The 57,110-nt window shown below is 38.5% G+C and overlaps 2 protein-coding genes across 2 annotated transcripts; both read left to right on the forward strand.

Annotated features, from left to right (window-relative positions):
- The first annotated feature begins 801 nt into the window (after positions 1-801).
- Positions 802-14,116, forward strand: LOC129438739 (26S proteasome non-ATPase regulatory subunit 2). Its single transcript, XM_073865760.1, has 21 exons — positions 802-999; positions 1,412-1,468; positions 5,961-6,125; positions 6,224-6,345; positions 6,504-6,728; positions 6,813-6,971; positions 7,119-7,263; positions 9,666-9,726; positions 9,812-9,958; positions 10,078-10,184; positions 10,312-10,439; positions 10,531-10,618; positions 10,696-10,858; positions 11,017-11,118; positions 12,264-12,409; positions 12,526-12,609; positions 12,830-12,998; positions 13,110-13,204; positions 13,294-13,420; positions 13,512-13,630; positions 13,717-14,116. The coding sequence occupies exons 1-21, from the start codon at positions 895-897 to the stop codon at positions 13,897-13,899; spliced, it is 2,697 nt and encodes an 898-aa protein (XP_073721861.1). The 5' UTR covers positions 802-894; the 3' UTR covers positions 13,900-14,116.
- A 1,358-nt stretch (positions 14,117-15,474) lies between these two features.
- Positions 15,475-56,504, forward strand: LOC141363247 (eukaryotic translation initiation factor 4 gamma 1-like). The gene is made up of 31 exons (XM_073865836.1): positions 15,475-15,630; positions 25,348-25,486; positions 25,579-25,659; positions 26,048-26,080; positions 26,424-26,444; positions 28,729-28,947; positions 29,282-29,366; positions 35,099-35,238; positions 39,582-39,671; positions 40,852-42,349; positions 42,548-42,630; positions 46,257-46,446; positions 47,111-47,244; positions 47,340-47,459; positions 47,544-47,924; positions 48,106-48,249; positions 49,627-49,863; positions 49,951-50,055; positions 50,214-50,531; positions 50,611-50,737; positions 50,821-50,929; positions 51,008-51,261; positions 51,343-51,464; positions 51,867-52,039; positions 52,127-52,252; positions 52,404-52,485; positions 54,108-54,206; positions 54,332-54,469; positions 54,842-54,923; positions 55,011-55,151; positions 55,233-56,504. Exons 2-31 carry the CDS (start codon positions 25,394-25,396, stop codon positions 55,412-55,414), a joined length of 5,607 nt encoding a protein of 1,868 aa, XP_073721937.1. The 5' UTR covers positions 15,475-15,630; positions 25,348-25,393; the 3' UTR covers positions 55,415-56,504.
- The last annotated feature ends 606 nt before the right edge of the window (positions 56,505-57,110 follow it).

A 57,110-nucleotide genomic window follows, 5' to 3' on the forward strand; every position in this document is an offset into this window, starting at 1 on the left:
CTTATTTTATGTGTACATTTATAGTATCAACTTTTTAATAAAATGTTAAATGCCCTAAACAATGTACAAGGGTTACAACGACCATTAATAATGTAAAAGCTTATGTTAATGGTAACTGCAGTTGGTGCTGTTATTACAAAACTATTTAGCTTCTTTTAATACATACATTGATATAAGTAATACATTGGAAACAATCTGTTTATCAGAAAACATACCATTACATCCAGTAACTTATTATTTACCTCAAGCTGATGTGGTTCCTCTCGCTTTTGTAACGACCTATAACACCTGGCCCTAATAACAATTTTCCCTAAAATAATGTTTGTGACTGAACACACACACAACCATACACAGTAAACAAGTTTTTATTTTTATTAAGAACACTCTTAAATCATCCATAAAACAACATTGATCATTCTGCCATGATAACTGCCTAGCATAATACCTACCTTGATAATCGAAACTAAATTGCTCAAAAAAATTGTACCCTTTATCTAATTTTGATCTTCCTACCTCTCCCTGAAAACTATCAACAAAACGGACAGCATCTGCTATTCTTACTTTAGTAATGTGTGAGAAAAAACTAGCTGTTAGCGGTCCATTATGATTAAGATTATGAATGAATGAATGAGATCCTTGACGGCGACGGCGCGACCGGAAAAGCGTTCTACCTACATCCGGTCTCGGCCGCCATATTGTGAAATAGGCCTATCGGCAGACGGCTGTGCAGTGCAGATCTCAGTGCAGTCGACAGGTGGCAGTGTAGCGCTGTACAGATCTCAATGCAGTCGGCAGGTGTCAGTAGAGCGCCTCATTCGCTTACCCGTCATCCGCAGAAGAAGAAACAGCATCAGCGGTGTCGAATCTTGTTCGGAGAAACAGCCGCATTAAACAATGGAGGAAACCGCTAAAAAAGAGAAGAAACAGGCCGAAATCACAGAGGAGAAAGACAAAAAACCTGCGGGAAAAGAGAAAGAGAAGAAAGAAGAGCAGGAGCTGGTGAGAAAGAGAGAGAAATACACGCGCTACACACAGAGAGACTGAATCCGCCTGAGTCACTGCAGGCCAGATCCTCAACACACATTCATACACAACAACATTTATATTTATTCTAAGTATCACACTGCATTAACACAGTATTTACTCACCATTTATCGATTAATAGGATTATTTTAAATAAACATAAACGTTAGTACAAAACACTGTGACGATTATATTTATAAATATCGCGCGATAGTCATGTCATTACGTTGGATATATTGAAACCGTTTTGTTAAGTGAATTAACTTATGTGTGTCGATTTATTGCTAGATTAAACACTTTATTGTTCTTAAAAGTAAGTTAAATTAGTTTGATATACCAGCTGACCTTTGTGTTTGTGTTTTTGTAATTGATGTGTTTTGTTGTGTAGTCGGAGGAGGACAAACAGCTTCAGGAGGAGTTGGAGATGCTCGTGGAGAGATTGGGTGTAAGTTGTGTTTATTACTGCTAAACTTTCATCTAGACAGCTGTTTGAAACATGAAATTAACTTATTCCTTACTTAGTAAATGATATACAGTACTGTGCAAAAGCCTTAGGCAACTATGCCATGTTGTTTTTGCAATTGTATAGTGATCATATATAATTATTTCTTAGTATCTTTATTAGAATACAAGCAGAAAAAATACAGGAAATGTGTATGTAATATTAAAAACAGTATAAAAGTATAAGATAAAGTGTCAAGTATTAAGAGTAAAATCCCCTTATACTTGAGCAGTAGCAGGAAACTCGTTCATACCAGTTGCGATTAAATCGCATTATTCACGCATAGTTGGACGCTTGAACATTTTGAGTTAACTAAACCTAACAAAAATTCTCTACAGAAAAAAAAACATGCCAATACGCTCAATTTGCTGACTTTAGTTAGCTTCTACTTTAAGTATGTATATATAGCTGAAATAGAGTAAAGATTTTTTACAGCTTACCTTCTCATACTTCCTCACTCACTTTCTTCCAAGTAAGATTCGTTTTATTCCTGTTTCTATAAAATTACGAAGATGTGTCGTACAGCTCCAGGTGTCCACATGCAGCAACAATGATTTTGTCCTCCATTTTGTTTCATATTTCTGCCTTCTTCATAATCATGTCACTACTAGAATAAGCTCCTGGTTTACGCTGCGGGAATATCTGCCAAAGTTAAGATTTTTCAACTTGCGCAAATCACCCATTAGGCATCAAACGCCCACTTCCCGCTGCGTCATTCGCTTCAATAACGAATTAGCACCTATACTTAGGTATGATGACAAAATTTTCAAAAACCCCAAAACTCTAAATTTATCACATGACTAGACAGAGCAGACATTCCCATTTGCAAAGAAACAAGGATTGTAAAAATCTGTTGAGTATTGAGAAAGTTATGATATTTTTAATATTAGAAATCAGGGGAAAAAGTTATATATGGATGTCTATGGAATGTGTGTGACCGAAATGCTGTAACTTTCTCATTTTATCGGATATTTGCATGAAATTTTAACAGAAGGTAGAATTTTGTTAGTACTTTCAAAATAAATTATAAACATTTACTGTTTTAGTTGGAATGGGCATCAAACTTTAGTTGGAATGTGCATCAGACCCATGGTAACCATGGTTTTTAGAACGATTCCTGCAGTGGACGTTCTGACAGAGCGTTCACTGTAAGTCTATTAATAGATACGTGACTACCAAATTTCCGCGGTTTATTTAAATACCTTCTCCACCATAGACTCAGATTACAAATGTTTCAGGACCAAGATAAAAGATATTTATTTGGGTCCATCTACCTTTCATTAGAGACCAGAGCTTAGTGGAAGCACACCGCCCGGTTGAAACTGACACAAATGTTTAAACAGTTGCTGTGAATTAAAAACACCTCCGAGTTGAAAGTTAAAAATATCAAACGCTTCCGGTGGTCGGACTTGACCTATTTATTGTCGTATTTAGTAAAAACATACTACAACCTTGCGGCGAAAAGTGGATATTGCATGACACACATTTAAAAGTACTGCGTGGGCTGAAACAGATTCTTCGACCCAGAAATTCGACGCGCGTGCCCGCGATGTCAGCATTGCTACTATACTAGGGCTGTGCAAAAAATCGACTGCGATTCTCATGCGCGTGTCATCAGTAAAGCCGGTTCCGTGATTTGAAGTAAATCGGCATCAGCTGCTTTCAGATGGAGCGGCATTTATTACACAGACCCGTAGTTCACAGAGAAGCTATGCAAAATCGCCTAGATAATCGGAGTCGATTTTCCTCGATTATGGACCCGATTTTGCCTAGCTTCTCGGTGAACTACGGGTCTGTGTAATAAATGCTGCTCCATCTGAAAGCAGCTGATGGCGATTTAATACTAATCACCGAACCGGCTTTACTGATGACACGCGCATGAGAATCGCAGTCGATTTTTTGCACAGCCCTAGTATAGGTGCTAATTCTGGGTTTATCACCAGGTTCACACAGGTGTGTCGGCCAGAACACTCCTTAAGGCCAAATATTCCAGAGTATGCAATAAAGAGCCGAGATATATTCTTAATGTTCTGTTTATTCTCCTTTGAGGGAGTTTAAATGCAATTTTGAATATGGGTGTGGTTTCTTTAAAGAGAGAAACAAAATACAAATGAATAAGGGAAACATACATATACTCATTCCCCTCTACATTATAATATAAAATAAACAATAATCAGAAAATATGACTATATATCTCGAAAAGTATGCAAAGAGAAAGGATTTAAACACTTCTAATATTATCTACCATACATTAAGTTACCAATAACGTAACTATAACATACTGTCATTTATAACATACTTTAAAGCCTTAATAGCAGTCCAGATAACAAGTGTTAAATAAAGCAAACATGTCTCATCCCGATATGAAATATTCGATCCGACGTATTGAATCAGGTAGATATAATTAACACAACGGTCGTGTAGCGACCCTTAAAAACTCTTAATTAACATATCAAATAACAGAAATAACAGCGCCAAAAATACAATATCACGAGTAATGCAGCAGATATAACTTTACTTACTTTTCACATTCACGCACACTCTGAGGAAAAATGACACCCGCCATTATGTCCGAACCGACAGACAATCTCTGTAGTACTGAATATTAACTGTAATGACGAACGCCTATCTCTATCATACTGCATACTAAGTGCGTGACAACGAAAGTCTATCTCTACCGTACTGCATACTAACTGCGTGACATCAGATAAAATACACAAACCAGTGCGCACTTTCCTACTCTGTTACAAGCACTTAATAAACGGCAGAAAACATGAAACATAAAGCATGATTGAATAAATAATAACAACTCTAGCATAACTTTGGGGCCTTTTCTACATCTATCGTGTCTTTGCATTAACGTCTTGTATAAACGCACCATTAAACCTAAATGAAATTAAATCCTAATTTCTAATTCTAATCGATAGAATTCAGAATTTCAGTCTCCTCAAAAAAGCTCAAGATGTGTTTTATGCCAAGAGAGGACCCACTAAATACTGACTGATGCTTGAAGAAGACATTTAGTTTCGAAAAATTTTTTATTTTATTTTGTGTACATATTTCCTGTATTTTCTGTTTCCATCTTAATAAAAAAGAGTGAAAAATAAATAGTAATGATATTAAAACTTTCAAATATCATACCAAAACAACAAAGCTGGTGGTGGCCAAAAGGGAGTCAGCGTTGCGCTGTGTCGAGTCATGTCTAGGACAACTTGGAGGTATTGTAAACCGGAAGTGCATATTAAATAGCGCAAGCTTTGTCACAGCGTCTACTTCAAAATGCAAAATATACGTTAGCAGCCAATGTTAGTCGTTAATGATTTGGGACAAATATGATGTTATTTAATGTTAAACTATGTGAGTAACACTGTGTGGCGCGACAGGGATTTGAACAACTTTCTGAGTCACAGCTGGGCGGCGCCAGTGTGCGTATACTCATAGAAAACAATGTGTTCGATTTTTTTTTTTTTTTTAGAATGGCGCGGCGCTGAGCTGCGTGGCCGGTGTGCGATCCCCTTAAGACTTTGAACAGTACTGTATATAATAAAATGTTCCACTTGGACCTCACTGCATGTTATTGTAAAAAAATGTGTTTTTTATATTTGATTAGAGCTGTATATTGAACAGTCCCTCTAGAAAAATGTGATTATGTGATCGCATGATTCTATGCATAATCAGCCAAAGTCAGCATATGTATGCAGGGGCCGCATTTTTTAAATACACCACACTTTTGCCACATAAATTGCAGATTTCCGCTCACAAAATATGCGGGGCTTGCATGATTTCATAATCCCCGCATTTTTGTAGCAAAAAGTCAAGTTTTGTCATGTTTGCGCAGTTTTGGCAAGTTCGCGCAGTTTCGTTGCATAAAATTGCATAAATATCCTGCATATTCCATCGCATTTTTTAAGAAAACGTGCCGAAAGATCAAGGATTTTTGCCCCAACAATCACAAAAAATCTCAGCGTTTTTGTGGATGAACTGATTGAATAAAAATGTGATTTGATAATGCTTTAAGTTTGTTAAATGAAATCAAAATAAATGATAATTTTTTTACTATTTTTTTTCTGGGAAAAAGAAAGCATCACTGTCTCACCAGTCTGTCTTCTTTCTGCATTATACTAAAACTTTGACTATTTTAATGCTTCAAAAAGTTTGTATAAATTTATTCAATTGCAAACCATTGCAATGTGCACATTTGTACTATTTCAATATATCTTGCTGAAATATCCCTAAATATCCCTATTTTTAATGAAAATGTAAGAAGTTTACCCTGTGCTATTACCAGAAGAATACTCTGTTTTACTCCACACTATTGCATTGTGTCATTTCATTGCTAGTTTCTCTCATTGTTTTAAATCTGGTCCAGCAACTGTTGAGAAGTCAAAAGTCCAGCAGGTGATGTGTATTTTCTCTCTCTCTCTGTGTTTTTCAGGAAAAGGACACATCTCTATACCGTCCTGCTCTGGAAGAACTACGGCGTCAAATTCGTTCATCCACGACCTCCATGACCTCTGTGCCTAAACCACTCAAGTTCCTGCGGCCCCATTATGCCAAACTCAAAGAGATTTACCAGAACATGAGCGCTGGCGACAACAAGGTGTGTGATGTTAGTTCATCACTTGTGTACAGGTTTATTATAACAGTAAATGAATGTTTATATGCTGTATATGTAACATCTGTCTCTGTTTGGCACAGCATTTCTGTGCTGATGTTGTCTCTGTGCTCGCTATGACAATGAGCAATGAGCGAGAGTGTCTTAAATATCGTCTGCTGGGCTCACAGGAGGAGCTGGCATCATGGGGTCATGAATACGTCAGGTGGGCATACAAAAGCATGTTGAATGATCACACTTCTTTATATAATATGACAAATCAAATATTATATTGTTTGTCTCTTTACCTGATGTGTATTTCAATCATCTTAACATCCTTCAATCCCTTAAACCTAATCCAAAACATTGCGTGTGTTTTTTTAGGCATCTCGCGGGAGAAGTTGCGAAGGAATGGCAGGAGATTGAGGAAGGTGATAAAGCTCAACAGGAAGTTTTATTGAAACTTGTTAAAGAGATCGTTCCCTATAACATGGCCCATAATGCCGAGCATGAGGCCTGTGACCTCCTCATGGAGATTGAACGACTCGACATGCTGGAAATATACATTGATGAAAACGCTTATGCTAAAGTTTGTCTTTACCTGACCAGGTGAGTGACATGCTTACCCACAATCCCTCTGCACACACATCTTTGACTCTTCTGATCTCTGTGTGTCTCTCTCTGTCTCTCCAGCTGTGTGAGTTATGTCCCCGAGCCTGAAAACTCAGCTCTGTTGAAATGTGCTCTCAATATCTTCCGCAAGTTTAACCGTTACCCAGAAGCCCTCAGACTGGCGCTGATGCTCAATGATGTGGAGCTGGTGGAGAATATCTTCACATCCTGCAAGGACATGTATGACAAAACATCACTAAAGATATTTTCATATGTGGTTAAAGACCTGTGTAAAATTAAAAACTCACTTCTAGTCATTTACTCAAATACATTGTGAGCTGTAAATAATGAATCCTACATCTTAACATGCCCTCTTGATGTGTGTAGTGTCATTCAGAAACAGATGGCATTTATGTTGGGTCGACATGGCATGTTCTTGGAGCTCAATGAAGACGTGGAGGATTATGAAGATCTGACAGAGATCATGTCCAACGTGCAGCTCAATAGCAACTTTTTGGCACTGGCTAGAGAGGTACACAACCGCCCGGAGATATCACACAACTAATTGAGTATATTATCTGGGTGAAAACATAAAACTATTAATCTCCATCTGGACATGTGGTGGACATAAAGTACTTAAGCAGCTGCGCTTCTCTCTGTCTCACGTGCACGCGCTCTCGCATCTGTCCGAAGTCTAAATATAAACTAAAGTAGTAATCCTTACGTATTTGTTCAGTTTTATGCTTTTCATGCTAGCTGAGGCAAACTCTCCCTTTTGTTTAAAATATAACCCGCTGCATCTTGGCGGCTCTCTCGCGCACGTGCAGAGAGCTGCGCTCTGTCCGAAGGCAGATCACTAGGTAGTAATCCTGTTTATGATATGCAATTCAAGGGGTTGTAGCAATACATCCCTCCTTTTGAAAATATAAATCGCGTTCCGCTGGACAGATGTTTTTAAAGGCACCTCTGAGAGTTTTTTTTTCCCCCGCTTGGCAAGCCGACCGGACGTGACATGGGGGCGTGGCAGCATCGACGATCCCATTTTTTAATTCGAAGTTCGAGGTTGTGACTTAATTTCGATCGATTTCGATTTAAAATCAAAACGTGACGCTCTTAATGCTCACACAAAAATCGCTGCAAAAGATGCTTTCCAACAGCTGTTTTAGCATTCGTTGTAAACATGTGGACCTATTTTTCCAAACGCCCCACACCCGTATATTCTTGCGTTGAGAGCTTGAATAATAGACACTCCAGCCCAGGTGGTGGCGCTAATCCGCCTTTGTCAATTGCAAGAATACAAACAAAGTACCCGGCGTGGAGTAATACCGTACCTCACAGCACATCTAATACAAGTCAATGGAGTTGGCCAAAACTACGATAAAACCTGTTGGAATGTGTCTTTTGCAGCGATTTTTGTGTGAGCATACCAGTGAACACCCCTGACCACTCGGTGAGTTTCACGTCTTTGTAAACGAAAGTTTAATGCATTTTAGGAAGGATTGTTCTAGTGCACCTATACACCCATTGTAGAGGTGGGAGGTGAAACAACAAATACCCGATTGTCGCATATGTCGAAATTTCAGTCAAAACCGTTCTATTTCATCATAAACAATCTGAAAACAGGGCTTTAAGTGTAAAATACCGAACTTGTCCTTTAATGAATACTATTACTTATTCAATAGATACTAGTACTTATTCAATAGATACTAGTACTTATTCAATAGATACTAGTACTTATTCAATAGATACTACCACTTATTGCAGTAGTGACTAGTATATGTCTAAATAATAAGTTGCATGAAATAAATCCTGATGTGAGGAAAAAACATAATTCCTGTTTTGATAAACGTTGGAATCAAGTTATTTATACAAGATGTAGAATAAGACATTCAAAAATGACACACCAATTTTTACTCTCAGGAGAAAACCATCCAAAATGTTCATCTTGTCAAAATCCATTGTCCATTAACTCTTTCACCGCCAGCATTTTTTTAAAAAGTTGCCAGCCAGCGCCAGCGTTTTTCATGATTTTCACCAAAGTTTAATGCCTTCCAGAAAATGTTCTTCTTCAGATATATAAACATACAATACACCAAATGAAAGAACAGACCCTCTGCTTTCAAACAAAAAAACCTGTTTCATCCTACCTCCAGTGGTTCTTTTGTAATCAGCTTTTGAATATGGGTAGGTTTCTGCAAAAACACCACATTTTCAGCAAAAAGCTGAGATAATTCCATGTTTGTGACGGACTTTTCATAGAGATCCCATTCAGAGCGATCTTTAAAACAGACACGGACATGCAGCAGCTTGCCATAGGGCAATACTTCCGGGTTTAAAAAGTTGAGGAAGGGCGCCACCTGGTGGATAATAGCGGTATTGCGGAAAGACGGAAAATCTCGTCATTGGCGGGGAAGCGTTTTCTCTTAATTGACGAGATATCTCGTCAATGGCGGGGAAAGAGTTAAACATGTCATTTTAGACTGTATTACATTTACCCCTGTGAGAAACCGTTTTTACTCTGTTGATACTTTTGAAAAGGTTTTTAATTAAGTGACCCCAAACATGGTTTTAAGATTTCTAGAGGAAATAAATTTGAAACATATTTTTTAATCTTCCTTTGATTTAATTATACTTTATTCTCTCCATGAATATAGCCTTAGAAGCTGGTATGGCGTTAAAAAAGAAAGAAAGAAAGTACTCATTTATTAAAACGTGTTGAATATTAAACAAATATTAGTACTTATTTGTAAGATACTAATACCCTTTAAATAGATACTAGCTTTTACTTATTTGATACTGGTAATATTAATAATTCATTAGATAATAGTACTTTTTTATAGTAAATAGTAAGATAATAAATTTTATTGGTAATATATTTAATTTGACTCTACGGTGTATAACATTTGTTGATCTTTTTTTTTGTTCTACACCCAGCTGGATATCATGGAGCCTAAAGTCCCAGATGACATCTATAAAACCCACCTGGAGAACAACAGTAAGAACTTTCCTCACATCTGTCTGTTTTCTTTAGCATTTAGTGTTTGACTGTTTTTTTGACTGTGTCTCTTGGTTTCTCTCAGGGTTTGGAGGCAGTGGATCACAGGTGGATTCTGCTCGTATGAATCTGGCCTCCTCGTTTGTGAACGGCTTCGTCAATGCAGCGTTTGGTCAGGACAAACTGCTCACTGAAGATGGAAACAAATGGCTGTACAAGAACAAGGACCACGGTGAGAAACACTCCCATCTTCACACTATGTCTCTGGTATTCTACAGAAATGCAGTGTAATATTAGTTACACGTCTAAAACTTTTCTGCTGTGTTTTGTTTGTTATGTGTGTGTGTTCAGGCATGCTCAGTGCTGCGGCATCTCTAGGAATGATTCTGCTGTGGGATGTGGATGGAGGTTTAACACAGATTGATAAATATCTTTATTCATCTGAAGACTACATCAAGGTAAACACACATGTAATGCACTCCACAGCAATCAACAGTATGCACACACATGTAACACACTCAACAGGACACACACACTGTTAATGGTGTTTAGTACTGACTTGTATATGTGTGTATCTCTCTCCAGTCAGGGGCGCTGTTGGCGTGTGGTATTGTGAATTCAGGTGTTCGTAATGAGTGTGACCCTGCCCTGGCTCTTCTGTCAGATTACGTCCTGCACAACAGTAACATCATGAGGATCGGAGCCATTTTTGGGTAATTTACAACACCTTAACTGATTTTAGCATTATGAATATTATTTGTGTTTATCCTCCCGTCTGTAAGATTAACCTCTCTGTGTCTGTAGGCTGGGTCTGGCGTACGCTGGTTCTAACAGAGAGGACGTTCTCTCACTTCTCCTGCCCGTCATGGGCGACTCAAAATCCAGCATGGAGGTACATCAGTGTCCAGCAGGTTCCTCACTGGTGTAGTGTTGCATTACTGTGTTTAACTCATCTGTGTGTCTCTGCAGGTGGCTGGAGTGACGGCACTGGCGTGTGGAATGATCGCTGTGGGCTCATGTAATGGTGATGTCACTTCCACCATCCTTCAAACCATCATGGAGAAGAGCGAACAGGAGCTGAAGGACACTTACGCTCGCTGGCTGCCACTCGGTCTTGGACTCAATCACCTCGGTGAGGTCTTTAAACACAGCGCACAGCTCACAACCACACAATTAATTTGATTTTGAATTTATTAGACTATTCAGTTACTTAACATCACAGAGCCAATCAGAATCCATGAAATGACAGCTGGCTTGGTTTCCTAATTGGATGATTGTGTGTTTGTACAGGTAAAGGTGAGGCGATTGAAACGACACTAGCAGCTCTACAGGTGGTACCTGAACCCTACCGCAGTTTTGCCAACACACTGGTGGACATCTGCGGATACGCAGGTGAGTCAAAAACTCTATATTATCCTGACCTCAACCACATTAAAGGCTCATAAAACTCCCTATTTCACCTCCACTATTGTTTTCAAAAATGCAACTTAAATGTGTGTGGACGCTGGAAAAACTTTCTAGTGGATGGTCTGTTCAGCGCTGTATTAAAATTACTACAAAATTGCATTATGATTTATGTCATTATAACTTTGTTAAAATTACAATTGATGTATTTTATGTTTCATATCCTAGTATATAACTGAGGCTATAGATAGTGAGATTAAACAAATCTAATTATTAAGAGGTTTTTTTAGTTGGCTTTAATAGCTTAGCATACAGCTAACGGATTGCTAGCCTACTATATATGTGAACCACGCTTTAAAATGGTAATTTATGAGACATGATTACTACACTTTTAGTATTGTATAAAATATGGTTAATTCTTGTTAGATATGTTTATGATTTACAAAAATATCAAAAGTATTTTTAAGCAGATGATGACACAAACCTGCTGACGTGTCTGCTACATGAATTGTAAGCTTTTATTTTTAAACAATATTTTATTTATTTAAATTTTTATGAAGTATTTAGCATGCTAGACCAATAGCTGTTAATACAGCTTCGATAAGTCATTAGTAACAAGATATCACAAGAACAAATTTTGATCAGGCATTAGTGCTAGGTACAAGTCGCGGTCCTAAGCAGAATGACACCGGCACAAAATCACCATGTGCTGTTATGAATAATTAAGTGAAACGTCTTGTCATTGGCTAAGAACACACAGTCTCATTAATATTTTTAAAATAATATGCACTGCAGAACATCGCCAAGTTACAACTTGTGATGTTGCCACAATGTATATTTTTAAACCTAGAAGATGAAAATAGAGCTACTGTTTCTCCTACTTTTAAAATTAACAACCATCCCTGTTGACATCTCTGAAAATGTTGTTTATTATTTTTTGACCCTTTAAAAACCAAGTTATTTGGTGTGTCAAATGAGCCTAATATGAAAGAAGTATTGATGCATACTGGACATCTGATTTAACTTCTTCATGTTTATGTGTCCAAACATTTGAGTGCTTGTATATAAAACACACGTTGTTGTGCTCACTTCACTGTCAGTTTTCTTATTGTCTGTTTCTCATTGTCTCTCAGGTTCAGGTAACGTTCTGAAGGTTCAGCAGCTGTTACACATCTGCAGCGAGCATTACGACACTAAAGACAAAGATGATGACAAAGACAAGAAAGACAAAAAAGACAAAGAAAAGAAAGATGCTGCGTCAGATATGGGCTCTCACCAGGTGAGTGCGTGTCTGCCTTCCTGTGCCGCGTCTATGAGTTTGTATGTGCACGTGCGTGCGCATGTCAGTATGTCAAACATCACTCAGACTCATTCTGCTCTCTGCTGCCCCCTCAGGGTGTGGCGGTGTTGGGTATTGCTCTCATCGCTATGGGTGAGGAGATTGGTTCAGAAATGGCTCTGCGAACGTTTGGTCACCTGGTGAGTCACTTTTTAATATCACACAAAGAATTTTTAGATGATGAAGCCATGAAATTATTTTTAAACATGTGACCGGATGATATCACACATTTATCAATTATTTCTTGTAAGCAATTTAAAATAAAGCAACATTGTGAATGACTTTAAAAAAAGCAAAAAATGTTGTGTATGTGTTAAAGCATCATTAATATATTTTCTTTCACGTTTTTCTGTCCTGTAGTTGCGTTACGGTGAGCCGACATTAAGGAGAGCTGTACCCTTAGCACTTGCCCTCATCTCCGTGTCGAACCCACGGCTGAACATTCTGGACACACTCAGCAAATTCTCACATGACGCCGACCCTGAAGTGTCTCACAACTCCATCTTTGCCATGGGAATGGTCGGCAGTGGTCAGTCAAGATTTTTTTAACCTAAAATACGAGTCACGTTGATGACATCACAGTTTATCAGCCAATCAGAGTGTGATGTTGTGAAGCTTAGTGTTTGTTTGTTTTTGGCAGGCACTAATAATGCACGTTTGGCTGCTATGCTCAGACAGTTGGCACAGTATCACGCCAAAGACCCCAACAACCTCTTCATGGTTCGACTTGCACAGGTGCGCTACAGAAATGACTGTCAGTAGATGTTGAATTGTGAGGATAAAGATCACATGACTAGAATTGTAATCTTGTGTTTGTTTCTCAGGGTCTCACACATCTTGGTAAAGGCACATTAACACTGTGTCCATACCACAGTGATCGACAGCTCATGAGTCAGGTGGCTGTCGCCGGACTCCTCACCGTCCTCGTCTCCTTCCTCGACGTCAAAAACAGTAAAAGCTTTGTTTGCTCTCATGATCATTATTTAAAACAATATCTGATATGCACTCTTTACATTTGTATATGTCTGTTCTCTTTCCACAGTAATCCTGGGCAAGTCTCATTATGTTTTGTACGGGCTGGTGGCAGCAATGCAGCCTCGCATGTTGGTCACCTTTGACGAAGAGCTCAGACCTCTGCCGGTGTCTGTCCGTGTCGGCCAGGTGTGTTTGTGTGTCATGTGACCTAACTTTTGTCCTTTGTTATATGAAGAATTAATAATGAATAAATCTCTTGCTGTTTTTTTCAGGCTGTGGATGTGGTGGGTCAAGCGGGTAAACCCAAGGCCATCACAGGCTTTCAGACTCACACCACACCAGTATTGCTTGCTCACGGTGAGAGAGCAGAACTGGCAACCGAAGAGTACATCCCTGTCACGCCTATTCTCGAAGGCTTCGTCATACTGCGCAAAAACCCCAACTATGATGCCTAGACGCTCGCAGACAGATGCACACGCCAACAGGGACCTCTGACATGCCTGTAAAATATTTTGGGACGCCTCACGCTACCCCTCTGTACCCGTCTGCCTCTCAGATGTTTCCTTCTTAACAGCAGCGTATAGTACTTGATGTTTCTCTCTCTCTCTTTTTGATTTGTTTTGTTACTTGTTATGTAAAAGGTTGAGATACAAAATAAATAATTGTGATTTATGTTTGTGTTGGTGTTTTACTAAAATGTGATGCGAACATGAATTAGTAAGTTCAGCTGAGGGGAGTGAGAAATAATAAAAATTATTGACTGTCTGGTAAAAGAGATGCCATATCTTAACAGGACCTTTAACGTAAAAAATTACTGCTGGGCAATAAACAAAAACAAAAAAAGGTAAAGCAATTTAAAGTTTAGATGTAGTTTAGTCATTTAAATATATAACTACACTTCATAATGTTTTATGTTAAGTTCGAGCGGTCGTTTTCTCGCAGACTGTTGCGTCATTCATGTGTTGAATCTGTGTCATCTGTGGTTTAAGTGTCATCTTTTACAGCTTTATTACAAAATTAAAATCTTCAGTGTGTGATCCTAATTATTTTTTATTTTATTTTAGATTTTATTTATTAATACCGCAGAGAAATATTGCTGTATATTTTCTCTATATGATATTTTGCAATTTACTTTTGAAATATATAATCAATAATAATTAAATTATTGACTGGCTGATATAAGAGATACCATATCTCAAAGATTAATCGCATACAAAAGAAAGGTGACTTTATTATTGTTTTTTAAGCACACACACACACGTATACATTTTGGAAAAAATATTTTTTGTTTAAAATATATAGAAAATATAAATAAATATATACACATGTAAATGTTTCCTAAATACATACATGAATGTGTATAAGTATAATTACACACAGCACATACTCATATATTATGCAAAACTTTTATTTTGTATGTGATTGATAGCTATTAATCTCCCCCCCCACAAAAAAAATATTTTTAAAACACAATGGAGTCTCATTCATAACACTTGAGCAAAATAAATTAATTTAAGAGATTATCACATTAAAATTAATCCAATAATTCACATAATTTCTACAAATAATTTTAACAGCTCCGTTTATAAGTCAGAACGAACTTCATTAATATTCATGAGTCAATATTTTACAATCACAATTTGTGATATTTTCAACCTTAAGAAACATTGCAGTACAATCACAAATCTACTTAAAATTGTTTGCATTACTACAAATCTTTAAATTCTCGCATGTACTATATTTAAATTGTGTTTTTTTAGTAGGTTTGAGGTGACGTCAGTAAAAGCCACGCCCCGGCAACGCCTCTAAACTTCAACCAATCCAGGAATCCTGCTATGGCAACTGATTCAAAACATGATTTAATCATTGGTATTAAATTGCCGTAAAATGAAATAGTGTATGAACTTATATCTCACGATTTGTCAGCAACATGACGTTGATTCGGTCAGTCACGCTTTATTCATATTCATAAGTCGTACACTGACCTCACGCCGTTTCTGCGGTCACGTGGTCGGGATTCCCTTTTGTCACCAATCCGGAAGTTCCCAGTCGCCGGTTTCCGCCGGAAAAGGTTCCGTCCGGTCCAGACGGTTGTGTTTTTCTATCTCTCTTTCGGTTTGGAATTGATCCATTGATCCGGCCCAGATCCGGACGAACCCCGAATCCAAACGTATAACTCCTGCCCGGTAAGGAACGACTACACACGAGACGCTGCCGGCTTTACAGGCGCGTGACTGTGAGCGTGCGTATGTGTGTATCTATATCTGTTTATCTTTGTGTCTAATAATATTATCATGTTTGTGTTTGGATTTTGTTTATAGTACATGTGATTGTCTGATGATCAATACCATTTCGCTTGCGTTTGTAAATTTGATGCGTGTTCAACACGTGAACATCAGACTAAACACTAAAATAATCGCTGATCATTTAAAGGGATACCTCACCTAAAAATGAAAACTATGTCATCATTTACTCAGTCCCATGTTGTTATAAACCTGTTTAAATGTCTTTGTTGAACACGAAAGTAAATATTTTGAGGAATGTTTTGAAACCCTATTCACTTCCATAGTTTTTTACATACTATAAAAGTGAATAGGGCTCATGATTGGTTTGGTGCAAACATTCCTCAAAATATACTAATTAGTTTTCATCAAAACAAAGATATTAAAACAGGTTTTATAACAACACGAGAGTGAGTAAATTATGACAGATTTTTTTGGGTGAACTATCCCTTTAAATGAAGATTGTGACTCAGCATTACAGCAATACGCACTCACGTTGTTGCGTTTTAGCATACATGTGCTGTTGTTTGTAGTTATTATGATGTAAAACGTGTGTTGGTTTTAGTTAGTTAAGGCTTTTTAAAGAATCTGTGTGTGCTTTCACACATATGTTGTCATTTGGTTTTTGTGGTTCAGGTTTATTGAGCAGGTGTTGTGAATATTTTCACCACTATAGACCCCTTCAAGGTTTGTAAACATTGAATGACTATCGGGTGCGCGCGCAGCATGGGGTCAAACTGTTCATACAATCGAGGCTTTAAAATTTAATCTAACAGGTCTGAAAAATGATGACTTACCTCAAATGAAGTGAGCACTACAAACACAAGCCTCTTTGATATTTGCATTGTCTCAGTCTGCACGTTAATTGCTTGCAGCCGCAGATGTTGTATTTTTTTGTTTTTGAGATTCTGCATGAATCACGAAAACTTAACGGAAGACCTGGCGCGATTTTCAGAGCCCACGACGTAAGTAGGCATTTTTAACGATACCGAATAACACGCAACTCAATCTGCTGTAATGACTTTTCTGACCCCGATATGCGCAGTGGGAACCGACTGTGACGTGAACGGTGAAGGGGTCTATAGTGTATTTTGTACAAAACATGACATGTTAAGATTTAATCTGAGGTGTTTAAGTTAAATGATCAGTGATTATAAACTAGGGTATGTGAAACAATAAATCAAACCAGAGCGAGACATCCACATGTGTGTAAAACATGGATGAATCACAGATCAGATAAACAGCGTTACATTGTGAAGGACCTGAAACAGCTGCTCTGAAGTCAGCTTTAATTTTTTTATACTACTGATAGTGACCATGAGTTTATCTTCTCTGCTCATGGAAAATGGATTAATATTTCACTGACCTACAATTGACAGAAAGAACAACTACCCAAATATGAGGTGGAGGTCATCTGTGTGTGTTCACTTTAGGTTTTGGTGTAATCTCTCTCTCTCTCTCTCTCTCTCTCTCTCTCTCTCTCTCTCTCTCATGAAAGGTGCATGGTCTCTAGCAATGAAATATGATTTTTTGTTTTAACTACACTTCATAGTGTATTATATTAAGTATTAGCGGTTGTCATATGGTGACATATAATAATATCAATATTTTTCATCCACTGAAATGAAAAAAGGAAGGGGTGGACTTGAAATCGTCCATCAAAAACTGATTGGATCATTTGAATTTGGGTCATGTTGCGATTTGCTAATCGCTGCGATCTTATCTCAGACAGGCAACTTGTCATAGTACTACTATTAGTAGAACTGCGCCCACTAGGGGAAAACGTAGTCGGCGATCCACTTTTTTCTCCTTTAAGGCTGACTTTTACGGCTCGGTTTTTTTTGCTTGTTGGCTGTACATCTTGTCACACAGCAGCTTTTAGGCATTATTTTGTTTTTTTGTTATAAGCCGAAATGACAGGCACCCTCTCGCAAGGAGATGGTTGGATTGTCCCCCCGGTGGGCGTGTTTTTTAAATTAGCATAACTGCGCTCTGTCTCTATACCATATGACCGGAAGTAAGGAAAGATCATTTCGAGGAGGAGTTTTGCGTTTTTGATTAAAGATTATGTCCCTGTCCCAAAGGACGCACTTTATGTGGACTTTCGATCTTGTGGCCTTAAATTGCGCTTGATTGCATAGTCTGCGATTCCTTAGGGTGTCCCATCTGTCATTTTTATGTTCCGAAGTGTGCTCATGATGCGACCTTAAGCGAAGCCTGCGTTTCTGGGTCAGTAAAGTGCGTGGAGCCTGCAGAAGTCTTTGCGAAAGAGCAAACAGATGACAGGTGGGAGGAGTTCACACTGATGGGCAACTTCTCTTCCTATTTCCAGTGTGATGCTCAAGTCTGTCCCAAAATACAACTCGGGTGAGCCCTCGTGGACTCGCGTCAAGGGTCCCTATGGTCTGCATACATTATGTCATCAAAGTGTGGACTCTGAGGAAGTCCACAAGTACAGAGTTTGGGAAAATTTGGGAACGGCCTATAAGGGCACAGGAACTTTAAAAAAATTAAGCTCACAGATAAGTCATTTGTAAAAAAAATTCCCCCCAAAAAATGAAATTTTTCATTTCGACTATAAGTGCGAGCGGTCATTTTATTGTGTTTAATCTGCCCTGTCATCTTTTACAGCTTTATTGTGGAGAAAAGATTGGACTCTTTAATCTAAATACTTAATTACAAATAAGATTAATTATTTTTACCATGTTAAACTTTATTTAAAGAAAATGTTTGCAGATATTGACTCGCTATGTTTATTTTGTAATGCTAAAGAACAATTCATGTTTCGTATTTATGAACATACACATCTCTGTTTTGGAAGGATTTACGTATTTTTCGTGTTTTTTCATTGTTGCAAATTTTTTCCTTGTCATACAAAAATATTATATTTGGTTGCTGTAATTTTGACAGTTGCGTAGAGGATTTGTATTTTTTTAATACATTTATTTATCGTTCTTAGCAATTGTTTTTGACATGTAAATGTCTAGGTGCTCAACCATATTTTTCAGTTTCTTGTAAAGATCTTAAGTCCTACTTGGACCTCTCACTGACTCCAGCAACTCCAAAGCCCTTAAATTGTGTCACATTTCTGAAAATACTATTATATTTAACTCTATAAATAAAAAAAAATATTTAAAAAAACTAATGCAAATACATTATAGGGAATGTTAATGTACGTCACCGCAGTGTTGCATTATGGGACGTGGGCGCCATGTTTAGAGGCACCGACGACCGCTATGCCATTTAATTCTGGGCATGTTAAGCTAAAACTAGGTAAATTTGAAGAAAAACGGAAGATATCGAGAAGTTGAAAGAACAAGAGAAGGGACCCTATCGGGAGAAACTAAATGCTACTGCCAAAAAACTTTATTTGGACAAATAAACAACATAGATCCATATGATTTAGCAGCCCAAGACTGGATTACGGACCTCCGCTTACATATCTGGTCAATTACCTTGTTTTTGCAGGACTTTATTTACACTGCAGGAGTTTAAGAGCTATAAATCCCTTCAAGCTTATAGTAAAGTGACACTTCTTCTTTTGGAGTCTTATGGTTGGCAAACCAGCTATTTACTGACAATGTGTTAATACCTACGTACCTTAATGATTCTATAAAATAATTTCTCCGTTGTATTCTGCGCGATTAATTAACACATGTTCAAAAGATGGCACTTCTGTTTTGGCCAAGTTATTAAAACAAACAAAATGCTAAATATTTAGCTAACGTTGTTATTTAAAGAGTCACAAGCAGTGGGTTTGAGCAGTTGCATTTAATAAAAAATATTTGTATTAATCGTCAAAATTGTCTAAATATTTATTTTTATAACTCATGTGTTTAGGGTGATCAGAAATGAATGAATGAATCAATCAATAACTTACATTTGCAAGTTAGTTTGACAGTGTTAGCATAAAAACAAGACAATTTAAGTGGTTCTGCTTTTATTAATCACAAATTACTGAATGACTGAAAATGCAGCGAACACACTCTCGCTGATGCAGGGATTTTTTTTGAAAAGTAAACGTTTTTCTCCTGATTACAGCATGCAAACCACGCGATCCGGCGTCTTTTCGTCAGCTCCTGCACCGGCTTCCTTTGTTTTTTCCACGAATAAAAGCTGGAAAAACGTATTCCGTTGTTCAGTTTCCTCCCTGAACGATCGCGTGACTTGCTTGATCGAGCAGTACTGACCAAACATATCGAAGTTTATTAAAATCTCGACAGAAAATACAAAAACAACCTCCAATACATGAACTCAAATACAGCGGGATAGGACGCGTGCCTGCAAAGATGGCGGATTACACATAATCCAACACAGCGTGACGTCAACTCCACATTCCCTATATTAAACAGCTCTCCCTTGTGTTATAAAACAATATTCAAGCTGGGAAAAAAGCTTTATTACGAAAAAAACGGCTTTATATCCAAATTATATCCTTGTAAAACATTTTACTAAAAAAATTATTTAATATTACCCACGTATCGCGGTACTTTGGTCTCCGCCATTTACTTCGTTCGAACTATAAGCTTGGTTAAATTTAATCTCACGTTTAGTCGTGTTGATGTCTTGTATATTCTTTAATCACAAACGAGTAACATATCAAATAAAGTTTTTGTATAATAAGCATTAAAGAAAGATTTGTTTTGCACAGAGCACTGCTGCGCCTGCGTCTGTGCGTGCGCGCTACCCACGTGGTCTGTTTCTGAGAGCGCATGCGCCAGCGAACATGGCGACGCGCTGCACGTCTCCCGTTACCGGACAGTGAGATACACCGACAGAAAGAGAGAGAGGCCGAAAGAGACACACGGTAAAGAGCCTCATTGTGTGTATGTGTGCAACAAAGCTTTCATATATTCGTGTCTGTGTCTGTTACAGGTGTGTGTGCGAGTGTGTCGGTTTCCATGCGCATGTATTACGTGTAGGACGCAGCAGTTACTCAATCTGGCCTTGGGAAATGATCGTGTGTGCGTGCGCGCCTGTGTGTGTCATGTGAACTGAAGGACTGTGAATGAATTTATTAGGGTTGTACACTTCACCTCCATGCAGACGTCATCCATCCATCAAAAAATCCAAACCCTCTGTAGGGTCACAGCTACTCTTAATTTTGTATAATGGACAAATAAATGAATCTGGACACCTTAAGTTAACTTCACTGATATATCTTGTTAGTATGTTGCGTGTCCTGCTTGTGTTGGGTCAAAGTTCATTGTTAAAGATCTCTGGAGTCATCATACAGCTGTGCACTGATTGTTTGTGTGTGTTTTATATATATATATATATATGAAGTATTAGTCACTCATGCATGACTGTCGCATTTCTAGGTGCTGTCTCACACTGCAGTGCTGTATCCAATGGCAACAAACTACAAACTCGTGTACGCTGAATGCTTTCATTTGCATAGGTGTAGTTTTCAGATGCACTAAATTAAAGGGATAGTTCAACCAAAAATGATAATAAACCTGTTATTTACTCACCCTCAAGTCATCTAAGCTGCACATGGCCATCATTTTTCAGATCAACACATTTTTAGTTTTTCTAGAAACTGTCCCAGCTCTTCCAATTTTCTTAATGTATGAATATGGGGTCCACATCCTTTAAACCTAAAGATTGTGCTCCAGGGAGTAAACAAATGCCTTCTCAGGGTAATCCGTTTTCATTTTTTCTCCTAGAAATATATATTTTTTTTCTCCTAGAAATATACATTTTTAAAACTTTACAAACTAAAATAACTAGCTTCCGGTTACACCGCCATCTTAGATGCCTTTGCATTCAGAGGAGCATGTAAGCCATTTGCGGAGCGTTTTTTGCCGCTGCTCTGAGCATCCGTATTTGTCATACGTCACTAAGAAAAGTGTGTACGCAACTGGAAGCCAGTTATTTTTATTTGTAAAGTTTAAAATATGAATATTTCTAGAGCTGCATAACATACCGAAAATGTATCGTTGTTGTGATATTCATATCACAGAGATTTGGGGTAATTACGTTAATTTTGCGTGTCTATCATTTGTGTCTATCGATTGTCCAAACGCTAAAAGACTTTGACTGTCACCATTATATACTTGATTTTTATGTTACTTCATTTTTCCTCAAGTTTTTGTTGTTTTAAATGGCCCTGTTGGGACAGTGATTGTGCCTTTTTTAAGTACTTTAAAGGCGGGGTGCATTATTTTAGAAAAAAAAAATTTGGAAAAGGGAGTCAGGCCGCCTACCGTATGTGTGGGGCGAGCCTATCAAAAGAAGGTCCAAATTATGCACCCTGCCTTTAATGAGAAACGTTAATGTTATATATTTTGGTTGCATTTGTGAGTTATTAAATATGTAACTGCTTAACTAGGCACGTAATATTAAAGTATCTGTAAATGAATCGAATCGAATCGAAATTGCGTCAAAGAAATTTTTGATGTATATAATACTGCATCCCTGGCAGAGGTGATTGATAATGTATCGTATCACAATGAACTGTCCGATTTGCACGTAGAAACCAATTAAACTAAACGTGTAATACACATGCCCATGATGTCACTAATTTAACAGATTTAAGTTTTGTCATTTGCAGAAGCTACAATGCCGTAATTTTATTATATACTTGTTTTTGAAAATTTTGCATGTTTTTGAAAATTACGGCATTGTAGCTTCTGCAAATGACAAAAAAATTAAATCTGTTAGTGACATCATGTGCATGTGTATTACACGTTCATGGGCATGTGTGTTAAACGTGTAATACACATGCACATGATGTCACTAATTTAACAGATTTAAGTTTTTTGTCATTTGCAGAAGCTACAATGCCGTAATTTTCAAAAACATGCACGTATTTAAAGTTTAATTTTCATGACCCCAACATGTTGCTTCCATGTAAACTTTTTATAACGTTAAAATTTTATTGGTTTCTCAGTTGACGTTAAATCATGTCACAATAAAATTTAATTTTAGTTTAATTTATTTAAGTTTTTGTGTTGAAATGTGACTGGGGCATTTCTTTACCTGATCAACAAGCTGTGGGCATTTGCAGTGGTGAAATCTAAAATGCTCTGTATCAGATGACTTATAAAGCACATATAATATATATAATATAAGTAAAGGATAATTGAGAGTCGAGTTTTTGGCCTCGACCTGTTGTATATAGTCGGTAATGTGCATTTAGACTTATGTAATGTTACAGCTGAACTTCATAGCACTTCTTGTGTGTGTCAGAGAGAGAGATCGAGGTTTGTCCGTACTGTATCCAGTGTGTGTTTGACTCTATATTTGGATCTTGTAAAGAGAGCTGTTTGTCAGAAACCCCTCTGTAAAATAACTCTTGAGTTTCTTCAGCTTGAATCTCGTTTATCAGGACAGACACACATTAGTACTGTAGTGTAGTGTAGTATAGAGAGCTGCTGGGATGATGTCATTTTGTAGGCAAAACCCAGAAACATGTTTGCATTTAAGTCAATGGGGTTTTTGAATCGGGTTTTGCTTAAACACCTTAAATAAGATCTGGGTTATCACAACAAGCTTTTTCAAGATATTTTCATGTTTTACTCTACAAAAAAGTTTTAAAGAGATGCTCAGACATTTAAAAATGAGGCAGTGCAACCAAAAATCAAAGTTTCACGTCACACATGGCGCTTTTCCATTCCATAGTACCCTACGGTTTGGTTTGGGTGAGGTCGAGTCAGCTCACCTCATCTTGGCTTGGTTAGCTTTTCCATCGAGTTTAGTAACACTTCGGAAGGGAAAGGGATTATATAGGCGTGTCATTATGTTATTATTATATTATTATTACATTGTATTATTATATTTATGCTGCCTGCTGCTGTGACATCATACAAGTGAGAGCGTCATTGTACATTCCTATAGATTCATTTATATCTCAGTCCACCACAAAATTAAAATTGACCACCACAATAGATGTTTGCACATCACGTTTGTCATTACCTCTGTCTCACATAACAGTTTCTGTACAAACACCTGTGGCGTCAGTCGACGCGCTCCACTGAGCCTCATTTAAGTTGGATTTAAGCATATATGCGGACGTGCGTTTCGCGAATGTGCTGCCACAAATTGCAAGTCTGGAAAAAACTGTTATGGTGTCCCTGATTCTCAATCTGTGCATGCTTTTCTTCGCTAAAAGAGGGTTTGAGAACTTATAGCAGAGCATAGATGACAACATGTTTGCTCGAGACAGCGCAAGCTAGCATGAAGTTAAAGCTAATCTTTTATATTATAGCGAAGACGCTGGTAGTGACGATTCTCTCTGACCAATCAGTGATCTACAGTGTTTTCGCGTCACGTTTCGGTATCAGCTCGGGTCGCTTGGAACCCCAACCGAGGTGGTACTAAAAAAGTAGCGGGTACTACGTACTGCACCCAGTGGAAAAGCCCCCAAAAGTAAGATGACCCGACCCAATGGAAAAGCGGCATAAGTGAAAAAAACAATCACTTTTTAGTTAAAAACCAGTGATGCATGTTTTTAACGAATTTAAGTTCAGTTCCTTTCTAGAAAGAGTGAGTGTGATGTCACGTTTTATTCTACAACATAACACATCAGCAATAACATCACTTACGATTTTGAATGTTTTTACGAGTCTTAAAAAGGATGATTGCTAACAAGTTGGGACTACAGATGCTGTTGGGAACTTTAAACTTTATCATGCATGAGAATTGCAACAACGAAAAAATCCATTACAACAATTTCCAAATAAACAAAAAAATCTAAAAAAAAATTTTTACTTTTCTGAGAACATGAGTTGACATGTTTTTTTTTTATGAAGTTTGAGTGTTATCTGAAGCTTTAATGTTAAAGTTGAATGTTGTGTAATGTTGATTGCTTAATAGTGTAAGGTTGGCTTTTTATTTCTTGTAAAAGCATTTAGATTTTAAAATTCATAAAAGTTGTGTTAATTTGTGAGGATTTTCTTGATGGACAAAATGTTTAGGTATCATAACTTTGTAAAGCTGTTTATTAATATTTTATAATCTTTCAAAAAAAGGGTTGAACAAGACAGCATTGTGCAACATAGCTACTATTAATGATTCCTCCATCTTGAATTTTCTGAAAAAGTTTGGTTTCCAATGTGTCGATGACCTATTGCTCACACATCCTGACATTATAAGAAATCGTACGGTGGAGTTTAACCAACTTTGAAACACTGTGAAATGCTCAATTGTTTTCGCAAGACCTTGCGTTTCTGGTATGCCACATTTACAGGCATATACATTAAAGTTAATCAGTCTCTCAAGTTTGCAAAACAGTGCAAAATCAACAAAACATGGCATTATTTTGCAATCATTATTTTGTTATTTCATTGCAAAAATGAAAAATATATTCATATTATTTTATAAAATGATCTAATATTTAACTTCTTAATAATATTTCTGGAAAGATTTAAATTTCTGGAAATTATTGCTGCAATATCATTTAGTCAATTAGCAGATGCTTTTGTCCAAAATATTAGTCATTTTGATCACGAAAATAAATTGCAAAATCCTGGAGGGACTGGTTAATGGAGCAAAAAGTCTAGTTTGACGTGACATTACGCTCCTAAATGTCATGTTACTTTAGATCAATGAAATCTGATTTATCATTAACATTTCTCTCTCTCTCTCTCTCTCTCTCTCTCTCTCTTATTCTCTCAGGTTTTGTTAATAGGGGCTGCGTCTCAATGCAGATGTTTCGGGTGAAATGAATAAGGCACCTCAGCCTCAGTCTGGACCCCCAGCTGTCCCACCCTATCCCTCCGCCCCTCTTCCTGCACCCTCCCCGGGCCTGTCCCAGGTAACACAAACCTCTCTTCTCATCACTTCTGTATCGGTACTCTGATTTATTATTGTGATATTTAATAATGCTTCATATCTTCCTCTCTTTAGCCCAGTTTTCCTTCTGCTCCACCCCCAGTTGTTTTCGGCACCCCTCCACCACAAATGAATCCCGCAGCCCAACCCCGGCCGGTGCGTAAACAACACTTCTAAAATGTGCATATTTAAAATAGTTGAATAGACTTAACGTGTGCCAACCAACATGTAACAACATCATGGTAAGTTTGTGGATGTTGCTACGAATGAGTTTCTGCATGGAGATTTTTACTTCAGAAATCCTGCTGTTGTGTTGAACATGATCCGGACCAAAACTAAAGAGAGTAAAGTTAATGCACAGAGAGGATTCATATCCAACCATTAGACACACAAGAACTGATGAAAAAAAATTTAGTTTTTAAGGGACATTTCTGAGTAATGAAGACTTGTGTGACCTGAGGTGTTTCTCTCTTCTGCTTTTGTGCCCGTTGTTGCTTCTGTGTCTTCATCTTTGACCTGTGTGTGTCTGGCTTTCTCTTTCTAGTTTGCCTCAGGTCCTAGAGCTTTACCACAACAGGTACTAACACACACACACACACACACACACTTATACTCACACAAACTCTTACATTTACTCACTCGCTTATTTGCAAACACAAAAATTCGGTCATACAGTTTCACATAGACACACACACACACACACACACACACTTAAACTCAAACACACTCACTCTTATACTCGCACAAACAAATCACTCACACACAATTACACAAACTCATGCACACACACGGTGGTAAAATGCTTTGTTTGCATGCTGCTGTGTATCTTTAAGTCTATGTGCTGATGGATAACACGCTCTTCATTTCTCTCGCTCTTTTGCTGCATGTGTGTGTGTTTGTGCGTTTGTGTGCTGCTGAAGGGTGGATTCAGGTCACTGCAGGTAATGCTTTTGTGTTTGTGAGTCTTCATTTAGTTTGTTGGACTGTGTTGACATGCATCAGATGGATTTCTTTGGACGTTGCGTCTCGTTAAAGTTTAGCATTTAACAGATATACAGTACATTGGGTCTAACGTTGACAGAAAAGTATGAATAATTTAAAGGCACAATATGTAAGATTTTTTTTATCAGAAAATTTGGGCACATGTGTATTTACATTATCCCACATGTTTTTAGTTTTCATAAGGTCGCCTGTCATGTCCACATTATTCTTTGACTTACACATTTATTGCAGTAGAAATCATAGATGTGTTCAACTTGATGCAGTGCTGCGCAGAGCGATCGTGTTATGACAGTATTGCGAGAGCGACCCACAAGCAAGACTATCAAGTCACTCTTGTCAGATGTCTTATGGGCATCTGCACATTCGAAAGTAGTATTTTAGTGTCCATAGACATTAGCGTCGAGCACGCTACTATGTTGGTTATAAAACATTATTTCATTACATCATACATACATGATTTGTGAGTCTCATTTGATTGACTCCAGTCGGCAGTGAAGGTGAAGACTACAACTTCCATCATTTTACAGGGTCATCAATTTTTTTTTTTTTTTTTGTATAGTGACCTCTGGCAGTGAAAATTACATATTGTGCATTTAAGTTCTTCTACAGCTAAATTTACTAGCATACTTATTTTAATAGATAAGTGTCGTCCATATTTGGCATCATTTGATTTAATCCTGGTAGCCAATTCGCATTTCTGTAGCACATTAAAGGTACATTGTGAAACTTTGAAGGATCTCTTGACAGAAATGCAATATCATCTACATAACTATATTATCAGTGGTGTGTAAAGACCTTACATAATGAATTGAAATAAAAACATAAAATTGTTTTATTACCTTAGAATGATGCACCGCGGGTCTCCTGACATGGAAGTCGCCATTTTGCGTCATGTTTCTACAGTAGCCCTAAACGGACAAACTGCTTTATGAAGCACGTTTTATCACTACTTTGTCTAAGACGATGACATGTTTGTCTTGTGGCGTAGCTTCACTTGCGTTTTCAAAGCAAGGAATGAGCCGTGGATGGAGCCATTGGTTGCAATTCACAATCTCATGGGTAGATGTCGCTAAAAATCTACACAGTGAATCTTTAAAGGTTGTGTGTGTGAATTTTAGTGAAATTTTGTGGTGAGATTGCAAATTGCGAACAACTCACCTCTTAATTTCAAACTCATATGGTAGCCGCCACAGGACAAACATGTCGTCGCCTGAGACAACATAGTAGGGGTGGGTGACATGACCGAAATAATATATCACGATAGGATTTGTTTTATATCATGGTAACGATATGTATCACAATAGAGTTTTTTATGTTTTAATAAGGTTTTTATGTTAATAAATTAATATAAAAGTATTTAATGCCATGAATTCAAAAGCATAAAATAGAAGATAAATACAAACAAAACTCAAGATCACTGAAGATAAATAGTCAGTGATGAAAGAATAATAATAAATAATAATGTATATTATCTTTAAATGTATCTATTAAAGGGTAGAAAGTGACACGCGGCCAAGATGTTGACGGCAGGCAATGCTTACTTTAAGCTTCAAAAACAATCTTCACAAACCAATGGGTGACGTCACAGACACTATGTCCCTCTTTTTTTACAGTCTGTTGTACAAACGTTAAGTTTTCGTGACCAAGCGCACAGGAACGTGATGTGGGCACATAACCTCGATAGAGACGATAGTCCAAATTTCTACAGGTTTATCATATCTACCGGTTTATTGCCCACCCCTACAACGTAGATCAGTTTGTTCGTTTAGCGCTTCTGTAGAAACATGACAGCGACTTCCGTGTAGGGACACTTGCGGTGTTTGTAGATAAAAACGTCTCGTTTTAAGGTAATAAAAACAATACAATTAATTATGTAAGGTCTTTATACACCACTGATGATATAGTTATGTATTGTAGATTATATTGCATTTAGTTACACAATGCACATTTAAACAATTGTGCAAGATAATCTCTCTCTTTAATCACAATAAAAACAATGGGTATCAAAAAACAAGAATTCCCATGAGATGTTAATTTTAAAATAAACCAGACTTTGTAAAACAGGCCAGATCTCTATTGTCTACACAACATAATTATAGTGTCAATGTAAGATATCAACAATAAGAAGAGTTTGCATTGTATTGACATCAAACTACATTTACAGTTGTTGTTATTGCAGTAGTATATTTAATAATTAATCTCTTTGTTTTTCTTCTTTTTCAGACGTACTATACCAGTCGGCCAACTTTACCTGCCAATTCTGGGCGTGTTCAGCAAAGCTCCGCCCCTCGTGCTATCACCAATCCACACGCAGCACGCCCTCCCCATGTATACCAGGCTGGCCCTTCCCAAATGATGATGATTCCCCAGCAACAAATCAGCTTCCCAAACTCACAAAGCACCGCCTACTACATACCTGGCCAGACAAATTCAACCTTTTCAGTATGTACTGCTGACTTTTTTCAATGTGCACCATTATTGATAGGGTTTGTTGGTGTGTGCTTTTGCTGATAAAAGAGTTTGTATGATGTTTATTTTAACCTCTGTGTGTGTCAAATGTATTGAAAAGTGTGAGTTAAAGCACACACACACACATCAGTGTATTGATTTTGCTGACATTTCTCTTCATTTTTACCCCTGTGTTCTGGTCAGCTGACCGTGATTGTCTCTGTGTGTGTGTGTGTGTGTGTGTGTGTGTGTGTGTGTGTTGCTGAATCAGTGCAGTAAAATAAAGCAGGTGTATCTCACTCCCCCTCTCTCTTTCTCTCTCTTTTAGTACCGCCCCTCATACGTGACCCCTCAGCAGTATCAGGTGGCCAGTTCTCCTGGTTTTTACCCTGGTACCAGTCCAGCAGATTACGGTATGTATGAACAGAAGCAGCTGGTGTGTGTCCAGACCTTCTGCATCCCTTCTTTCTGTCCTTCCTTTCATCTTGTATTTATGTTAGTCGTGTAGATTAAAGGGATAGTTTACTGAAAAATGAAAATTCGGTCATCATTTACTTACATTCAAGTTGTTCAAAACCTGTATACATTTTGTTGTTCTGCTAAACACAAATGATTTTTATTTTAAAGAAAGTTTTAATCAAGCAGATCTGGGGCACCATTGACTTCAATAGTTTGAAAAAATTATTCTGTGGAAGTGAATGGTGCCCCAGATCTGTTTATTAGCTTTTTGCTTTATTAAAGGGTTAGTTCACCCCAAAAAATTTTTTTTTTTGATAAATCACGAACCCCTATGTTGTTCTAAACCACCGATTGTCTTCAGAAATAATTTTTTTATAAAAACCAGTAGACTTGTGTCTGTCCCATAGACTGCATTGGTCTACATTGGGTATGCCGCATGCTGCTTACGTAACCTGCTGACGTAGTTGCCAACGTTTTTTTCTCCCCTTTTTATTTTAAGCCATTATGTAAACATTGTAAACAATACTTTAACAGCCCATATAAATGCGCAAATTACTGTAGTCTGCTCATGAACGCGCACTGAACGACCAGGGAGGAGAACAAATTGTTGAATAAAATTTTTGTTTTGTTTTCTTTGCGCACAAAAGTGGTTCTCATTGCTTCATAATATTATTATTAACTCATTCACCGCCATTGACGAGTTATCTCGTCATTTATGAGTTCATATTTAACTAATAAATGTGCCTTTCTGGACGAATTTCAAAGTGAAAGTGTAATACCAGATGGCGCCAAAACGAATTTATCAAAAACGGAAGTTAAAAAGAGTTAATGGTTTATTTTAACTGTGTTTATGTTTGATAGTCATTCTGAGTCTGATCTCTAACATAAATTTCTTTACAAAAACGCAATTTTTTAAGCTTTTTGCTCAAAATGTTGTATTTTTGAAGAGAAATATCCATATTTCAGTGGTAAATTAAGTAGAAAAAGTAAATATATAATGAAACGTTTTTTTCCCCGTTTTGTTTGTTTGTTTGTTTGTTTATTGTTTGTTTGAAAGCAGAGGGTGTGTTCTTTAATTTGATATAATTTGTATGTTTATATATTTATAGAAAATAATTTTTCCTGCAAGGAATTTTGTGAAAATTTTGTTAAAATCACAAAAATGCAGGTGGGCAACTTTTCTCAAAAAGGCTGGCGGTGAATGAGTTAAACTACTGATGGCACATGGACCTTTTGCAATGTTTTTTTTTTTTTTTTTTGGGCTTGATTGTGAAAACCAAGCTGCAGTTTATGGTATAGTCACAAGCTCCCCAGTTTTCATCAAAAAGATCTAAAAATGTGTTTTGAATACAATCAAAGGACTTGGTGGTTTAGAAAGACACACGGGTTAAGTGATTTATGATCAAATTGTAATTTGCGGGTGAACTAACCCTCTAATAATGCAGTGATAGTAATTCATTAATTTATGACAAGAATTTGCAGCAAACTGATGACACCTAGTGGCCTTTGTTGGTAAAACCACTAAAAGTGTGACACAAACCTAATTTTTTGTGATTTTAAACTTAAAATTTGGATCAAAGTCCAAGACTTTTAGTTAACACTTTTTGGGAGTGGAACATAAAAATGTTTATGGTTTTTAAATATAAAATCCATAATTTATTGCATTATTTAAAAAAAAAACTTTTATCATTATAACTACTTTTTTTTTATATATTCACATCTACAGACACTACCACAGTTATGCTTATAGACCAAAGAAGAGTTGTATTTATTTGAAGGTGCACATCACATTTTCACCTAGAGATGTAAAAAACACTTAGTGTAGCCTCAATGAAGTGAAATAAGAGACTTATTGTGTAACCATCGTGTTCTTCGGGGTGACGTGTCTTTTAAATGCTTTTTAATGCTTTATTAAGTTGCTTGTTTTAAAGTTGCGAAATTGCAGCATGGCACATTCACTAAAGAAGTTTAAGTTTCAGTTTGCAGCGTTAGCTTTAGTGGTAGCTATAGCGGAATAACTTGTTCTTGTTTAAGAAAATTGTATTGGATCGGTACATGGGTTCAAGTACTCGCCATGTTTTGTGGTATCGGCCACTCAGAACCCTATTTTCACCCCCACACAAAAAGGGTTGGTGATAGTTTAAGGGTTAATTTGTTTTTTAGCAGCACAAAAGTCATGTGTTTAGATCCCAGGGAACGTTACTGTAAGCTTCTACCAAATCATGAATATAAATTTTATAATCAAAAATCATTTTATCATATTTAATGTCTTCCAGCCTGTGGGGGCGCTGTCACAAATCTGTCCTCTCTTCAAGTGTCTTTCCTGTTACTCACTGTAGTGTGTACGTGCGTGCATGCGAAATAGTGTCATGCATCACACAGAAACGCACACGCACTGTTTGTATAGTGATCTCAGACATGGTTGTTATTTTTTGTTACCCAAACCCCCCCCCATACACACACCAGCAATGCCAGTTTCCATTGGGTGTCTCGCTCACATACACACTGACCAACCGCTTGCAGTGTCTCTCTCACGACACCCAGAGGACTCACTGACCTGCTCGGAGAGAAAGAGACAGACAGACAGACAGACAGACTGAGCGAGAGAGAGAGAGAGTACAGGTTAGATGAGGGGGAGCTAGTGAGTAGACCCAGATTCACAGACAGAAAGAGAGAAAGGGAGCGAGAGAGAGAGAGAGAGAGAGACGGGCATTCAGAGAGTAACATGGGCAACAGAGGGTCCAGCCGAAGTTCTGAGGGTACGTGAATGTGACTTCTGTCTTTTATCTATCTGTTCTTTCCATCTGTCTTCTCTTTAATAATGTATTTTGTGTGGTTTAGTGAGTTAGGACACTCTCCATGATCCCCTCCCTCTCTCTCTCTCTCTCGCTCGCTCGCTCGCGCTCTGTGGGTTATGACTATATTTAGTCTGGACTCTCTCCGGTCAACAATGCTCCCTCAGTAATATAAGTCAGTTAAGGGTTGATGGATACAGAGAGACTAAACCCAACAAGCAGTCAAACTTTTAAGAGTGAAGAGGTGAAGGGTTTTTTTTCTCTCTTAAGCCCAGGATACACTGCACAATTTTTGGCTGTCCCAGAGGAAAGATTGCAATTGTGAAACAATCATCGCTATTTATGTGACCGTGGCTCTTTATTGGTGGTCCTATTTCGTACAGTGAGAGAGGTTCAAAGATGACCGTTTTCCCGGTCTTGCATCCGTCCAGAGATAGCCTACGATAGTTTTCTCACAGTGTCAGAATTTCAGCATGATCAACGCATTGTGTGTTTGCTGTTATAACCTGTGCATCATTATTTGTTTACCACTAGCACACGCTGGTGGTGTTGTAACATGTGTTGTAGCCGTCACAGGATACGTCAATAGGTGTCATCATTCTACAGTTGTATCCAAGTTTAAACAATGCATGTCACACAGTGTGATAAGGTAATAATCTTATTGGAGTGCAAAATCCTGCAGTGTATCCTGGGCTTTATACAGCAGGTATAGGTAGAGTTTACAAAATAATATTTGTGTTATATAAACATCAAATCTTTAGGATTGAGAAAATCTCTGCTTTTGTTCAGCATTCCCTCACTTCTATTTGTTTCTTCATAGCTTTTCATGCCATATGTGTGTTTAATATTGGCTTATACTGTATATTTGTGTTTGTGTTATGAATTTTCTAAGTGTGCCCTCGACCAAAGATTTTTCTAGTTGATTTTCGCTATTATTCCACTAATTGCATGTTTATGATATTAATTTATTATTTTAAATATAGATAAGGTGAAGGGAGCATCAATGGTTTGAGTTTCAGGGATGAGAAAGAACATTGTGTGTAACATTTTTAACATTGTTTTATGCTACAGAGACATACTGAATCATAATAATAAGCCTTTGCATTTATAAATTATCTGAATCGCTGGCCACATGAGTGCTTAATTTATATTTCAAAGTATTACATCAGTTACAATGTACAGCTTATTCTCTATTCAAACAAGATTAGTATTTCCTTGTGACCTCTGCTGATTTGTTATAATTGCGGCGGAGGTCAGGGATCTCAATTCCATGCGAATTAGCCATGTCTGTAATTTTTTTAAATAGAAATTATCCCGCAAGTGACCTACTATATTTCGCCGAACGCCAAGGTCCTGTGATCATTTAACTACTGAAGCTTTTAAAAGTCTAATCAGTCTCTCTTTGTCCATGTTTCATGATTAATATTCATAATGTGCAGAATCTTTATTAAATTAGATCTCTGGGACAGAGCTGTCTGCACAACATTGTTTCAAAAATAATATAAACAGCAGTCTTTTCTTTAAAAAGAACATTTTTGTTAAATTTAGGATATATAAATTACAGTCAAACAAATAAATAAATAAATATGCAGCAAATTTAAACACGTCAAAAGAAAACCGAGAGCTTTATCATCAAATGAAAACTGAGGTTAGAATGCAAAAATAGCCTTTAACTCGTTCCCCGTCGCATTTTTTTTTTTTTTTGCAAGTTTGCCTGGCAGCATTTTTTGTGATTTTCACAAAAGTTTCACAAAATGGCTTCCAGGAAAATTTTCTTCTAAAAATATACAAACATAAAAATATATCAAATGAAAGAACAGATCCTTTAAACAAACAATAAAAAACGTTTTATCCTATCTATATTTTTTTTCTCTGCTTGTAAACTCTAAAATATGGGCGTTTTCATTTAAATATACAATTTCTTTTAGCAAAAGCTGAAATAATTGCATTTTTGTGAAGGAATTTTGTTAGAGATCAGTTTGAGAACGATTATCAAAACATACACAGAGTTTAACTTAATTAATAATGTTTTGGCTTCAGTTTTTTATAAATTGGGTAAGAATCTAGTGGATAATTGCGGTATTACAGATTTCAATAAAACTCATCAGGAACACATTTATTTCATGCAAATGTTTTCTCTTAATTGACAAGATAACTCGTCAATGGCAGGGAATTTAATATAATTTTTCTTACAAAAAACTAACATTTTAAATAGATTTTATAAGTGTAGGAGATATTTTTAATTAGAGACAAATGAATAAATAAATGTACTGCAAATTGAAATATCAGTGGCAATACACATGCTGAAGGAGCGTGTCACGAGCAAACAACACACACAAACCCACCATCTCTGTATAACTTATGATTTACTACATGCTTGTGTATCGTTTACATTATATGCACTTAAGAAATCACAGACATTTGATGCATCTTTACTTATCGCCTGTGACTCGTGACCTGGTTGGGACCATCCCATTTCAACAAAATCCAGCTATAAACAAACATGCATGCAAAACTCCACTGCTATCCCTGATATCCATTGTTTCCATATGAGGATTACAACTCTTTAACTGTGTTAATAAGTCAGCCTCCCCTTAAATGTGAAGTCAATGACACCAAAATCCGAGACTATTGCACATAAAGTCATAACACATTCTTATGATAGCTTGAACCTTGAAACAAGTAGAAACATGATTTCTCTATCTCTTGTTTACTTATGTATTTTTAGAGTCTTAATCTGTAAAATGCTTTTACCGGTTTACTCTTACGCTAAGAATTTTTTTCTTAAGTTTTTTTGTCTTAGTAACCTCTCATTAAATGTATAGTGAAGAAAAACATTTCATCCTGGCATAATGCAACACCACATTTATTCTAAAATCTGTCTTTTCTAGCTGGAGCATATTACCCCGCCCAGCCCCAGTTCACGCCCCCTGTTGCCCCTACATCTGTTATCATGAACCCCGCCCCCCAGCAGCAACAGGCCCCGCCTCCTCCACAGCAGCAAGCCCCGATCAAAAGGGAACGCAAACAGGTAAGATATTAAATTTATCAAAAGTGTTTAATGTGCCTGTAATCTCTGTACATTACATTGTTTTCTTCAGTTTTTTGTGGTTATGTTTAAAGTCGGGAGGGTTTCTGTAAGTACAGGCTTCTTGTGCTTTTTAAATAGATTTGTAATTATTACACACGTGCAGGTAATGCACTAGAGATACTTTGACTTCAAAACACAGTGAATAGTTAAAAGTACCTTATTATCTGAGTTGTTTTTTGCCTTTAAGAAAGCACACTGACCTTCTTTACCATCATTTTACAGTTTGTTGTTTTTTTAGGTTAAAATGCCAGCCTAGAAAATTAAATATTTCTAGTATTACCATTGGACGGTGGCTGCCATGCCATGAATTGTTTGACTTGCCATGGTTGTTTTGGTTTCATCTTTTGTCAGTTTGCTTTCTGATTGGGTATCGTTCCGTTCCACATGAAAATCTACATCATGTTTGTTCTGGGATTTCTAATCGTGAATATTTGCGATTAGGGCGGTCACGGTTATGAAATTTGGCTGGCTGTTAATTGCCTAAATGAATTGTTGTGATTATGACGTTTAATTGTCTGTTTTATTGCTTTGACATGTACTTCTCATATTTTTTTTCTTCATTAAATAATTTTCACACATGATCCTACTAAGGTTATATTAGTATTGGACTACATGTCTGTAGTGGCTGCAAAAAAATAAATTCTTTACAGATTCTTAAGAATAGCATCCTTCACTTCCCTAAATTTGGAATTGCTGTTTTGGAAAAGTGTTTTACCTGGCAGTTCATACTGCTTATCAAAGTTTTGCAGCATTTCTTTAAATGTGTTTTTTCCACTCAATTGAATGGCTATGGCCGTACAATATTGTTTATACATGCTGCAGCTCCCCCTTGTGTTTTTAGAGAGATGTGCAATCATTGCGGTGATCTTAAATCATCACGGTGAGGTCAAACAATTGTGATGAGACGATTATTTAATCATTATGAGGGCCCTTTTTGCGATTGGAGCGGCTCTGACATGGTTCAGAGCAGATTCAGTCACTCTTAACACACCACGCACAAAAATAAAATCCAATAAGATAATCGATATAACCATGAAGACGATCAGGGCTTCAGCTAAGATTATTGGGGGGGGGGAGATAAGGGGGAAAATTGGCCCAAATTCGTCTCGATTATCTTTTGTTGTGTGCCAGGCTTTAGTTTCTGTAGAGCAATTCAATACGGCAATAATACATTATAATGCAGTAAATCCCCCAGCAGTTAAGTCACATTTTCATTTCATTTATTTATTTATAATGGGACCATGCACAATTTTTAACATAAAATTTTAATTTCATGTATTGTACCGGATTTAGCCGAGGGCTAATTTTCATCCGTAATTTAATGGAGGATATTATTTAAACAGCCATTCATGAGCACTATTTATTCATATCGCACATTTACGCAAAAAATTATGAACTCAGTGTACACTGCAGTCTCCAGGCTCACGGTATCACAGCAATATTATTAATAATAATTAATTAAAAAAAACAAGTCCATGTCTGGTCATCTCTGATTTTTTTTATAGAGATAAAAATTAGGATCAGGGTATCTGGAAGTTTCACATTATGATACGAGTGTATATTAGCAATTTTTGCTATTTTTTTGCATAGCTATTTCCCTATGGCATCTTTGAGTGGTTGGACCCAGAAGCGGTGTGTGACGTCAGACTTAACTTAATTGTTATACCAGATTCATCTGTGTGGTGGTGTCCGTATCACATGTTTAGGCTTGTCCTGAAGTAGTGATGGTCGTCAGTTTATTTGCTCAAATAGTTCTGGTTTCATGCTGTGTATGAATGAAGCATTAAGGTAGCATGCACTGCACACAAATAGTTTCCAATGGAAGCGCAGCACTTTTTACAAACTCCCAACAGCTGGTCGTTTTTCCAGCTGAGCGCCGAGAGTTAGCTCATCAATATCACTCTCACTCCAATCACAGTGGAGGAGGGGCGGGACAAATATCACAACAGCCAACTGGCGCATCATTAAACGACTAATCAACAAAACAAAAATATAATAACCAAAGCACTTAGCTGAAAATAGCTGGCAAGTGCCAACAGTCGGCATCTGCCTGGCGTTTTCAGCTGTTTTAAAAACTTTGGTGGACACGCCCCCTAATGACTCAATGATGTAAGCGTGTTAGCACTCTGTGATTGGCTTAAACCGTACAAATGAGTTCATTGCATAGGGATTCAATTTAATGTTATTTATATAGTGCTTTTCACAATTGTTTAATTGTTTCAAAGCAGCTTTACATTAATAGATGCAGGAAAAAACACAGAAAAATCTTAAAACATAAACTGCAGAACTAACGATGCAAGTAACGATTATTATTATTGTATTATTATTATTTTTCGATAAATCTGGCGATTATTTTCCCGATTAATCAACTAATCGGATAAAAACATAAGCATTTACTCAATTACAATTTTCACTAATTACATCCAAATAAGGCACTAAATTTGGATATTTATGTGTAGAAGTGATTTTGATATTTTAAGCCTTAAATAAGAAAAGGTTTGTGCAGCTTTTAAATAGTAAAACATCTTTAAATGTCAAAATAATACTAAACAAAACTAATTGAGTTTTCTGCTTGTAAGGAAATCTAGCCACAGATTTAATAAACTCATTTTAATCTTCAACTTTAGACCTTGATGAATACTAACATTATTTATTATTAACAAAATAAATAATCCATTTTGAAGTGATATACAGTAATAAAACCTGGATTTCCCCTTTACCTACTTACAGATGCTTACTTTGTGGTTCATACTATGTTTATGAAACCCAACAAAAAATAAACAAAGCCAAATTCAGAACTCCGCTGAATGGCAGAGTACCTGGCAACACACACTTATTTGGGCAACGCTTCCTTGCTTTTTTGCGCCTGACTTTAATTATAAGCGCACAGTTCGCACTGTATGAAGCAGACATGTATCCGTGCTGTCCGAATGTGGTGTTGGAGCATGTGACATCACAGACCAACTAATCAACAAATTTCTTTATTGATTTTATCCATTAGTTGTTGAGGCCCTCAGCAGCAGCAACAGTGGGGGCCTTTACTAAATAATTCAACTTCATTTTGGCCATTTATCAGCTTTAATGTGAGACAGTGGTTATTAAAGTGAAAAGGTTTAGTCATGTTATCAGAAAGATCACCACTTGATCACACATCTCGAACCTTTGACCAGTAGAGAGTCGTTTCCTCGCCCAGTCTGATTCAAAGAAATAGAAACTGAGGAGAGCGAGAGACACTGCTTGAGAATAGAGAAATAGAGAGAGAGAGAGAGAGAGACTTTAATTTAAGTTACTCTGAATCGACATTCAGTCATTTCCCATCACTAATCTACATATCTCATTTCTACTTCTCAATTTTTTATTTTAAATTAAAACGGAAATTTTCATGACTTTATTCTGTATTGGAAAAAACGAAAATAAAGCAACAAGTGAAGCATATGTAGTGCAAACATTATTGATCCTAAAGTTGTCTACTTTTACATGCATATCTAATTCATATCTGTTATATAAAGTTTCACTCTCTGTTTCTAAAGAAAGAGTCGAGTCAGTTCAGTTCAGCTCCACGTGGCTCAGCAGCTCCACCCCCCTCCCAGTGGTCTGGGTTCAGTTTAGTGGGCGGGATGCATTCCTCTGTACTCGCTCTCTCTCTCTCGCTGTGTGCCGTATGTGTGAGAGAGTTTGAGGGCCGCTGTGTATCCAGGCCGTGTGTGAATGTTCAGCCCAGTTCAGCGAGTCACAGTCAGTCTGAGTTAGAACTTCAGCTCCAGGATGAGACGGGCCTAACCGAACCCGACCTCTCCCGAATGAAAGGGAGGGGGGGCAGGTAGGGAATGTGCTGCCTCGTGTGTATGTGTGTGTGTTTGTCAAGGTTTGCTTGGTGATGTGTAGTTCATTGCGTAAGACTTTGCAGGACAAACAGTCTCCTTTTTTAAGTTTATATGTGTTTCAAGAGGACATGCGAATGGTTTTCCAGGCGGTTCTGTGGCGTTTTACATTCTCTACTTTATGTGGTACTTGACACTGAGCGGTATGTGTGTGTCTGTTAGAGACATTCGTAGCATATTTCTACTGTTAGCGAACGGATAAACTCGTTTTAGTGGTGTTGTTGCTCAAATGGTAGAGCATTGCAAATAACATCGCAGGGAAAACACACATGCTGACAAAATGGATATAAAGTTTCTGTTTTTTGTTACTTTTTGTCTGCGTTGTTTCTGTCCATGTGCTGGTTGTTAATTCTTATCTGTACTTCTGTACTGTGTTGTAAATCTCTCTCTTTGTCTTTATAGATAAGGATTAGAGACCCCAATCAGGGAGGTCGTGACATCACAGAAGAGATCATGTCAGGAGGTCGTGGATCAACACCTACACCACCTCAGGTAGCACAAAACACCTTTGTAAAGTCACATCTTTGTGAGGTCACTCATAGATGTAATGATGCAATACCAACACCCCAACCATCACAACTAAGTTTGATTCCTAATTCTAACCTTAAACCCAAGTCTTAACCCTCAAACAGGCCCTTAAAGGGGTCATAGCTTGAACATTTTTCCATGTTTAAGTGTAATTGGGTCCCCAGTTCTTCTATCAACCTAGAAAATGTGAAAAAGATCAACCCAGTAACTTAGTTACAAATAAATAGGTAGTTCAGGTTTCATCTGTTTTGTGACGTAGGTAGCAAGTGTTATTACAATAATACAGCCCCTTAATCTGCACTATCCAACCACAGCACTGCCATTTAGTGCAGAGAGAAAGAAAGAAAATAATTGACAGCACAATTGAGTTTCAATTTTAACAAATCACCATTATGGTGATCAGTGTTTGCATTATCAGCTCATTTGCATTTAAGGGTACATACCCAAAAACAGCACATTTTGCTCACACCTACGAAGTGGCAATTTTAACATGCTATAATAAATTGTCTTTGGAGATGACAAAGATTTATTGTACATCTTAAAAAATCTCATAATATGACCCCTTTAAAGGGCTGCCAGAAAATGAGGACCGGCAAAAATGTCCTCAATTTACTCTGTCTTGGCTCCTTATTGGTCTCGTAAAGCTGAACAAGTACACACACACACACACACACCTGTATTCCCACATACTCCCCCCACACACATATATGTAAACCATACTACAACACACACTCACCTGTAAACCATGTGACTCAAAGAGCTCTGATGGGACTGACTGTTTAGCTGTTTCGGCTGAAGTTGTCTTTCCCATATATGGGGCTTGATGTCGTCTTAATGCCCTTGCTGCTTGTGCCTGCATCAGAAATGCTGCATTCCTTCTTCTGTGCACGGCATTCAGTTTGGCAATTACAAGCTGCACAGCTAATAAATGAATAACTTGCCCCAGTGTGACTACATGCAGTCCTGTCTCCATTTTCCAAGCGTGCCTTGTTTTGTTTCCTTTTGGTTACTAGCTTACCAATACCACCGTCATTTGCTTGAACAACTTGATTGCACCTAATTCACATTTTTTCTTTTTAGCGAATTTTGAAAAGATTAGCTTTATGAAAACCCAGCTATAGAAATGTTGTATATTCTTTTTCAGCAACTGCTGTCCGCCTCTGATGTTGGGATCATCACGCACCCCAATGGTGACAACACCCTATCTACAGGCGCCAGAGCAGAGTTTCCCATCCCTCCAGGTGAAAGCCCTGTACCTGATGCACCGCCCACTCCCCCTCCAACCAGTCCTATAGGCGATACGGTGGATGCTCCGCCCTCCATGTCTGCAGACGATATCGACATGACAGAAGTGGAACGACAAGACCCGTTTTTAGCCGTTTCCATCTCCTCCAGTTCTAATGGTGCAGAAGCAACACTCTCTAAAGGTAAAGAGGAGGGGCCAGTGACAGTGACCCTACCTGTCCCCGCTTCCCAAACGGAGTCAGCGGTGGAGTCTCCAATAGTGCAGCCAGAAGAGCTTCAGCTTTACAATGGTATGACAATGGTGGAAGCAGCCCTCGCTCGCAGCACCTACAGAGACGTTAGTCCTATTGCCGAGCCTGAGATCACTAAACAAGCTCCGCCTGTTACCATGGAAATGCCTGTTAGGACTGTCAAAGCAACACCTGTTGTTAAGGATATCCCTTCTCAGGTTGTCAATGAGACTTCCATTACGGTTGCTAAGGAAGTGCCAGCTCCTATTGTTAAGGAGCCTATTCCTTCGGTTGTCAAGGAGACCCCTGCTCCTGTTATAAAGGAGACTCTGGCTCCTGTTGTCGTCAAGGAAACTGCTCCAGTGGTTGCCAAAGAAATGCCTATACCAGATAATAAAGAAGCATCTCAGAAGATTACCCAGGATACAGAAACCCTGGTTCTAGGTGCAAAACAAACCTTGAAAAGTTTTGTTAGCAAGCCGCCTCCTCCTGTTGCCAAGGAAACACCTCAGCTCGCTGTCAAGGAAACACCTCAGCTTGCTGTCAAGGAATCACCACAGCTCGCTGTCAAGGAGACGCAACAACATGCTGTCAAGGAGACGCAACAACATGCTGTCAAGGAGATGCAACAGCTCGCTGTCAAGGAGACGCAACAGCTCGCTGTCAAGGAGACACCACAACTCACTGTCAAGGAGACGCCACAGCTTGCTGTCAAGGAGACGCCTCAGCTTGCTGTCAAAGAAACACCTCAACTGGCTGTGAAAGAAACGCCCCAGCCCATGGTCAAGGAAACGCCCCAGCCCGTGGTCAAGGAAACGCCCCAGCCCGTGGTCAAGGAAACGCCCCAGCCCGTGGTCAAGGAAACGCCCCAGCCCGTGGTCAAGGAAACGCCCCAGCCCGTGGTCAAGGAAACGCCCCAGCCCGTGGTCAAGGAAACGCCCCAGCCCGTGGTCAAGGAAGCGCCCCAGCCCGCCGTCAAGGAAGCGCCCCAGCTCGTCGTCAAGGAAGCGCCCCAGCCCGTCGTCAAGGAAGCGCCTCAGCCAGTTGCAAAGGAACCATGTCTCCCATCAGAGGTTGTTGTGGATTCAAAGACCAAGCCTCCTCCAACTGAAGAGCGTGATGATGTTCCCGTTCCTCAGGCTGTTCCCTCTGAGAGTTCCATGACAGGTATGTCTAATAAGGCCCAAAAACACACACTAAACATACACACTTCTAGCAACACAAGAATGCAATTTATAACATAACACAAGTACACGTTATGTTCCCAGCATTCATTTTGCTTGTGATGGTCTGGTACGATGTAAAAATGCTTGTTTGCTGTATGATTTTTAGTTTGCATGTGTGTTCATACTTGTGTATTTGCAGCAATCTCTGCTCAAAAGAGAAAGAGAAAAATAAAAGACTGGGAAAACAAAGGAGCTGGCGATCTTCTTGACGCTTTTAAAGAGGTGAGCAAATGTAAAGGCATTACAGCAGGGGTTTTCAAACATTTTTGTCAGCTGAATCCCTTGGATTTTAAGTAAATAATTTAATAGCACATTTACAGGCATGAAAATCCCTCACCTTTCGGCGAAATTCGCCGTTTTGAAGCCAAAAAAGGTGACCCACGTAAATCATGTAGATTCAATGAGAAAACAGTTTTTGGGGGGAGGGGGGTATGCGCGCGTTGTTTGTAGACGCGCCCCCTTCGCTGTCATCCAACATGTATCCCACACATTAGATTTGTTTGAGTTCATGCTGCGTTGCTAAACCCGACAGGCAGGCAGGTGACATCAAAGTATCACGAGAGTGAATCGAGAAGCCATAAGGAAGTCTGCTTTCGAACGGCTCTCGCGCTACTGTGATGTCATCCGCATTTCTGTGTTCTTCGTCATACAAGCTTGTTGAAGATGCGTAGAGCGACTGCCTTCGGGACGTAAAGTCAACACAAAACGCTGTAAAACTATCATTGTGGAATTGTAAGGCATCAACCAATTAAAACAACATATCTACACAGACTGACACTGCAAAGTGACTTAAAATATTTTTGTTGGAATGGTTTGGAACGAATTATGGACGTACTCCTCGCTTGTAAGTCATTGGTCTACGGCTGTAAGTACTTAAATGGAAATATGGTGAAACTGCAAAATATTGCATGACATGCTGTAATAAGAACATACTATTATTAATACTGCTAATAAGAAAGTTTACAGTAACGTTTAAGCGATTTTAGACTATTTGAGCGACAAAGATGCTAAAGTGAACTGTTTTCAGTGCGCATACGCGCACAAACTCAAAAGCCCACGCCCAACGCGCGTTTCAAAAATCACGCAAAGCAAACGCATATTTTTTTGGCCTTGACAGGAGATATACGCACAAACAATATTGTAATAGCACAGTCTCTGCAAGTATTCTCATAAAAACAGTCGTTTAATATAAGTGAGCAGTTGATCATGTGTCAGTGATCGCTTCTCCGTTGTTAAAGGGACAGTTCGTCTCATAAGAAATGCATATGTTTGAGTCATTATGTTAATCAAACTACAAAAGACAAAAGGAAAATCACTTTTATAGCTTTAAAAAGATCAATTATATTTAATTTATAGAATAAAAACAGTGTTATGTTAATTTGATACTGTTTTTTCTACCTAATCAATGCTGTTAGATCTTACTTTATTTGTAACTTTGTTCTTTTCTATTTTATATGCTTGTAATGTCTTGATTTGTTCTTATTTTATTTTCCCACATCACTTTTTTGAAAATTCTGAAAATTATTCAACCCATGACTCAAAACCATAATGCAATTCATTTAACCAGTACTACATTGTAAAATTAATTCATTTTAAATTAGATGTAGGCCTTCAGGTCCACCCTATTGCAAGGCCAACTTAAAATTGTATGGCCTTGCGACTGATGGTCAGATTATGGCAAAATAAAATTGTTGCAGATTTAAAATAGTAAGGGAACGCTACTTGTTACAGCTTTCCACATTTATCAACCCATTTAATTAAACATGGTTTCTGTTACTAGTCAAATGTTTATATTTTAAATCTAAATTGTCCGTCAGAATTAAATAATTGAAATAATGGTCATGTATGTTATGGTGGGAATTTTGTTTCTGCGCACGTCGAGGGATGTTGCGTTCCTTCCTTCTTTTTTGTCCTTGGCCAATCACATGCCTGAAGAATAAATAAGTTAAGTTACAGCATGTTCCCTAATGAGGCCATAATATTTATTCTGGGGGGGGGTCCTCCCACCTCGCGGCCCCATCAGAGGCCACATCGCCCCTCGAGCGCCCTTCTCACCTTTTTCACCCCGACCCGTTTTTATGCCTGCATTTATTTTTCATCCTTTTTAAAGTTTTAATGAGTAGTATTTTGCATAGTCATTGTTATTATTACCTGTTATTAAGAATAACACAAATCTTTATTGGTACATCAGGGCTCAAAATTAACTTTTTTATTTGGTAGCACTGGTGCTCCCAACTTTAAAGAGTTAGGAGCACCAGCAAAAATTTAGGCGCATCCATCCAAAAATTAAAAAGCACCACAACTACAATGTAAATGTTAATAGATTTATTTTATTAAAAATAAAACACCACCACCGGGCTTTCCACGTCCTATGGCCAGCATTTAAAAGTTGGTCTTCTATTTTATTTTATTTTATTTTTTGCTGCATAAATTCCTAAATGAATACCCAAAGGCTGTTGAAATAGTATAGCAGCAATAATAATTTAACAATTACAGGTAACATGATTAAGATTACATAGAAAATCTAGCAAACAAGTAAAACACTGATTAATTGTGACATTACAAAAGTGACCCTAATATAGAAGGCTAATATATATTGGTATTGATAACTGCATTACCAGGATGCTTTTACTACTAAATAGGCAATGTTTTAAAAAATACAACAAAAACATACCATCAGCATTGTCGTATTCCACAGCAACATGGACCACAAGGATGTTTGTCGAATGTCCAATTACCAGCGCATGCGCACATACACCATCAAACACACTTTGACAGACAGGTCGGTGTCTCCATCAATAATAAACACATTTGTCATGACACGTCTTGTGTTTTTGGCACTTTCGCCATGTTTAAGTAAGGTACGTCTGGCGCTTAAAATGTTTTGATTCCGCCATTAACGCCGTTGTACAGGATTTACAGTAAACACAGTAAGTTACATTTTCATAGCGGAGACACTCGAAATCTTTAAGCCACTCTCTCTGAAAGGTTTAACGTCAACTCGTATTTTCCGGTGGTGGAGTTACATTTGAATCCGGATCGTCGTCAAAAAAATACAGTAATAACCTTGGCTGTAATCGGCTCGCTCTCGTCATGCTCGCGACGCGTTCGTCTTTTCACATTTCCGCGCTTCACGGCAACAAGGAATGACTGACGCTCATATTAGCCAATCTGCGGTCTTCATTAAACTCAAGAACTTAATGGTGAAATTTGATTGGTTATGTATCGTTGGAGAGAACACTGAACCTGGGACAGCGCCAGCACGCAGGATCACAATCAACTCGCGTCACAACAAAATGGGCAGTCGCACAAATGCTCCCAAATATATTTTAAGGTCGCACAGATTAAATTTCTGTCGCATATGCGACCAAAATGGTCGCAATTTCGAGCCCTGTACATTAAACGTGTATTTGTCCATTTTGCATGATTCTCATTTTTGTAGTATTATCTTTTTTTAAATGTTTTTATTAAGCTTTTTTATTTTTTAAAAAAAGAATTATGGGAGACAGATTTTTGCATATATTTAAATATGCATATTTATTTGGAATGAACTTGCTTAATTGGTTTTCATCAACTCACGAACCCCCTGCAATTCCCCTTGTGAACCACCAGGTAACTAAGTAACACCTTGGATGTGATTTCAGTGACCTGTCAAGCTTACTGGGTAGTTCTTTAATCCCTTGTTAGTGCTTGATTTCCAGGAGAACGCTGTGATCCTTGACTATATACGACTTAAGAATAATATTAATAATAAATATTGTTTTTATAGGTTTAACAGTTGTGTCAGAAATTTTCACTGCATTATCTTCACTGAAATAAGTCGTGTTGTATTCAATGTCTTTTGAAAGCCTGCACCCCCTGAGCCAGAGGCCACACCCCCAGTGAAGGTGGAGCCAGAGAATATTCCTCCAGTTGCCCCGCCCCCTGCCGAAGAAGTGGACGAGACTTGGGAGGAGAAAGAAGATAAACTCGATGCTGAAAACATCAGACCACAAAGCCCTGCCACGCCCACCGAACAAAAGTACCAGTATAAAGAAGGTAAATGCTGGATAAATCACTGTATTTTAATTTAGTTGTAAAGCTTTTTGTATTGTATTTGTGTTATCAGGATTTTTTCTGAGATGATAATGGCACTTACAACTAGGGTTGCAACTAACGATTATTTTTATAATCGATTAATCGGACGATTAATTTCCTGATAATCGGATATGCCTTAAATAAAAAAGTTGGTGCAGGTGAAGGATTGTATGCGTGTTCTCAGGATCTTGTAAAATTTAAAATAATATTTTTTCTTAGATGATAACTGCATTCACAACTAGGCAACTAACGATTATTTTCATAAATTAATTGGGCGATTATTTTCCCGATAATCAACTAATCGGATAAATATCTAAATATCTTTTTACGTATATTTTTCACTTATTATAGCTAAATAAAACCTAAAATGAAGTTAATATAAATACAAATATTTGCATATCAGAAATGAGACATTTCTTAACTTAAAAATCAGAATGGTTGCCAAATCCTTACTATGAACTGAGCTTTATATACACGTTTATAAAACATTGTGGCCCTATAATATGATATATATTATAATTTTCTCTTAACCCGACTACATTTCTAGATCATGATGGTTGTTACACATCTTTTTGCCACATTGGTCAGTGAATAATATTGTAAATAATGTTATTGTTTTCTGCAGAGCAATGGAAACCGATTAACCCTGAGGAGAAGAAGAAATATGACAGAGAGTTTTTGCTTGGCTTTCAGTTTATCAGTGCCAGCATGCACAAGCCAGAGGGTTTGCCACAAATCAGTGATGTAGTTCTGGACAAGGTAACTAAAGCTCTCATGCATATATATGTTTGTGTATATATAACATACATGCATATAGATATATGCTTTATATATCTTTCTTTCTTTTTCTGTAGGCCAATAAAACTCCTCTGAGGCAGTTAGATCCCAGTCGTTTGCCTGGAATGAATTGCGGTCCAGATTTCACGCCATCATTCGCCAACCTCGGCCGTCCATCAGGCGGAGGACGTGGCCCGGTAACTGATTTACTCTGAGCAGGCAACACATTAAGGAAGAAAAGTAGTTTCAGTTTTATATTGTTAATCTCTCTGTCTGTCTAGCCTTCAGGTCTGAGCGGTCCTCGGCGTTCAGGTCAGGGTCCACGGGGGAAAGAGCCTCGTAAGATCATCGCCAGCGTGTCTCTAACTGAGCACGTGCAGCTGAATAAGGCGGAGAAGGCGTGGAAGCCATCGGTAAAGCTCGGGCGAGCGGAAGAAGACGACGTGGAGGCCGCTAAGACACAGGAGCTGTTCAAGCGCGTACGCAGCGTTTTAAACAAACTGACGCCGCAGATGTTTCAGCCACTGATGAAGCAGGTGACCGAACTTTCCATCGACACTGAGGAACGACTGAAGGGAGTCATCGATCTGATTTTCGAGAAGGCCATCTCTGAACCTAACTTCTCCGTCGCGTATGCCAACATGTGCCGCTGCCTGATGGGGGTCAGTGTTTGTTTGTCTGTTTTGTGACAATTAAGCTCCAGTGATGATCACAATACTGTGCCGTGTGTCTGATCAATGCTGTGATTGCAAACACAAAAAACTGAGGGGCAAAGCATTGAATGTAAAATGTGTCTCTGTGAGCGTATCAGTGTTTGTGTCTGATCATCTTCTCTTTCAACAGCTGAAGGTTCCCACAACGGATAAACCAGGAGTGACGGTGAATTTCAGGAAGTTGTTACTGAATCGCTGTCAGAAAGAGTTTGAGAAGGACAAAGATGATGATGAAATTTTTGAGAAGAAACAGAAAGATCTGGAGGCTGCGACAGTATGTACAAACCATACGTACTTGTATATTCCTACTGTGATTTTAGAAGACAGTAATACATATTTTATTGGAAGGATTGTATGCGAGTGTTCAGGATTGTGTAAAATCCAAAATAATATTTTTTTGAGATCATAACTGCACTCACAACTAAGGCTGCAACTAAGATAATTTTCTTAATCAATTAACCGGACAATAATTGTTCAGATTAATCGACTGATCGGATTATAATTATAATCTAAATATCTACTCATTTATATTTTTCACTTTTTAGAGCTAAATAAAACCCTAAATTGAGAGTATTCACGTGTAGAAGTCTACTTTTGAAGTCCAAAAGCAACACATTGAGTATTATAATTGGTTTAATTTTGATATTTCACACATTAAATAAAAATGTTTGTGCATGTAAATTATTGTTTGCTTGTGTTAAGGATTGTGTAAAATACAAAACAATATTTTTTCTTAAATGATAACTGCACTCACAACTGGGGCTGCAACTAATGGATTATTTTCTAAATCGATTAATCTGACAATTATTTTTTTGGATTAATCAACTATTCGGATAAAATATCTACTTAATTATAATTTTTTTACTTTTTAGAGCTAAATAAATTACGATGATAACAGCACTCAAGGCAGCAACTAACGATTATTTTTATAATCTATTAATCAGACAATTATTTTTCTGATTAATTGACTAATCGGATTTAAATCTAAATATCTACTTAATTATTTTTTTTCTTTTTAGAACTAAATAAATGATGATGATAACAGCACTCAAGGCTGCCACTAACGATTATTTTTATAATCTATTAATCAGACAATTATTTTTCGGATTAATTGACTAATCGGATTTAAATCTAAATATCTACTTAATTTTTTGTTTACTTTTTAGACCTAAATAAATGATGATGATAACAACACTCAAGGCTGCAACTAACGATTATTTTTATAATCAATTAATCAGACAATTATTTTTCTGATTAATCAACTAATCGGATTTTAATCTAAATATCTACTTCATTATTTTTTTTACTTTTTAGAGCTAAATAAATGATGATGATAACAGCACTCAAGGCTGCAACTAACGATTATTTTATAATCGATTAATCAAACCCCAAATTAAGAGTATTCTTGTGTAGATTTGTACTTTTTAAGAATGCAAAAGCAACACATTAAGTTTTATAATCTTTTTATTTTTGATATTTTATGCCTTGAAGTAATCTTTATTAACCTGATTTTTCTTTTTATTAATCTGCGTATATTGATATCACATCAATGCAGTTAAGGCAGATCACAGTAATCCATTCTGAACACGTCGCATCGTAACTATAACTATAATCGTTTTTGTGACATCACTTCCTGTCTCCTCCCATTCAGGAAGAGGACAGACAAAGGTTGAAGGAGGAGCTTGAGGAATCCAAAGACAAAGCACGGCGACGGTCGCTAGGCAACATCAAATTCATCGGCGAGCTGTTTAAGCTGAAGATGTTAACGGAGACCATCATGCACGACTGCATCGTGAAACTGCTAAAGAATCACGACGAGGAGAGTCTGGAGTGTCTCTGCCGACTGCTGTCAACCATCGGAAAAGATCTCGACTTCGAGAAAGCTAAGGTGAGACGCTTCACTTCACACACAACATAAAATATCAGACCTGTGTGTTTCATGAGCTCTTATGACAGCGTCTCTGTCTCTTTCTAGCCCCGAATGGATCAATATTTCCATCAGATGGAAAAGATCATCAAAGAGAAGAAAACATCTTCCAGGATTCGCTTTATGTTACAGGACGTGATTGACTTACGACGGGTAAGCAGTCATGCGATTCGCTGCAGGCCTCGCTGTGGCTCCAGTGGGTGTGGATTTGGATGGCATTACCTCAAATGACTTTAATAATGTTTTATTTGTCATTTGGATGATGATTTGCATCATAAATCAAGATGTATTAACTGTAATTTTTCTTTCAGAATAACTGGGTCCCGCGCAGAGGTGATCAGGGTCCGAAAACGATCGAGCAGATTCACAAAGAGGCGGAGCTTGAGGAGCACAGAGAGCAGGCCAAAGTTCAACAGCAGCTCCTGTCTAAGAAGGACAGCCGCGGTGGAGGAAGTGACAGAGGAGGAGATAGAGGAGGAGGAGGAGGAGGGGGTGTTATGGGACCCCGGGGTGGACAGCATACACCTGGTTCCCGTGGTAACCAGGCTCCTGATGACGGCTGGAACACAGTACCCATTTCCACAAAGAACAGACCCATCGACCCCACTCGACTCAGCAAGATCACTAAGGTCAGCTCTTAATAACACGAACTTTGAGGCTCATATTTGTGCTGAATGATATTGATGTTTGTGTTTTTTTGTGTTGTAGCCGGGTGCCTTGGACTTTAATAACCAGCTTCTTGCCCCTGGAGGTAAAGGAACGTGGGGCAGTTGGGGCAAAGGAAGTAGCGGAGGCACAGGAGCAAAACCCATCGACAGTGGTGGTGGTGGTGGTGGTGAGTGTGTGTGCATGTGTGTGATTTTCATCATGATTATGTGTGACTAAAGTCTAATGCTTGTGTACGCGTGACTTCTTCAGCCCAAGACCCCGGTCGCCCGAGCAATCTGAACCGTTTCTCAGCTCTTCAGCAGTCTGCTTCATCTTCCTCATCCTCAAACGTCGACTCTGACAGAAGGCTTCCTCACAGGTCAGAGGTCACATTCATCATTGAAGGACGTTTATCCCTCATCTCCCTGCCTCTTACGATTCCCTCTGTATGTTGCAGGAGTAGCTCCAGTCGGGATCGCTTCGACCGCGGCGATGAACGCCCGGATCGGGGTGGCGACCGCTACGATCGTCGCGACGACCGCGGATCTGACCGGCTGGACCGGAATCGTCCTGCGGTCGGCAAGCGAAGTTTTAGCCGTGACAAGGACGAAAGGAGTCGGGAGCGAGATCAGCGCCCCGCGGAGACGGTCCGAAGAGTGTCCAGCATGACGGACGAGCGGAGAGAGAGAGACCGCGGCAACCGTGACGTTGGTAAGTTACACACACAAAAACATCTATAAAGTAGTGTGTAAAAGTGTTGAGATGTTTACTGAAGTGTGTGTCTGTGTGTAGTGAAGAGAGAGACGGTCCACACTCCACCTGCTGTTACAACTAAACCTGCTCTGAGCGAAGAAGAACTAGAGAAGAAATCAACTGCCATCATAGAGGAATATTTACACATTAATGACATGAAGGTAAACACTTAAGAATGTATAAAACATTGATGTAGTTTATGTCTGCAACAATTAATCGATAATAATCGTTTTTATTATCGATTAGTTGGTCTGTGACGTCACATGCTCCTGCACAACCTTCGGATGGCATTGTCCGAGTTGTTATTTGGGCTGTGAATAGTCATTGGGATGTTTTTGGACTAATTTTGAACAGCCATTAGGCTGGTTTTGTTACAATGATCTGGCAACCCTGACAATGATGGAAGCAAAAGAACGCTGGTTAATAAAAGTTTTAATCTCGTCCTCGTTACTATATTTATGAAAACCCAACAACAATTAAACAAATACAGACTCATTAATCAATCACATACTTTTAATATTTTTAACCCGTTTTTGGTGTTGTTTTATTCTCCTGTCCTGTAGGAGGCGCTGCAGTGTGTAACCGAGTTGAACTGCGCGTCCCTGCTGTGTGTGTTTGTGAGGACGGGTATTGAATCGACTCTGGAGCGCAGCACCATCGCCAGAGAGCACATGGGTTTACTGTTTCACCAACTACTCAAAACACAAGCGCTTTCAACACAACAGTATTATAAAGGGTGAGAGAGATACTCTCTTTATATCATCATGACTGAGGTTCAATGTGTTAAATATGAGTGTCAGTCAGTGTCTTTGTATCGGTCCAGATTGTTGGAGGTCCTGGAGGTTGCAGAAGATATGGCGATTGATATTCCTCATATATGGGTGTATCTGGCTGAGTTGATCTGTCCTGTGCTGCTTGATGGTGGGATTCCCATGGGATCGCTCTTCAGGTGAGACCTGTCACTCAAACCGAATCACATCTCTTTCTAGACTGAATGCTGAACTCACCTGGCATGAATAAAAACATTTTTAACAGCTTTTGATGTAACAAGATGTTGAGTCTCCTCACATATATACAAACTTTTCTCTGTGTGTTTTTAGGGAAGTGGCGAAACCTCTGTCACCTCTTGGGAAAGCTGGAGTTTTACTGGCAGAGATTCTCAAGCTTCTCTGTAAAGCAATGGTACGATGTGCATGTGTGTGCGTCTGTTCGTGCTTGTATGTGCTTGTGTGTATACATGCGTGCTTTCGGTGCGCGGTTGTGCGTACATGGTTATGCGTGCGTGCTTGTATGTATGTGTGTGTGCTTGTATGCATGCGTGCTTGTTTGTGTGTGAGCGCGCTTGTGTGCGTGCTTGTTTGTTTGTTTGTGTGTGAGCGCGCTTGTATGCTTGCATGTTTATGCGTATGCGTACGTACGTACGTGCGTGCGTGCGTGCGTGCGTGCGTGCGTGCGTGCGTGCGTGCGTGTGTGTGTGTGTGTGTGTGTGTGTGTGTGTGTGTGTGCGCGTGTGCGCATGTGTATGCGTGCATGCTTGTGTCTGCATGCATGCTTGCTTGTATGCGTGCGTGCGTGCGTGCTTGCTTGCTTGTATGCGTGCTTGCTTGCTTGTATGCGTGCGTGCTTGCTTGCTTGTATGCGTGCTTGCTTGCTTGTATGCGTGCTTGCTTGCTTGTATGTATGTGTGCGTGCTTGCTTGTATGTATGTGTGCGTGCATGCTTGTATGTATGTGTGCGTGCATGCTTGTATGTATGTGTGCGTGCATGCTTGTATGTATGTGTGCGTGCATGCTTGTATGTATGTGTGTGTGCTTGCTTGCTTGTGTGCGTGCTTGCTTGCTTGTGTGTGTGCGTGCTTGCTTGCTTGCTTGTGTGCGTGCGTGCGTGCTTGCTTGCTTGTGTGCGTGCGTGCGTGCTTGCTTGTATGCGTGTGTGCATGCGTGCTTGCTTGTATGCGTGCGTGCTTGCTTGCTTGTATGCGTGCGTGCTTGTATGTATGTGTGCGTGCTTGCTTGTATGTATGTGTGCGTGCTTGCTTGTATGTATGTGTGCGTGCTTGCTTGTATGTATGTGTGCGTGCTTGCTTGTATGTATGTGTGCGTGCTTGCTTGTATGTATGTGTGCGTGCATGCTTGTATGTGTGCGTGCATGCTTGTATGTATGTGTGCGTGCATGCTTGTATGTATGTGTGCGTGCTTGCTTGTATGTATGTGTGCGTGCATGCTTGTATGTGTGCGTGCATGCTTGTATGTATGTGTGCGTGCTTGCTTGCTTGTGTGCGTGCTTGCTTGCTTGCTTGTGTTCGTGCGTGTGTGCGTGCTTGCTTGTGTGCATGCATGCGTGCTTGCTTGTGTGCGTGCGTGCTTGCTTGTATGCGTGCGTGCTTGCTTGCTTGTATGCGTGCGTGCTTGCTTGTATGCGTGATTGCTTGCTTGTATGTGTGCGTGCGTGCTTGCTTGTATGCGTGATTGCTTGCTTGTATGTGTGCGTGCGTGCTTGCTTGCTTGTATGTGTGTGTGCATGCTTGCTTGCTTGTATGTGTGTGTGCATGCTTGCTTGGTTTTGTGCGTGCTTGCGTGCGTGCGTGTGTGTGTGCGTGCGTGCTTGCTTGTATGTGTGCGTGCGTGCTTGCTTGTATGTGTGCATGTGTGTTTGCTTGTATGCGTGGGTGCTTACATGCATGTGCCCTTGCGCGTGGGTGTGTTTGTGTGTTGACATTATCTCTGAATGTACATTGGGGGGTTTGTGCCCTGTATGTGTACATGCCTGTGTTTTTTTTTTAAACCCTTGTCTTCCTCTCACAGAGTCAAAAGAAGGTGGGGACAATGTGGAGAGAGGCGGGGCTTAGCTGGAAAGACTTCCTTCCTGAAGACGAGGATGTGAATAAGTTTGTCACTGAAAAGGTTAGAGACAAGTGTTGTCATCAGTCGTGTCAACACATCATTAACTCATCACGTCTCTAGAAATCCAACTAAACCGGTTTAAAATCTGAATAATGGAAACGATGTGTGTGTGCGTTTGTGTGTAGGCAGTGGAGTTCACTCTGGGTGAGGAGTGTGTAAGAAAGAGCAGTAAATCATCTCTGAGTCCAGATGAGATCTCCAGAGAACTCGATCGTCTCCTGCAGGAGAAAGCTGACAACCAGAGGATCTTTGATTGGGTGGAGGTACAGTGTGAAGTTTCAGTCTGATAGTTACATCTCCCATAACAGACGCTGTTTCTGCTCATCTTATGTTAATCTTGAGTACCTGTAGAGTAGTGTTATATCCATCATATCTTTGAAGAGTCTTATCAGATTTATAAATAATGAATAAACTCGACCCCCTGGAGGTGTACCGCAGGAGGAGCGAGTCACGAGCAAGCAACACGCACAAAACATTATCTCACTATCTCTGGATAACTTATGATTCATTGCATGTTCGTGTTGTTTAGGGCTGCATAATGATTAATCGTGAGTAAATTTGTTTGGTGTGTATGTAGTATTATAGTTCAGGTTTGCGTGTCTGTGTCGATTTCACACCCTTTATCCTCTCCGCAGGCCAATCTGGACGAGCAGCAGACTTCATCTAATGGGTTTGTGAGAGCGCTGATGATGGCGGTCTGTCAGTCAGCTGTCATCTGTGAGTCCATGCTGCACTTACAATAAACACTTGGGATGTTGTCCATCTAGTTCACGTTTGATCTCATGATGTTGTGTGTTTTTTAAGGTGAGAATCCGTATAAAGTGAACACTAAGGAAATGATTCAGCGGTCCAAGCTGCTCCAGCGCTACATTAAAGATGAACAGAAGGAGCTTCAAGCGCTTTACGCTTTACAGAACCTGATGGTGCAGATGGAGCAGCCGCCCAGTGAGTCTTTAATAACAACATCACTCCAGATATCCACTAACATATTCAATCAATCAAACCTCTTTCTGTGTTCCTCTACAGATTTGTTGCGGATGTTTTTTGACGTGTTGTACGACGAGGACGTTATTAAAGAAGATGGCTTTTATAAATGGGAGTCCAGTAAAGACCCAGCAGAACAGCAGGGCAAAGGCGTCGCCCTCAAATCTGTCACCGCCTTCTTTACATGGCTGCGCGAAGCTGAGGACGAATCAGACAACAGCTAGAGTTTAGCCACGCCCACTACAGAGGAGGAGGAGGATCAAGTGAAATGAGATCTTCGATAATAAAACATTAAGACGTTTTTACTTTTAATTTTGAATTTAAATGCCGTTGAACTGAAATGAAAATGAAGAGTATTAGAGGATTACAAGCCTTACCTGCTCGCCGAAGATTTTAGCCGTTAGCATCGCCGCTTCCTGTTTCGTGCTTCTGCCGTCACGGAGACGGACGTTGATGACATTGTTGCATTGAATCCTTGATTTATTTAGTTTGTTTTGAAAGCCTTTATTTTGTCACGGCAGATGTGGTTTTGCTTGGAGCGAGTGATCGCGTGTGTGTTGCTGTAACGGATGGAAAAGTGAGGTCTCTTTTCCTTCCGTGTTGATTTAGCCGAGTGATTTCAGCTGTTTGTTTTCTACTTTTTTATGACAGAAAATCTAACAAAAAATGCAAATAGCGTCTCCTCTTCAGAGCCGCTGTTGACGTCGGGTGACGGCTCTGAACGTGACGAGTGCTAGAGACGAAAACTTTAAACTTTTTGCTGCTGCTGGTCTCGGGATGTTTCCGTCGGACGTGACGAACGGTTCCCGTACACAAAATATCAGAAAACTTCAATAAAAAAATGAGTGGAGAGTTTGTGGATGTTTCTCACACTTGTGCACCTGTAGTGGACTTTATCAAACAAATCAATAATTACAACTTGAATATATATAAAGAAAATAAAGTCCTTGATACACGAGAGCTGGAGTATAGACGAGAGAGAGATTTGAGTACTACATGCCTTTCAGCTTCCTGCATTTCAGGGGCGCCCTGTATATAAAGATTTTGTTTTGCTTTTTCAGTAATAAAAATTTAACCTTAATGCCATTTATTAATTTTCCGTATTTAATTTTTTTTTGTTTTCTTTTCTTTGCGGTTTAACCAGCCAGCTGAGCTTGTAAAATGAATCTCCACTAGTTATTGGTTATAGTTTAATGAAATTCTGTAAATATTTCTCTTTTTTGCTTTACGTATTTAATTAAGAGAAATTAATGCTTCTTTTCACATTTGAAACTGGAAAGATAATAAAGAATATTGCAATGGAAAAAGTACAAACCTGACACTTCTTATTGGTCTTCAAAGTCTCACACTTGAGTTTTTGTCGTGCTGTGTTGTCATGGTGATCTCTCGGGAACAGCGGATATGGATTTTGACTTGCATTAGTGTGATTGAGAGACGAACCCTTTCATTTACAGTTTTTAATCTGAAGAAAGCCTGACCTATTGTGACCCTTGACTACAAAATCATTCATAAGCTAAATTAAAGATTTTCTTATATGCCAAACCTCATTACGATATTTCCAGAGTTGCAAATGGGTAAAAAAAGGGAAATTTTTAAAACGTTTCAAATTGGAAATTTATGGGAATTACTTTGGAAATGTATAAAAACTATATCATATACACACATAAATAAACAAACATTTTGTTTGGTCATGAGCAGACATGCATGCAAGGTAATACAAATTTTGAAGAATCCTGATATTTGCGCTTATAAATCCTGGATTTCTGAAAAATCCTTCAGAAATCGTTTCTAAAGGATTTCTGATCAAATAAATTTAGGCTTGATAAGCATAAGAGACTTATTTTTCAAAAAAGTTTTAACTACATTTAAGTTCCCTGTTAAAGGCAACTCTGCATTTTTTTCAAATTCCCAGTTTATTCC

The sequence above is a fragment of the Misgurnus anguillicaudatus genome, unplaced genomic scaffold, assembly GCF_027580225.2.
Source record: "Misgurnus anguillicaudatus unplaced genomic scaffold, ASM2758022v2 HiC_scaffold_33, whole genome shotgun sequence".
Lineage (NCBI taxonomy): Eukaryota > Metazoa > Chordata > Actinopteri > Cypriniformes > Cobitidae > Misgurnus > Misgurnus anguillicaudatus.

Coding starts and splice junctions, on each gene's coding strand:
- LOC129438739 (XM_073865760.1), top strand. CDS start 895: ATGGAGGAAACCGCTAAAAAAGAGAAGAAACAGGCCGAAATCACAGAG. Junction 10,859..11,016: donor TCTTGGACTCAATCACCTCG/GTGAGGTCTTTA, acceptor GTGTTTGTACAG/GTAAAGGTGAGGCGATTGAA. Junction 12,610..12,829: donor TGCGAACGTTTGGTCACCTG/GTGAGTCACTTT, acceptor TCTGTCCTGTAG/TTGCGTTACGGTGAGCCGAC.
- LOC141363247 (XM_073865836.1), top strand. CDS start 25,394: ATGAATAAGGCACCTCAGCCTCAGTCTGGACCCCCAGCTGTCCCACCC. Junction 26,445..28,728: donor GTGGATTCAGGTCACTGCAG/GTAATGCTTTTG, acceptor CTTCTTTTTCAG/ACGTACTATACCAGTCGGCC. Junction 47,925..48,105: donor TGTGCCGCTGCCTGATGGGG/GTCAGTGTTTGT, acceptor CTCTTTCAACAG/CTGAAGGTTCCCACAACGGA.